This window comes from Suillus fuscotomentosus (genome assembly GCF_016647785.1).
Source record: "Suillus fuscotomentosus strain FC203 chromosome Unknown F5891scaffold_125, whole genome shotgun sequence".
Lineage (NCBI taxonomy): Eukaryota > Fungi > Basidiomycota > Agaricomycetes > Boletales > Suillaceae > Suillus > Suillus fuscotomentosus.
Genome location: NW_024539637.1, coordinates 1 through 61694, shown reverse-complemented (window position 1 = coordinate 61694; position 61694 = coordinate 1). Strand labels below are relative to the sequence as shown.

The 61694-nt window shown below is 45.7% G+C and overlaps 11 protein-coding genes across 11 annotated transcripts; 4 read left to right on the top strand and 7 right to left on the bottom strand.

Moving 5' to 3' along the window:
- Positions 1-3745: 3745 nt before the first annotated feature.
- Positions 3746-4183, top strand: F5891DRAFT_1197539 (uncharacterized protein; the record flags this gene model as incomplete). The annotated part of the gene is made up of 1 exon (XM_041368503.1): positions 3746-4183. One exon carries the CDS (start codon positions 3746-3748, stop codon positions 4181-4183), a length of 438 nt encoding a protein of 145 aa, XP_041218172.1.
- A 1110-nt stretch (positions 4184-5293) lies between these two features.
- On the top strand, positions 5294-6900 carry F5891DRAFT_986627 (ribonuclease H-like domain-containing protein; the record flags this gene model as incomplete). Its single annotated transcript, XM_041377801.1, has 7 exons — positions 5294-5452; positions 5506-5649; positions 5704-5978; positions 6021-6049; positions 6319-6407; positions 6460-6573; positions 6739-6900. 7 exons carry the CDS (start codon positions 5294-5296, stop codon positions 6898-6900), a joined length of 972 nt encoding a protein of 323 aa, XP_041218171.1.
- A 3299-nt stretch (positions 6901-10199) lies between these two features.
- On the bottom strand, positions 10200-11205 carry F5891DRAFT_986626 (uncharacterized protein; the record flags this gene model as incomplete). The annotated part of the gene is made up of 2 exons (XM_041377800.1): positions 10200-10718; positions 11200-11205. The coding sequence occupies 2 exons, from the start codon at positions 11203-11205 to the stop codon at positions 10200-10202; spliced, it is 525 nt and encodes a 174-aa protein (XP_041218170.1).
- A 17797-nt stretch (positions 11206-29002) lies between these two features.
- On the bottom strand, positions 29003-29650 carry F5891DRAFT_1197531 (uncharacterized protein; the record flags this gene model as incomplete). Its single annotated transcript, XM_041368502.1, has 3 exons — positions 29003-29206; positions 29271-29414; positions 29510-29650. 3 exons carry the CDS (start codon positions 29648-29650, stop codon positions 29003-29005), a joined length of 489 nt encoding a protein of 162 aa, XP_041218169.1.
- Positions 29651-30902: 1252 nt separating this feature from the next.
- F5891DRAFT_1069510 (uncharacterized protein) lies at positions 30903-31198 on the top strand (the record flags this gene model as incomplete). The annotated part of the gene is given in 3 exon segments (XM_041363230.1): positions 30903-30957; positions 30971-30972; positions 31016-31198. Coding segments are annotated over 3 exon segments (184 nt in total), but the record flags the coding sequence as incomplete, so codon positions are not given.
- A 1107-nt stretch (positions 31199-32305) lies between these two features.
- On the top strand, positions 32306-34044 carry F5891DRAFT_88759 (uncharacterized protein). The gene is made up of 6 exons (XM_041373253.1): positions 32306-32774; positions 32827-32933; positions 32988-33075; positions 33127-33510; positions 33564-33643; positions 33699-34044. Exons 1-6 carry the CDS (start codon positions 32493-32495, stop codon positions 33832-33834), a joined length of 1077 nt encoding a protein of 358 aa, XP_041218167.1. The 5' UTR covers positions 32306-32492; the 3' UTR covers positions 33835-34044.
- A 539-nt stretch (positions 34045-34583) lies between these two features.
- F5891DRAFT_88746 (malate dehydrogenase) lies at positions 34584-36377 on the bottom strand. The gene is made up of 10 exons (XM_041373252.1): positions 36157-36377; positions 36046-36101; positions 35825-35992; positions 35763-35770; positions 35685-35700; positions 35484-35632; positions 35310-35433; positions 34942-35259; positions 34791-34892; positions 34584-34737 (listed from the first exon to the last, which is right to left on the bottom strand). Exons 1-10 carry the CDS (start codon positions 36182-36184, stop codon positions 34705-34707), a joined length of 1002 nt encoding a protein of 333 aa, XP_041218166.1. The 5' UTR covers positions 36185-36377; the 3' UTR covers positions 34584-34704.
- Positions 36378-36427: 50 nt separating this feature from the next.
- Positions 36428-37551, bottom strand: F5891DRAFT_88695 (phosphoglycerate mutase-like protein). The gene is made up of 3 exons (XM_041373251.1): positions 37244-37551; positions 37116-37184; positions 36428-37046 (listed from the first exon to the last, which is right to left on the bottom strand). The coding sequence occupies exons 1-3, from the start codon at positions 37433-37435 to the stop codon at positions 36621-36623; spliced, it is 687 nt and encodes a 228-aa protein (XP_041218165.1). The 5' UTR covers positions 37436-37551; the 3' UTR covers positions 36428-36620.
- Positions 37552-37651: 100 nt separating this feature from the next.
- Positions 37652-40069, bottom strand: F5891DRAFT_1069502 (uncharacterized protein). Its single transcript, XM_041363229.1, has 6 exons — positions 38910-40069; positions 38647-38858; positions 38453-38599; positions 38277-38401; positions 38106-38227; positions 37652-38057 (listed from the first exon to the last, which is right to left on the bottom strand). The coding sequence occupies exons 1-6, from the start codon at positions 39672-39674 to the stop codon at positions 37806-37808; spliced, it is 1623 nt and encodes a 540-aa protein (XP_041218164.1). The 5' UTR covers positions 39675-40069; the 3' UTR covers positions 37652-37805.
- A 5429-nt stretch (positions 40070-45498) lies between these two features.
- On the bottom strand, positions 45499-47229 carry F5891DRAFT_986621 (uncharacterized protein; the record flags this gene model as incomplete). The annotated part of the gene is made up of 6 exons (XM_041377799.1): positions 45499-45666; positions 45758-45774; positions 45801-46083; positions 46282-46533; positions 46660-46974; positions 47164-47229. 6 exons carry the CDS (start codon positions 47227-47229, stop codon positions 45499-45501), a joined length of 1101 nt encoding a protein of 366 aa, XP_041218163.1.
- A 12002-nt stretch (positions 47230-59231) lies between these two features.
- On the bottom strand, positions 59232-59399 carry F5891DRAFT_908280 (uncharacterized protein; the record flags this gene model as incomplete). Its single annotated transcript, XM_041373587.1, has 1 exon — positions 59232-59399. A coding segment is annotated over one exon (168 nt), but the record flags the coding sequence as incomplete, so codon positions are not given.
- Positions 59400-61694: the final 2295 nt, after the last annotated feature.

Below are 61694 nucleotides of genomic sequence, written 5' to 3'. Positions count from 1 at the left end.
ATGTTGCGGAGAGATTTCAACGCTCGAACGAAACGATTTCACGGTGAGTTTATTTTATTTTATTTCAAGTGACAGTATCTAATAGTATGTAGTTATTTCCGCAAGATGCTTATCATCTTCACGTCGGACCCGTTCTATTCAAGATACGTGCGCTTTCCAGATGGTTCGGTCCCCCGCAAAATTCGGAAGAACCCCAAATGGTGGCCCTTTTTCAAGGACGCTATTGGGGCGATCGACGGCAGTCACATCCACGTCACGCCTAAGGCCATCGAACGTCCGGTGTATCGTAATCGCAAGGGCTTCGTGTCGCAGAACTGCCTTTTCGCATGCGATTTCGAGCTCAACTTCACATACGCACTTACAGGCTGGGAAGGGTCGGCCACTGATGCTCGCGTCTACGAGGACGCCTGCTCTTACGACTTTCGCACTCCCGCTGGCAAATATTTTCTTGCCGACGCAGGATATCCTCTACGTCCTGGGTTGCTGGTACCCTACCGAAGCGTGCGTTATCATCTTGCCGAATGGGGTCGCGCCAATATACGGTAAGTTCATTCTCGATTGATTTTCAATGTGCTAAGTACTAAGTTTACAGGCCTTCTAACAAGGAGGAATTATTTAATCTACGTCACGCGTCAGCACGAAACGTCATTGAGCGCATCTTTGGCGTTCTCAAGCAACGTTTTCGCATACTGCTCTTACCACCGGCCTACGCTATGGAGATTCAAGCGCAGATTCCAGCCGCGCTTTGCGCCCTACACAACTACATTCGTCTTCGTGACCCTAGCGAGGGTCATCCTCCTGCTGATGACGAAGATGAAGATGTTGAGGATGGTGGTGGTCTTGGCGCTGACGTGGCCGCGGAGGATGACGCAGCAGCTATTGAGGAGGATAACGAGGAGGAATTTCGTCAAGGAGCTGCGATGCGTGATCGCATTGCAGCAGCGATGTGGACGCAGTATCAGCGCGTCATACAGGAACGGGGTTTAGACGCACTTGGTATCATGGACGATGACGAGGATGCTGCTGCTGATGCCGCTGATGATACTGATAGTGATGTGTAGGCTTACTTTGTACTTACTACTGTGCTCCATACTGAACAATGAACAATGAAGTGAGAACGCGCTTGTTATTGACACACAAGAGTTATTCTATTCAGTTCACAGGTGGTAGGTAGTACAACATATAGCAACACAACACAAGAAGTAGCGAGCGAACACACACAGCATGATGAGATTTAAAACATTGAAAACGAATATTGTCCTGCTGGCAGGCGGCTCAGCCCGTCATTTCAGCATCAACACGCGGCGCTGGACCGGCATCACCTGCATCAACTGCCTCGCCGATCAGCTTCCCCACGAATGCACGCCTCCTACTCTTCTCCTGAAGATTCACGTAGAACTTGAGGTAATGTTCATTGCCCTTTGAACCAATGAACATGATGAGAGCAGCCTGCTGGTCCGGCGGTATGTCAGAGTCCTCGCCTTCCAGGATTTTGACGGCTCGCATGACCAGGTCCTCACTACCTTGTGCACCATCAGGCCCTCCTCTGACAAACCATTCAAAGACGTCGGTGAGCCGGTTGATGGTGCCTTGCATCCCCACCACAGCAGCTGCCGGCGTGATCTTTGCAGCCTTGGCGGCACTGCTGATCTTGGTGACACGGCTGTTCTGGGACACCACCGGAGTCCGTGGTTTCTTGGATGGGGGGGCTGACACCAGCGTGGTGGAAGGAGGTCGCATGGACGATGACAAGTGCGTGGAGCCAATTGACTCCATGTCCCCCATCACATCCGAATATGGGCGCTTGCTGGCGTTAGAGCCAGCAGCGGTAGACGCAGCGGTAGACGCAGCGGTAGACGCAGCGGTAGTAGAGATGGCGGTGGAACGTGCAGGAGTGGAGCTAGTGATGGACGTAGAGGTGGCGGCAGTGCTTAATGGGCCTGCAGAAGCGGGAACAGCAGCAGCGCTTGGAGCAGCAGGAACAGCAGCAGCGCTTGGAGCAGCAGGAACAGCAGCAGTGCTTGATGGGCCAGCAGCATCCGCAAGATCGTTATCAGCATTGGTGGTGGAGGGAGCAGCGCCACCTGGACGGAAGACGTGCCGCCCTCTAGCGCCGCCCAATGGGATGATGGTCTGCATTTTTTCATAATGCTCCCATCCCCTGTTGCGGAAAGGACGCATGAGGTTATTTGCCTGACAAAAGTCAGCGCTCAAATCAATATGACGAAGAGGGGACATACCTTGACATACGATGTCCATACAGCCGCAGCCGCAGTTCCTTCAATCCCAGCTCCAGTCTCATTGTCCCAGTGGACCCCTGTCTGGTTGCGGTACTTCTCGATAGCATGAAATATGTTTTTAAGCTAGATGAGACTCGTCAGCTTAGATCAGATGAGATCAAATAGGGCTTACTGATGTCCACTTGTTTCGAGTTGATTTCGCTGTCTTCAGTGGACCTGCGCGAGTGGATTGAAGCGCCTCATGATTGTTGATGAACTCTGCAGCAGAGCCAAGAACCTGCTGCTTGAAGTTGCCTGCCCCTTCAGCCTCTGAGCGATGATCATAGAGATAGTCTACAAGGGTAACAGTCTCGACATCATTCCACTGCGCTGGTGGGGCCTTGGAGTGAGGGGGAGCATTGACTTCAGGTTGGGCCATGAGAAGAGTAGTGTACTGTGCACAGATCGCAGTGATCGCGACCGCACCAGCAAAAAGCCTCTTACGCCGCTCTAGGGTTAGATGAGGGTATACATCCATTGATAATATGTACAGTAGGAGAGAAGCAAGGTTCGAGCTCCGACATCTCGGAACGATGCCGGTGAACATTTTCGCAAACATGCCAAAGCAAATATTGAAAAATATCGAAAATATCGAGTTGCCGAACTAGCTCTTAGGCATGTTCATTGTTGAAAGTCTCAAAGTTGCATGCTAAGAACATTATGACTACTTGCTACATCGACGCACTTGTGGGTAGTAAATCCAATGAATTTCATTAGGTGATTTCAGAGGATGATCCTCTAAAACTCAAGAGCATTAAGTGCTGAAACGGAGGTGCTGAAATTGCCGTTTTTTACTCTGAAACCGTACTCTCAAATCACACTCTGAAATCACACTGAAAATGCACTCTGAAAATGTGCTCTGAAATCACGCTGTGAAAATTTGCTCTGAAATGATCCTCTGAAATTACACTCTGGTATTGTCACCCAGATTCTGACATATTACTGCATAAAGAACTGAATTACATTAGTGAATAAGCTTGACAGTATCAAGTGAGTCTAGTGCTGCCGTGGTTCGGTCCAGAACCACGGTCCGTGGTCCATGAATTGGGGCGGACCAGACCTGAGTGAGGTTCGCATTCCACCATTTGCCTGAATGGTTCTATGTTAGTTCGAACCTTCCCTGAACCGGTCTGAACCCTGAACCGCAAGAAGTTCTGCCACATTGTCGAAGCGTGTTTTGACACTGCCTTCAATGATCCACCTTGGCCTCATGGATTCTCAAGCTTCAATACTTACTTGTTTCCGACAAATGCAGAGGCTCGTTGACAAGGTAAGTCATGACATGCACTGTTAAAACTGAACAGTGTGAGCGTTGTGCTCGTAATGACCATGTCCTCACCCAGATCCTTATCATACCAACACCCTATGATGCTATTACGATCCTCCACTGGCTGTTTGTCCACTGGCTGTCTGATTTGCTTGCACATAAAATGTGCAAGCCTCAGCAGGTAAGCAATATATTCAACATGGCTCATTCAGACTCATGCGCTGTCAATGCTGACGGTTCTCTCAAGGATGCCAAGGACATTGTCTTCTACCACGATCCCGATGATTCTGTCCCCCTTGACACCACATTGTCTGCCCCCCAGCCATCATCATCTACTAATCCTCCTCAAGATGCCTTCTCTATGCTACTGAATACTGGGTGCAAACCAACACCAGTTACAGCTGGTGCTCAACGATCCATTCGCACCTCTAAGCCATCTGCTCGCCTCTGGGATGCTGAGAACATTTATTCAACCTCAACCTCCACCAGCTCAACAAACCGCAAACGTGCATTGTCTAGCACTACTGAACTTCAACTTCAACTGGCTCACAAAAAAGTTTTCTCGTGTCTATTGTCAGATGAGGATAGCCTTGATGATGACGACGCTGGTCATGACACTGATCCTTTGAAGGACTAGCCTGAAGCTGAACCTGAAGCCAAAGCCGAAACCGAACCTGAGGACACCATCCAAGCCACTTTGCCAAAGACTGAACGTACCGCTGACATTTGCACTGTCTTCACTCACCATGAAACACACTGGATATGCAACCCTTGCAAGCATGTAATTAGAACTGCGTGTATTGTGTTCTGCTAATGTTTGGTAGGGATGCTGGTGAACCTGAGAGCAAGCATGTCTTTCGAGGAGGTATCTCTACACTGCGGACACACATCAGCTGGTATGTTCTTTCAATGTCATCTCTTACTTTTGCTGATATCTATTAGTGAAAAAAACCACTTTCAGTTCTACAAGGCTCGCTGCCAAGTGGCAGGGATTACTATGCACCCTCGAGCCATTCCGACTAGTGAGGATCCGGCTCTGTCCAGACAATCCACCCTTGATACAATCCTCATCACCAAGGTGCCTACATTTACCAAGGAAGGACTCCTGGAGTACATAATGGAACTTATTGTGACTGAAGACGAAGCGCTGCAGCTGGTCAACAAACCAGCCTTCCGAAACTTACTTCACTATGTTCGGCCTGGCCTTACTGAGAGAGATATATCTCACCGCACCAAGCTTACTGAGACCATCAAGGCACGCGCATTAGCTATAGTCGATGTCATATGCGAACATCTCGCAAAGGTTGATAGTAAAGTTTCCATGAGGTTCAACTCTTGGACTTCAATTATTGGTGACCCATTTTTCTCCATCACTGGCCATTACATTTGGAACCCGGATGATAAACCCCTGCAATGGGAGTTACGTCGTGAGCAGCTCAGTTTCGAACACATTGAGGGCGATCACAGTGGGCAAAATATTGCTCGTATGCTTATTAAATCAATTGATACATATGATGTCCGAGCTAAGGTAAGGTCTGGCCTCTACTATCTAATGGTAAAGCTAATGGTTTGCTTCATGCAGGTTGGATGGATGACTTCCGACAACGCAAGCAACAACAATACAGCAATGAAGGAAGTTGCTCGCGAAATTGATCCAGAAGGTGTCCGATGGATACCTGCCACACACCGCATTAGATGCCAGGAACACATCCTGAACCTCGCGGCATGACACTTTGTAGATGCAGTGATGAAGAAGACCCATCAGGCGCTTGATAAGGGAGATGATGCTGAACTTGACATCTTAAACAAGGAGCTTGCAACCTTGGGAATTAACGGTGACGGTGACCATGAAGATGAGTTTAACACTGGTGATTCGCTTGGCAAAGCGCTTGCACTTATAGAGCAGGTACATTATTAACCTTATCCTTATCTTATGCTCTTACTGATTGAGATTCTTAGATACGAAAATCGCCTCAAGCTCGTGCCTTCTTCAAGAAGGCCTGCAAAGAGGAGAACGTACCTGAGCTTGAGTTATTGCAGTGGATCAGAACTCATTGGGCTTCCTTATACAAATGTCTCGACCGCATGCTACTCTTATGTCGGGTACATTTTTTTTCTATTCAGTGTTCGTGAATCTGATATTTATATTTTAACCAGGCCATCAACTGTTTCACCAATCTCGCTGACAAAAGCAAAGAGGTGCCGAATCTTCACAACAAGTCTTATGATGATTTCAAGCTCGGCCAGAGTGACTGGAGACACCTTGGACTCGTTCATCAAGTCCTGAAGGAGCTGGCTACTGCCCAGCAAACTTTCTCCTCTATGAAACACCCTACTGCATGGCAAACAATACCTACATTGGAGTGCCTGGCTGACCGGTGGCAAGAGATGGTCAATGATATACAGTATGTGCCGATCGCTGATGTCATCAAGTAAGGACTTAAGAACGTCAACAAATACTACAAGAAAACAAGCGACTCGGATGTATATTTTATTTGTCTCAGTGAGCATTCATAAAAACTTCACTTTCCTCCCATCTTCCTCCCCCATCATACCTATTCACCGCCTCATATGAAAAACTTCACTTCCCTACCATCTTTACCTATCTCCTGCCTTGTATGAAAAACTTCACTTCCCTCCCATCTTTCCCTCCTATTGTACCTACTACCTCCCTCCCTCTTCACCACCTTGTATGAAAAACTTCACTTCCCTCCCATATTTCCCTCCTAAACTTCACTTATCTTTCCGTGCCCGCCTCTCATATAACTACAGTCCTTGACCCCAACTATAAGCTTGCTTATGTCAAAGAATGGTGGGACAGTCAAGACGTTGCGGATGGGAGGGCTCACCTCGAGACTGTCGTAAGTATTTGTTCAGACTCATCATTGTCCTTCGGCTTACATTCTTCTACAGTTTGACGAGTACTATAAACCACCAACTCAGATGCCTGTCGATGGACCTGCTCCGCCAACAAGACCCTCACTGGAAAACCGGTATGGTGATGCATGGATGTGTGAGGCCATTGAGGTGCGTTAAGCTGCAGACCAACTTGCTCACAATCCTCATCAAGAACTCACCGCGTATCTGTCTTCACCACTAGAGGAAGCCAATGATGTTGTTGCCTGGTGGGGGCTTCATTCTTTACAATTCCCTATGCTAGCACATATTGCACACAATTATTTGCCCATCCAGGGCAGCTCTGTCCCCTCCAAACAGGCTTTCTCAAGCAGAGGGATCACCTCCACCGTGCAACGCAATGTGCTCGCATCATCCACATTTAGCTTGTTACAGTTGTTAAAGGCAGCGTATAGGAATGGCCATGTTTCCGCGACAGTCGAGGCAGAAGCTGTGTAGTTGGATGTGTAGCTATGAGTACCTACCTATGTTTTTTTTTGCTCATTGTAAATAAATTTGGTTCGGTTCACGTTCAAACCTGAAATTAACCGGACCTGACCATTCTGAACCATTCGCTGTAGAGAATCATGCCTCTCATGGTGTGATATGGCGCTTTACACTAGGAGTACATAGCACAAACTTGCAGCATCACTCTGTGTGCTATCCACAGGTATTCCACTATGAGGTGCAGCTTTCCCGCGCAACGCGCGCCATGCACGCGCCATTCCTGCGCTTCACGATGTATATGCGCGCGCGCATTCCCACGCTTGAGCGCCCTATAGCGCCAGCCATCCAGAACCACCCATCCACTGTCCACCAAGCCCTCTAGTGCGTATATTTCTATTTCTCTCATTTGCATATTGTTCTGTCTTTATTTTTATCATGGATTCTCACTCATATATATCTTTACATACCTACTCGGTAGTGCTTTGGCTCTGCATTACAGCGCTTAGGCGTGCTATATAAGCGCCAGCAGTACTTACTTTACAAAGGGACTTTTCCTACCTTTCACTTTACTTGACTTTTACTTTCACCTCTCACTTTACCTAGTACTTACTACCTAGAAAGTTGCAATAGAACTCTATTCCTTTACATCTCGCACTCTCACATCTCTTGCATCATATTATCACTTAAGTCTAGTCTATCTATCATTTCCACATATGTGCGCACTTTCCCGCGCTTCGCGCTAATATGTGCGCATGTTCCCGCGCCTTGCGCGCACCTGCGCTTTCTCATGCTTCACTTCGGCGTGTACCTCTATATCTTTGCTGCACTTGCTTCCCCTTTAGGGTCGAACGCACTTGTCTTCTCAAGTAACGCAGACTAGGCAAAGCGCAACCTTACAACATTTATAGATACAGTCTGGAGCCTCATTTGCTCCTCACAGTATTGTTGTTTCTACATCGCCAAGGTCCAGTTCGAGGTTCATTGAGTCTGGTAGAACAGGACCTAGGTCCGGTTCTCGGTTCTCATCAAACTGCCTCTGAACCAGACCGAACCGGACCATGGCAGCACTAAGTGAGTCTAGTATAGCAACAGGGTCACATTCGAGAGCACAAGCACAGGCTAGCGAAGAGGCCAAGATAGGGAGATGACAGAAAGGCACAGCAGAGTGAAGAGGGCTGGTCCACCGGTCCAGGAGAGCAAGTCGAATAACATTGTGACAGAGGCTGATCACCATCGGTCCATGAGAGCAAGTTGGTTAATGTCATAAGATGGTTAATGTCATAATGGAGGCTGACTGGCGGGAGGTTGAATATAAGTCTTGGATAAGCTATACAAGGACTCCTCAACTCACCGGCTGACGGACACGGGTACTTTGATGGCAGGTAGGCTGCTTTGAGCTAGAAGCTACATCTGACTCATTTGGGAGACCTTGATGAACTGTTGACTAAGGATGGTGCCCCAAACATGTCAGCAAACAAAATCTAAGTCAGAGTGTGCACTATTTGGGTGGTGTCCTTCCCATTCATCTAGTATGAGATGAGCAACTTGAATGCACTTGAAGTAATAAAATATTTGGACAAACCTTGCCTTTCACTTGTGGCACTGCCTGAGATGCCAGATCATCGGAGGCCTATGGTGCTGGCTTCCACATAATTTTCATGATAATATCATCGAATGCCTCACCCTTCCCTTCATTGTCAATTGCCTGCAGTGAATCACCAACATCACCACTGGCGACCATGACTTCAAATGCCTCTTGAAATGTACAATCACAATCGTCAGCAATAAGCCGGTGTAGAAACAACAATACAGTGAAGCACGAACGAGGCTCCTGACTGTATCTATAATAGTTGTAAGGTCGCGCATTGCCTAGTCTGCTATACTTGAGACGACAAGTGCGTTTGACCCTAAAGGGGAAGCGAGTGCAGCAAGGATCTAGAAGTGTGCGCTGAAGCAAAGCGCGAGAACGCACGCGCATATTGCGCGAAGCATGGGAAAGTGCGTGCAGGTATGTGGAAATGAGAGAGACTAAGCTTAAATGATGATATAATGTAAGACAAGAGATGTGAGATGTGATGTGCCAAAGAATAGATTTCTACTGCAACTTTCTAGGTAGTAAGTGGTAAGTAAAGTTGGGTTCCAGTAAGGTGAGTGCTAGGTAAGGTGTCTAATGGTATGTACTGCTGGCACTTAAGTATGGCACCTAAGTGCTGTCATACGGAGCCGAAGCACTTCTGAGTAAGGTATGTAAAGATATCTATAAGTAAGGGTCCATGATAAAAATAAAGGTGGAACAATATACAAATGAGAGAGATGGAAATATACGCACTAGAGAACTTGTTGGACAGTGGATGGATGTGTCTGGATGGCTGGCACTATAGGGTGCTCAAGCACGGGAAAGCTGCGCCTCATATAGGGATAGCTGCGGACAGCACACAGAGTGGTGCTGCAAGTTCGTGCAATGAACTCCCTAGTGAAAGGTGCCATATCACACCATGAGAGGCATGAGTCTCTACACTGGGATGCCATGTACAGAATGAGAACAAAGTGAGTGTACTGTTCGAAGGAGAGTGGGGCAAAGGCATCAGTAGGGACATTGTTTCAGAATAGTTTATTGAAGGTGGCACAAAAAACTGCGCTGCCTTTGGAACCATAGCTGCCAGTGCTGATCATTAGCATGATAATACAACATAGTATCAGTGTCTCACTATCCAGGTCGTGCCTTGTTGAAAATTGGGCGTCCAACTCCAAAATTTTTCAAGTGAGCAAAGCAAGAAAGCCTAGTATTAAGTTCAACTCCATAGCCCTGTTCAAGGAGATCTTGAAGAAGAGTCTGGTAAACGAGACACTGCTCCTTCGCTTCTTCATCTGAGATGAGCTGTTCGAGCTTGGGTTTGAACAGCCTTGTGAATTGATGGATGGCGGTGAAATCAATGGTAGTTAACCAGTGGTTGTCCAATGCATCTTGACATGTTGTTCATGTTTGACCTTGTTCTTGATTGCAATACAGAGCTCCACTTCGAGCTTGAGAGTCTCTCAGGTGAACTTGCCACCTGGTAGTGTTGGAATGCCTTTAACTTCACAAGAACCATTCCTGAAGGACACAGAGGCATAGGATTATTGCACACATCGCTTGGACAGATAGTTGGGTAGTCCTCAACAGCAAGAGGAATTGAAACCTAATCATTGGGTGAGATAAATGAAAGCATATGAAATATTCATACCAGTGGAGGCACAGTGGCCTATTTCTTTTGAGGTGGGCATTTTTCAACCTCCTTATCTGAGTCTACGACCATCTTCCACTTTCTTGGTCAAGGAGCCTTTTTCTTCAGAGGTGGGCATTCAACATCTTTGTCTGACTCTATGACCATCTTCTGCTTCCCCAATTGAGAGGCCTTTTTCTTCAGAGGTGGGTAAACTTCTTTGTCGGAGTCAGCAGATATCTTGTTTGCTAGTTTAACAAGGTGAGGAGGAACATTAAATAGCTTGTATGCTGTATTTGCTCGCTGGTCAATGTTGTCCTCGTCCTTGCCCACAGACTGGTGGTCAATGTGCTCATCTTGATCTTCATGCTGGGTCTCCAGGTCCAGGTTATTATGCTGGCCCTCATCCTTATCTTGGGCCTCGTCCTGCTCTCCATCCTCGTCTTTGGCCTGGTCTTCATTCTCACCTTCAGCCCAGTCTAGGTCCTGATCTTTGTCTTCATCTGGGTCCTGGTCTTCATCTGGGTGCCAGTCTTCATCTGTGTCTTGATCTTCATACTCATCCTGATCTTCATCTTCATCATCGTCCAGTTCTTCACTCTCCTCATCATCTGAGTATCCCCACACCTAGTGATGTATTAAAGTAGAACAATAAATATAAATAACATATTGCTTACCTTGTTCCCTTGACCGATGAAGGTGAGACAATTCAGATGGTGAGTTTGAACAATGTTGGGTCTTGCAGAACCTAGCTGCTATTTGACCCTAAAGGGTTTCTGGACCAGGCTTAAGGCTCAGAGGAGAGGAAATATCATGAAAACTTGCTGATCTCTCAGACTCATACTGGTAACTGGTGAAAAGATAACTTGCTTATGTAAGCTACAAAAGTGCCAACATAAGGTAAGGTAAAAACAGTCTCTACCAGCCCAGCCAGAAATGAATCCCTACACCGAGCCAATGTCTGTGGTCATTGACATGGTTGTGCAGGAACTGTTGGATCCAGTCTCATACAGGCCACACGTTTCTGAACTTGTGCAAAAAAGGGTGCTTTTCTGTACCTATATGATGGGTGAGTCTAAGGCTCTGTCAATTCTTAATACACGCTCACCTTCATGACTACAAGAGCAATCTCATTTTCATCCTGCCCACAATAGGTCTTGTTGAGGTCCAGATACTGCCGGCAGCATTGTCTTGTAGCAGCCTTGAGTTGGAGTGTTAGTTAGGCTCATTTGAATTTTTCAAGTGCATATATTCACCATTAGAGCATTATACTGCCACTTATCGTCACCTAGGCCCATCGCCTCCTGGACTTGGTATCCATTACGCTTACCAGCAGCTCTAGGCGGCTTTGGGATAAGTCTTTTTGGCTTGGGATTTGAATCCATCCCAGCACATTGTAGAAACAACAATACAGCGAAGCGCTGTAGAAACAACAATACTGTGAGGAACAAATGAAGCTCCTGACTGTATCTATAAATGTTTGTAAGGCCGCGCATTGCCTAGTCTGCTATGCTTGAGATGACAAGCGTGTTCGACCCTTTCGGGGAAGCGAGTGCAGCGAGGATCTAGAAGTATGTGCTGAAGCGGAGCGTGAGAAGGCGCGGGAATGCGCGTGCGTGCTGCGCGAAGTGCGGAAAAGTGCACGTATGTATGCGGAAATGAGAAAGAGTAAGCTTAAGTGATGATATGATGTAAGACAAGAGAAGAGAGATGCAAAGTATAGACCAATAGATTTCAACTATGTTCTACTAAGTAGTAAGTGGGTAGTTACTTGTAAGTGAGTGCCAAAGTGAAGTTCAAGTAAAGTAAAAAAATGAGGAGTAGTATGTACTGCTGGTGCTTATATAGCGCACCTAAGCGCTGTAATGTGGAGCCGAAGCGCTACTGAGTAGGTATGTAGAGATATATATAAGTAAGGGTCCATGATAAAAATAAGGTGGAACAATATACAAATGAGAGAAACAGAAATATACGCACTAGAGAACTTGGAGGACAGTGGATGGATGCATCTGGATGGCTGGCACTATAGGGCGCTCAAGCACGGGAACGCACACGTGCATATACATCACAAAGCGCGGGAATGGTGCGCGCATGGCGCGTGTTGCGTGGGAAAGCTGCACCTCATATAGGGATAGCTGTGGGTAGCACACAGAGTGATACTACAAGTTTGTGCCGTGAACTTCCTAGTGAAAGGTGCCATATCGCACCATGAGAGGCATGAGTCTCTACATCTCCCAGGGACTTTAAATTCTGAGTGTCCCCACTCAGCGCGCGTGTGGTGAGGATGTCGAGTGATAGTATGCACGTGTGATGCATGTACAATGCTTGGGTTGTTGGGTGATGAATGCACGAGTGCAGGAATTATTGCACGATGTGCGAAGCGCAGGAAGGCACAGGTGCGTGTGAGGTGCGAAGGTGTGGGAATGCGCGTGCATGCACAAGGCACGACAATGCGCATAGCATGGTGAATTGTGAGGGTGACTCTGGTGTGAATAGTGCGCCATGGGTGTGGGGCGATGATGCAAGGCTGATATGGATGTGGAGCATGAAGCGTGAGTGAGACGTGCATGTACAGTGTGAAGCGCGGTGTAGAGACTCATGCCTCTCATGGCGTGATATGGCAGTTTCCACTAAGGGAGTATACAGCACCAACTCGCAGCACCACTCTGTGTACTGTCCACAGCAATTCCTATATGAGGCGCAGCTTTCCCGCGCAACGCGCGCCATGCGCGCACCATTCCCACGCTTCGCGATGTATACGCGTGCGCGCGTTCCCGCGCTTGCGTGCCCTATAGCGCCAGCCATCCAGAAGCATCCATCCACTGTCCACCAAGCCCTCTAGTGCGTATATTTCCATTTCTTTTATTAGCATATCATTCCACCTTTATTTTTATCATGAATTCTCACTTATATATATCTTTACATACCTACTCGGTAGCGCTTCGGCTCCGCATGACCGCGCTTAGGCGCGCTAAATAAGCGCCAGCAGTACATACTATTACTTACTTACCTTTCACAACTTACTTTACCTCCCATTTACCTATTACTACTTACTTACTACTTAGCAGAACATAGTAGAACTCTATCTGTTTACACCTCGCATCTCTCTTCTCTTATCTAGTATCATATCATCACTTAAGTCTAACCTCTCTGTTGTTTCTGCATACGCACGCGCGCTTTCCTGCGCGCGTGTTCCCGCGCCTTGCGCGCACCTGCACTTTCTTGCACTTCGCTTCAGCGCGTACCTGTAGATCTTCGCTGCACTCGCTTCCCCTATAGGGTCGAACGCACTTGCCATCTCAAGTATCGCAGACTAGGCAACGCACGACCTACAACATTTATAGATACAGCTAGGAGCTATCTTTGTTCCTGGCAGTATTGTTGTTTCTACAGCGGGAAAGCGCGTGCGCACAAGGCATGAGAAAGTGTATGAGTGTCGCATGTGTTGTATTGTGCATATGATGCGAAGTGGCGTGGTCCAAGAGCGATCCAATCCATGTCCAAACCAAGTCCTGCTAGGCGCGCTAAATATTAGGTGCTAAAGGTTTGAACAGCATGAGTAAAACTATATGTGAAAATATGAAAGGAAAATGGTAAACTTTGCAGATGTCCTATCCGACTTGTCTTCTTTGTGCAGCTGTCAACATCTATACCTTCCTATAAGCGAGGCGCGGGAAGCGCGCACATGAGGTGCATGGGCGTGGGAATATTGCGCGCATATGCGTGCGTTCTAAGGTAAAAAGAGCATGGTGCTGCATCATGCGTTTGAAATTAAATAATATCCTATTGAGCTAGGCGGGCACAATCTAAGGTTGTTTTGTTGTTTTTCTTCTATGGTCTTCTAGGGGATTCTTATATGCATATATATTAGTGTGTTATTAGTCCTTTGGACGGTGTTATAATGAGAGAAATAAAAATGAAAGAGTGCTGGACGAAACCCAGGGTAAAACGAATGATATCATATGGACAGTGATGGTATATCTTCTCTTTGGTGCGCCACTGAAGCACTCGATCCTCCTCCTTAAGCACGTGACTAGTGTGCTTCACGTCTCTTGCGAGCTGACACTTTACCCAAGGTATGGTTGGAATGCGCAAGGCTGGCGCGCTTGGGAGGCTTGTAACTAGCAGAATGAATTCCTGCACAACACACTGCAGGTTGAAGGCGCGCCAATGGGAGGCGCTGCGAGGGGTATAGAGGTGCTCTACAAGCTGATAGGATGCGCATGATGTGCGCACTTTGGGGCGATTTTGCGCGAATTTGATTATATTGGCCGAACACACGAGGAACGGCCATTTTCCTGCAAACATGTTAGCAAGAGATGTATATAATGTTGAATTAGGCGCAAATGTTGCACAAATGGGCTGTAAGGGTGATATATCAAGGCGCATAGGTGAAGGAGAATAGTGTGCATCAGGGTGTGCAAGAACGAATTTGACATGGTAAGCAAACACGCGAAGAATGCGAATAAATGTGGGAAGTGTGAAGTTAAAGATGATGATAGGGGAGTTAGGCGCATATGTATGTGTCAGGTGCGCGCCTAAGTCGCGCCTGGATGGCTGATTGTAATATACCTTGTGTTGAATGAAAGAAATGCAATTTAAAAGGGGAGAAGTGAAAGAAATGCGATAGTGTGAAAACTCTGCTAAAGTTATGAATGTGCGAGGCGTGGGAATGCACGATCATGGCGCATAAATAAGGGGTAGTGCGAAGATGAAATCAAAGTGATTGGAAGTGTCATATAGCTCCTTAAGAGCTTCAAACATGAAAAAGACAAAAAGCGCAAAATGAGATGAGGGTAAATATACACTGCCTCTAGGCACGCACAGTGCGCATCCTCAGGCGCAATATGGTGCGCCTGAGTTACCCCAGGGTCGCCTGAGACATGCTCTGCTTGGTGGTTAGGCGCTGTGATGCACAGATGCTTTATCGGCAAGCGATAGCCACTGGAAGCAAAAAGTGCAACGTATGCATGATTGTTAGTGACAATTGGAACTACCAGAGGCAAACTCTGGTTGATGCAAGGTGCAACTTGAGCTTCTGATGCGGTAGAAGGCTCTTCTATAGGCGCGCTAAGGCGCAATTGATATTTAGGGTCATCCCTGACCTCTAATGATGCGAGCGGTGATAGTGGTGATGGAGATGGTGCGTTTGGTGAGATGTCTTCCTTAAGTGTTGCGATAGCGAGGGGCAGGCATGTTTCTAGCGATGTGTTAGTGTGCAATAGATGTTTAGAGTCATCCCTGACTTGCGATGCGATAGCGGTAGGCGCGCGCGTTTCGAGCAATGGCGCGTTAGTGTGCAATAGATGTTTAGAGTAATCCCTGACTTCTGGCGATTCGATAGATGGTGATGATGATGCGGATTGTGAAGGAGATGGTGCTGATGATGAAAGCAAAGAGGCGCCTGCAGTGCGCTTCATGAGCGCGTGCTCGAGTTCGTAATCTACAGTGGTGCCATCTGGTTGTCATATCCCGTATTCCGGACCTACATCCGATAATATTCCCACGCATCATCCGGACCTTCGGACGCCTTATCCATGTCTCCAGTCCTCTACCCATCCAGATCCCTGCACCTCTGCACATCCACATCCACACATCCACATCCAGATCCCTTTACCTCCATACATCAGACCTCTGTAACTCCACAGCTAGCCTGCTTCATTCATCCTTTGTCCTATCGCCCTAATATCATATCCCATACATCCACGCATCTTGTCCAGACCATATCCGATCTGGTCTGGTCCAATCCGATATACGATAAGCTACTTAATTCATTTCCTGTGCATATAACGTTAACACAGCCTATCCGGTATTTCCTTGTTACCGGTATCTCGGTTATACTTACTACCAGTATGCTTACTGATCCATTAACCTATGCTTCATTTCCAACTCGCGTTTGACAACTTTGCTTATGCTTCATACATAGCCTCGGACCTTTGCTTATTGATCTTTCCGATAGTCACTTAGTATATAAACTCTTGTATATGTCCTGTAGTTCCTCAGTCTGAATATCATATTAGTCCTTGCACTAGTCTTCACTCTAAGTCCTCATATCAGTTCTAGTCTTCCAACTTAGTTGTTATCCATCTCAGGCCTAGGGAGTTTCTCCCTAGGCCGGAGCTCTACTTATCCAATACTCCACTCATCTGCTCATCTGATCCTCCGTAGTTTCCAGAAGTTCATCCGGATCTTTCCCGTGGTTCTCCGGACCTATTCTGCTTCATACTTTGTCCTTGCAGCCTTTCCTCTGTTTACTTCTACTCAGGATACATATTCATATCAGGACGAAACCTCATCGTAATTTCCGAAAGTTCCTCTGGAACTTTCCTGCACTCATCCGGAAGTTACTTGCACCTGTCCGGAAAGTCCTTCCGAAGTTTCCCATGCCTTCGGATGTCCTTCAGATGTCTTCGGACTTTCTTCGGACACCAATCTGAAATTAAGGGCACATACTCGGGTAAGGGGCACAGCGCACGAGCTGAAGCCAAGCCCCTCAGAATCAGTCCTACCCTTTGTGCATGGTCTTAACACTGGTATAGCTTTGCGTGCTGGCGCAGTTGATGATTCAGGTGTGCGTGAATCGCGCGAAGGCGCAGGAACAGCACGCATGCGAGGCACAAGAATTGGAACTGGTGGCCTTTTGTCAAGTGCAACTTCTGAGGGTGCACGATAGAAGAGTCCAGCTGCCACACTAGTGCTAGTGGTCGTATCCTGTGTTGTGCGGTTCACATAGTAGCAATCTTTGCACTTAGCCACTTTAGCTTGCACTGGCACTACCATGGGCGCGCTAACTGGCGTGCTTGGCGCGGGAAAAGCGCGGGCAGGTAATAGGAACTGTGCAGCTGCGAAGACATCCATGAATGGGTATGGGTCGTATGGGTGGTGGTCAGGGAACTTGATCATAAGGTGCAAGCGAATTTGCACCTGAGCATCACTAGGGATTCCTTCCATGAATAAGTGGTCGTGTTCGGCCTTTCCAATGTGATCTTCATCTATAAGTGGCTGCATAACCTTCCTGAATGCGCGCAAGTAATTGCTTAGTTCCATGCAAGAGGGCATTGGCTTGTTAGCGTATTCACGCGCGATGGCGCACATAGCATCTTTTACCATCCCATCCAGGGTACATTACCTTCACCTCGTCTAAGAAGGCGTCGTAATTGCTTACTTGCACCTCGGGTATTCCACCCCATAGTTCTCAATTGTTGCGTTCAAGGTAGCGGATAATACCTTTGATGTGATTGAGTCCTTGGAGTCCTGCTTCATCAGCGAGTTGCTCATATGTGTCAATGAACTCGGTGAGGTTGTCTGTAGTGCCATCAAACTTGGGCGCATTTGCTGTGCCATGGATGGGCATTCTATAAGGCATTTGAAGTGCGGTAAAGGTGCGCGCGTGAGGCGCACAGGCGTGGGAATATTGCGCACGCGCAAGGTGTGAGAATGCGTGACTAGAAATTGATTAGCTTTTGAAAATGCAAAGAGATTGACCTATATGCGTGAAATGGCACTAAGTGCGAAGATGCGCAGAACTAGATCTTGCTGACTGTTCCCCTCGCAGTGGGCTCCAGTTGTAGAAACAACAATACTGTGAGGTGCGAATGAGGCTCCTGACTGTATCTGTAAATGTTGAAAGGTCGCGCGTTGCCTAGTCTGCTATACTTGAGAAGACAAGTGCATTCGACCCTAAAGGGGAAGCAAGTGCAGCAAGGATCTAGAGATATGTGCTGAAGGCGCTACTGATTGGCCAATGCGAAGCGTGAGAAAGCGCAGGTGCACGCAAGCCACGAAGGCGCGGGAATACGCGGGAAAGTGCGCGCAGGTATGTGGAAATGAGAGAGACTATGCTTAAGTGATGATATGATGCAAGATAAGAGATGTGAGAGTGCGAGATGTAAACAAATAGAGTTCAACTGCGACTTTCTAGATAGTAAGTGCTAGGTAAAGTGAGAGGTGAAGTAAGGTAATCTCAGTGGTAAGGTAATGCTGGCGCTTATATAAGGTACCTAAGCACTGTCATGCGGAGCCGAAGTGCTACCGAATAAGGTCTAGTATGTAAAGATATATATAAGTAAGGGTCCATGATAAAAATACAGGTGGAATGATATGCAAATAAGGGAAACAGAAATACACGCACTAGAGAGCTTGGTGGACAGTGGATGGGTGCTCCCGGATGGCTGGCACTATAGGGCGATCAAGCGCGGGAAAGCTGTGCCTCATATAGAGATAGCTGCAGGTAGTGCACAGAGTGACACTACAAGTTCGTGCTATGTACTCCCTAGTGAAAACTGCCATATCAGGCCATGAGAGGCATGAGTCTCTACAGCAAATTCTTGGGCTTTGTTGCTGGTTTTCAGATATTCTTCTTCTTCGGCCTTTCTCAGAATCCATTGGTTCCTGAGTGGAGTAAGGGATGCCATACAGCGAATCTGGGCAGTGGATGTGCCATCACGGATGAGAGGGGTGTCAAATGTGAGGTTTTCAAATAAGGTTACCTCAGAACCATCTTGGGTGTATTTGATCAATACTTCATCGTCATTGAGAAGGTACGTTGCAGGGTCATCTACTCTTTTAGCAAGGAAACGATCTTTTTCCCATGGTTCTGTTAGGACATTGTCCCATACATCCCAGTTGGTGTCATACTGAGGAGGAAAGGTGTGGTCAGGCATGGTGGGGGGAAGTTCTTCAAGTGCATCGTGGAAGACTTCTTCATCCCTAAGTTTGATTCGTTCAATGGTTCTTTTGCCATTCATAGGCAGCAGATTATGAGCAGGATAGTCTCCTTCTTTCTTGAGTTCTTCGGATACTGATGGTTTCTTCATGTATACCATGTGGCATCCTTGCTTTCTTCGGTAGAGGTTCTCAAGTCTAATGGATCAGGGAGTAGCGGGTAATCAAAGGGTATCATTGGTCCAGTCGATGTCGGGGTTCATGGCATTCAGCCATGGTTTTCCAAGGAGGATCATATCTGTCACTCATGTTGAGGACATTAAATTTTCCGATCATACAGTGGCTCAAAAAAGTGTCTCAATGTTTGTTGGTTTTCATGTAATTGCTTTCTTATGAGTCAGGGTGTGGGAATCTGACTATGCTATAGGGAGGTGTCAGAAAGGTCCACATCCCAGCTATATTTATGTTCCCTATAGCGTGGGAGGCCGACACTACCGTGTGAAGATATGGACATTTTAATTTGATGACTCATTGAGACACTTTTTTGACTTTAAGTTTGACCAATACAATCTTTATAATTCTAGTACTTTGTGTTACCTCCCTTGGCTTTAATCACTGCTGCTATTCTTCTGGGCATATTTTCTATCAATCTCTGACATTCCTCTTTGGTAATTCTTTTCCACTCTACCACAACTCTCTCCCATAGTTCAAATAGCCCCTTTGGAGAATCTTGATAGGCAGCAAGTAGTCTTTTGAGTAATTCCCAGAGATGTTCAATAGGATTGAGGTCTGGAGACTGTGCTGGCCATGATAGAACACTGATATCATGGTCTTCAAACCATTTGGTGGCCAGTTTTGAGGTATGCTTGGGATCATTGTCCTGCTGGAAAATGATGTCTTCTTCATCAACACCTGACTCCTGCATGCTTCTGAGCAGACACTCCTCTAGAATGGAGACATACTGCTCTGCATTCATCCTCCCCTCCACCTCACACAAAATTCCCACTCCATTCCATCCCATACAGCCCCATACCATCAAGTTTCCCCCTTCAAACTTTAGTGTGCCTTTCACCTCTCTTTCTCCTAGTGGTTCTCCTGCCTTTTTTCATACATATTCCTGACCATCTGACCCTAGTCTATTGATTTTGGTCTCATCTGACCAAATAACCCTCTTCCAGTCCTCAATAGTCCAGTGTTGGTGCTTTAGAGCAAAGGCTAGTCTCTTCTTCCTATGAGCTGGTGAAAGAAGTGGTTTCTTCTTCTTGGTTACAGCTTTCAGGTTAGCTGCCTTGAGAGTATTTCTTACTGTTTGGGTGGAGACAGTGGAGGAGATGATGGAATTAATGAGTTTGGTGGCTTGAACAGCATTTGAAGCTTCTCCAGATAGAATAGAATGGACAATAGCTCTTTTGTCATGAGGGGTGAGCTTAGAGGGATGTCCCATATTGATATTTTCTTTGTTTGGAATAGACTTCTTGATGACTCTAGCAATAGTAGCCCTGCTAAGACCAGTTTTGGAAGCAATCTGTCTAGTAGATAGACCAGAGGAGGTAAGAACAAGGATATTATCCTTTTGAGCAGGAGAGATAGACTTCATGAGGATTATGAAGGATTTCATGGTTTAGCTTGTACTTATATAAATGTCAGATATTAAAATCAGACCATATAATTAATATGACACCATTTTTTGAAATATTTAGTAATGATATTTTGTCTAGGTGGTCTGATTTATCTAAAAAAAATTAAAGTCAAAAAAGTGTCTCAATGAGTCATCAAACCAAAATGTCTATATCTTCACATGGTAGTGTCGGCCTTCCACGCTATAGGGAACATAAATATAGCTGGGAGGTGGACCTTTCTGACACCTCCCTATAGCATAGTCAGATTCCCACACCCTGATTCATAAGAAAGCTATAACTCAATTGTCAATCTTGATTGCGAGATGGCAGAAGTGTGTGACTGTGTGTTTGGAGAGTTCTCCATCTGCAGTGCGGATCTTGATTGGTTGCGATAGTTCATGGGTTCGGATTTTGTGTTTTCTGATAAACATCCAGTGTATGAATGTTGCTACTGTGCCAGTGTCAATGACAGCAGTGGTTTCCAGCGATTTGCTCTGATGTTCGGAGGATAAGACGGTGACCAGCACCCTAAATTCTCTGGTCTTTCCTACATTTTTGACAGTCTGTACATCAAGATAGGGGAGTTCTAATGCTGTGGTAGGCTCCTGTTCTAAAAATCTATTCTCTTGGTTTCTAGATCTTCAACCTTGCTAGAGGTCTGTTATTCATCAGGTTTTGTACACCTTACCAGTTGCTTTCCTTTATCATTCTTTCGGGCATCTCCGGTCTTGGGGTGGAAGGCAGTGTTGTTGGCACGATGGCCACTTTTGTGACACTTGAAGCATAATACCTTCTTCATATGTTTGTTTCTGGCTTCATCAGTCATGCAGTCAATGTCCATAGCATTGGGATCGCGAGAGCAGTTGGGAGTGTAGCATGAGATTGGCTTCTTGCCATTCTGGGGGTTCTGGTGATGGGATCGATGGGACATGAGGAGTTGGTAGGCAGACTCCATATTGATGACTTTTCTAATAAGTCCGTCGAAGGTGTCAGGGATATCCCCTGAGTTACAGATCTTGTGGACAACTCCAGGTTTCAGGCCTCAGAGAAAGTAATCTTTCTTGGCAGTGTAGTTTGTGATTCCAGCTTTGCCACAGAGCTGTTTAAATGTGTTGATGTACTCATTGACATCTGCACCTTGCTTGAGGCTGTGCAGTTTGTACAATGCAGTACCTGCGGGGTCAATGGGATCAAAGGAAGTGGAGAAGTCATCTAGGAATTTGTCCCATGTTCCATAGCCGAAAGGCCATCTTGTCTCGAGATCTATTTCCATGGCATGGTCAATGAAGTCTTCCATCCATGTTGTGGTGGCGCCTTCTTTGAAGAATGATAGGGCGAAGCCGATTTTCTTGGTATCGCTTACATAGATCTTCTCATTGATGTCTAGATAGAGGTGGATGAGTCAGATAAATCTGGAGGATGTGTCTCTGTCTCCATTGAAGTCAGGGGGAGTGCCAATCTTCTTTTCTACTGGTCTAGGCATGTCGTCTTCTGAGTCAAAGTCTTCTTCTTTGTCACAGGGTTCTGGGTCTGGTGGGGAAGCTTCGTATCTAGCTCTGTATCTGAGTCTGGTTTCTGGTGCTGGTGCGTTGGGGATTTCTTTGTCTTTATCTATAGAGACGTATGGTGTGGGTTCAGGGTTGGGTAGTGTTTCAATAGGCCCGAATGCAGAGGTAACCATTCTTGCCTGGACCAATGATGGCCCTGGCTGGTTCAGGAGTACCAGTGTAGAGAATCATGCCTCTCATGGCGTGATATGGCAATTTCCACTAGGGAGTATACAGCACAAACTCGCAGCACCACTCTGTGTACTGTCCACAGCTATTCCTATATGAGGCGCAGCTTTCCCGCGCAATGCGCGCCATTCCCGCGCTTCGCTGCAGAAACAACAATACTGCTAGGAACAAATGATGCTCCTGACAGTATCTATAAATGTTGAAAGGTCGCGCGTTGCCTAGTCTGCGTTACTTGAGGAGACAAGTGTGTTCGACCCTAAAGGGGAAGTGAGTACAGCAAAGATCTAGAGGTATGCGTGGAAATGCGAAGCGCGATGAAGGTACAACAATTCAGATGGTGAGTCTGAACAATGTGTTGGGTCTTGCAGAACCTAGCTGCTATTCGACCCTAAAGGGTTTCTGGACCAGGCTCAAGGCTCAGAGGAGAGGAAATATCATAGAAAACTGCTGAGCACTCAGACTCATACTGGTAACTGGTGAAAAGATTGCTTGATTATGTAAGCTACAAAAGTGCCAACATAAGGTAAGGTAAAACAGTCTCTACAAGCCCAACCAGAAATGAATCCCTACAGCGAGAAAGCGCAGGTGCGTGCAAGGTACGAAGGCGTGGGAATGCGCGCGCGTATTAGCGCGAAGCGCGGGAAAGGCGCGCGCGCGAGGCGCGAAATAAGAGAGACTAAACTTAAGTGATGATATGATACAAGATAAGAGAAGAGATGTGATGTGCTAATGAATAGGTTTCTACTGCGACTTTCTAGGTATTAAGTAGGTAAGTAAAGATGGGTGAAAAAGTTCGGTCAATAATAGTATGTACTGCTGGCGCTTATATAGCGCGCCTAAGCGCGCTCATGCGGAGCCGAAGCGCTACCGAGTAGGTATGTAAAAATATATATGAGTGAGAAACTATGATAAAAATAAAGGTGGAACTATGCTAATAAAGGAAATGGAAATATACGCACTAGGGAGCTTGGTGGACAGTGGATGGATGCATCTGGATGGCTGGCGCTATAGGGCGCGCAAGCGCGGGAACGCGCGCGCGCGTATACATCGTGAAGCGCGGGAATGGTGCGCGCATGGCGCGTGTTGCGCGGGAAAGCTGCGCGTCATATAGGAATCACTGTGGATGGTACACAGAGTGATGCTGCGAGTTGGTGCTGTATACTCCCTAGTGTAAAGCGCCATATCACACTATGAGATGCACGAGTCTCTACATCGCGATGTATACGTGCGCGCGCATTCCCGCGCTTGAGCACCCTATAGCGCCAGCCATCCAGAAGCATCCATCCACTGTCCACCAAGCCCTCTAGTGCGTATATTTCCATTTCTTTTATTAGCATATCATTCCACCTCTATTTTTATAATGGACCCTTACTTATATATATCTTTACATACCTACTCGGTAGTGCTTCGGCTCCGCATGACCACGCTTAGGCGCGCTATATAAGCGCCAGCAGTACATACTACGAGGGGGAGTTTTCCACTTACTTTTCACCCAACTTTACTTTTGACTTGAGTACCACCCACTATTTACCTAGCTGAACATAGTAGAAATCTATTTGTCTACACTTTGCATCTCTCTTCTCCTATCTTGCATCATATTACCACTTAAGTCTAACCTCTCTATCATTTCCGCACGCGCGCGTGCGTTCCCACGCCTTTGTGCCTTGCGCGCACCTGCGCTTTCTCGCGCTTCGCTTCAGCGCGTACCTCTAGATCTTCGCTGCACTCGCTTCCCCTTTAGGGTCGAACGTGCTTGTCATCTCAAGCATAGCAGACTAGGCAATGCACGACCTACAACATTTTTTTAGATACAGTCTGGAGCATCATTTGTTCCTCTCTGTATTGTTGTTTCTACACCGGAAAGGGGTTCGGGGGTGTCTGAGGTCGGTTCAATCCAGCTGTCAAGACTGGAGATCTGGGATAGGGGTTCAGCCCAAAGGCTTCTTGGGTCGAATGCTGTTGCTTGCATGAGGCAGGCTTCTTGGTCAAGTATAGGCCCCACTGGATAGCTGGGGTTCAAATATAACTTGAATCTTTTGTTACAAACTCAGGTAGAATCTTCTGTAACAGCTCCAATAAAGGAGATCAAGAGTACAGTATCAGGTAACGATGACTAGAGGTAGAACTCTAGCAAAGTGATTGAGTAAAGGCTAGTCTCTTTGCAAAGAGCTAGATCAGGAGGCACCCTCAGGTCCTAGTTAGGTATCAGGGAGAACTGAGTAGATTCAAGTTAAGAAAATGTACAAGAGATAGCAAGAGTTTATATATGTAAGAAAGAGTGCATGGACCAATCTATGAGGTGTTGTAGAAGTACAGGAAAAGGAAGTCAGAGATAAGAGGTATCCTCATGGTCGACATGAGGTATGCTAGAAGTAAGATGGGGATCAAGAAGTATAGTACATGCATAGTCCTGCAAGTGATGATGGGAAAATGATGGGGTCACTGTAACACAGACCAGTGGGTAAAGGGTGGTCTTGAAGCGAAAATGGATCACAGACAGTTGGAAAGTCGAGATAACTTTTAATTCTAATATGTTGGTTACTCATGATATTGGTAAGTCATTTCCAAGCTCTTGAACCAGGAGAATTTTACTCAGATACTTCAAGTCTACTCTGTATTTCTATCCCATTTAGATATCCATCATAATAAATATCATCACTCTCATTGTTCAAGTGTGGCATTCATGAAATCTGTGTAACTATGCATTGTTATACTTTGGGGATGTGTTCCATCTGAGTCTGCAATGTCTCTTTTGCTCCTGAGCTAGCCTAAGTCAAGAACCCATTCTCTCCTTTGAATGTATTAGGCATGAAGAACACCAGTCCAAGATCCAGGTTCTCAATCCTGGATGCTTCCAAGAAGATCTCTTCGACTGATCCACAGTTCCTCACAGAAGGATAGTCGCTGGAGTCATTGTCAAGCATCAGAGACAGTGTCAATTGTTATATAATAGACTTGCTTTTCCAACAAATAAAAGAACTGCAATGTGAAGCACCACTACAATCACATATTGCAAGGCTCACTACAAGGCCTTCAGGCTTCAGGTGAGTTTAAACACAATACAGAGTTGATGTCGAGGAACTGATTTTTAAACACTACAACTTAGATTTTAGCTATGCCTGCAGAACAAAAAAAAACGCTGTCACCATGCACCTTCATGTTACAAATTCTTATTTTGCTCTCAAAGGTAAAAACACTATGCCTCTGCAAATGCCAGTGAAGCTCTACACTCTGATTTTGGCACTTCAGACTCTGAGGCTTAGAATGATTCTACAGCATCCCCACATTCTTCAACACCTGTGCAGGATGCAAAATCGCACTCCTCCCATCACACCGAGGAGTCATCTGAGTCCAGTGGAGATGGCACCTCCTCTGACAAGTCCATGCTGTCGGAAGTTGGAGATATGTATGATTTTGATGAGTACGACACAGATAATCACACTGTCATGACTCTTGACACTATGATTCTTGACCTGGAGGATTGGCAGGGTCCGACAATGGCCAAAGAGATGCATGAACTCCATATGTATTATTATTCAAACACAAACTCTAACACTGATGTAGCCTAGGTAATGATATACTCACAGATGAGGACTGTGATAATATTTGAGCATTCCATCTAAAGCTAGTGGGCAATATTCCTCATTGTGTCTTTGATCAGATGCATAGATCCTTCTGACACAAAATGACAATAGACTCTGAATGGGTTATTCTTCACCATCTTGCCACACTGTCAGGGATCAGATCGATCAAGGCCATCAATTACCATTGCTGCATTAATTTATGTGTCGCATACACTGATAATTATTCTCACCATCTGTGATGTCCATTCTGCCATGAACCCCGATATGGTGTAGGTGGTCAAGCACATCGGAACTTTTTATACCTTCCAATCATTCCTTGGCTCCAAGCATTTTTTCAAAGCCCAGAAATGATAGAGAGTCTTGCATATCGCAAACAGTATATTTATCAGCCTGGTGTGCTCTGGGACGTATTTGATTCAGTGGTATCGGACACTCTGTCAGACGAAGGTTGTTGTTGATGAGGTTGAATGGCTGCACTGCTTCTTTGCTGGAAAGCATGATCTTGCATTCTCACTTGCAGTGGATGGCTTTCTCTTATTCAATCGTCACCATGGTGGACTATCTGCAACTCCTTTACTGCTTATGAATCTCAACCTTCCTCCACATGTGCGCACTCATCTGGAGAATGTGATATGTGTTGGGGTCATACCAGGCCCCACCAGCCAAAAGACATTGCATCATTCATTTGTCCACTCGACAATGAACTTGCAGAGCTCACTGATGGGATTGAAACCTATGATGCATCTAATTGTTGCAACTTCTACCTCCATGCTTATTGCATGTGCAGAGATGACGACATTGTCGCTATTGAAAAACTGATGAATATCAAGGGCCATAACAGGTATTTGCCTTGCCGGTCATGTGACATCAAGGGTGTTCACATGATTGGTGCAACTACTACACACCCCTCAATACACCTTGTCAACCACATCAAACACAACCTTCACTTAATCCCCTTAGCCTTCCACTATGTACTAATGCCAGATTCATTCGTGTTCTGGAAGACTTGGACTTGTGCATCACAAAGCACCAGCGAGATCTACTGTCCAAGGAACATGGTATACGAGGAGAGTCATCCCTTGTTCATGTCAGCTTGCTCAATTATGCCACTTGTGCACCCTGGGAGTGGATGCATTTGTTTCTTGAGAATATCGCCCCTACACTTGTTGATCTATGGACTGGTCATTTCAAGGGTCTGGATGAAGGAACAGAGGAGTATGAGCTCGCACCTCACATCTGGGAGGAAATCAGTCAAGAGACCGCAGCTGCAGTACAAGACATCCCAGCTGTGTTTGTTTGGGCGCTCAGTAATATTGCCTCTGAGTGATCTTCCTTCACTGCTGAAGCATGGGGATTCTGGTTCATGTACCTTGCCCCCATTCTTCTGCAGAATCGCTTTCCCCAAAGGAAGTATTACATGCACATGTGCAAGTTAGTCTCACTGATGAAGACTTTGATAAGGCTTGAATTATCTGTGGAAGAGATCAATGGACTCAAGCAGGGATTCACTGAGTGGGTACAGGAATACAAAAGGTAATGTAGCCACCCTTAAGTCCCAAGACAATGGTCTCACAGTTTATGTTCTCAGGTATTACTATCAATATGACGAGGCAAGATTACCTGTTTGCACTCTCCCAGTCCATGGGTGTTTGCATGTAGCAAATGACTTGCAGATGAGTGGTCCCGCATGGGTACACTGGACATTCTATGTGGAAAGATATTGTCTATTCCTCAAAACTGGCCTTCGTCCATGTTGGAATCCCTGGACTGGCCTATCTCAAGTCATCCTTTTTTGTCATATCTTAGCCAGCTGAGCATCAAGTTTGATTTATCAGACAAGCTTGAAAGCTTTAGCATGCGCCATGGTCAGGACATTTTGGAAAATGAGAAATTATTTGAAAGTTGTGAGTTGTTCGGCTTCAATCAGTTTTGCTGTTGACTAACATCACAAACAACAATTAGATCCCAACCTCGTTTTGCGGACACCATGTCGTTCAGACCATGTTCCTGATGAAGACACCTGCAAAAGAATTAGTGTATATCTGGTCCAGATTGTTGGGGGTCAGCATAGTGATCTCGCCACCCTACCTCCCCCATGTGATGCCATTGTGGGGAAAATTGTGAATAATCAACGGTGATTCAATCAGATCAAAATACTTGATGAGCAGGGCAGCTCGAAGCCGTTCATCTCGCAACTCATTTGTTCAGGTATGTCTCCCATTTTATTGCTGCCGGAGATAGTGTTGATGGCTGGTGCTCCAGTTCGAAATCACATATGCTATGGCAGAATCACACCCCATTAACACAGTTGGTTATGGCCAGCTGGATGCAATATTGGTTTGCGAACTCGGACACAACAAGATTTATTGGCACCTGTGCTCCACAGAACTTATTCTCACCCTAATCACACCCTGCAAGACTAACGGGAAGGACACCTCAGGAATCTATTATCGGTTACAAAGAGCTCACAGCACAAGTCATTACAGATGCTTGAAACATTACAGGTGTGGTTGGTTGGGTGCAAACACAAGGTGGAACATTCATAATTGACCGTAGTATAAAACCCATGGTGTTTAGTGACGGCAGAGAGTCATACAAGTCGGATACTACAAATAGTGACTTGCACTAGTACTGTAGGACTCCCCGTCATCTGTGGGGAGTCGCATTTGCACTGGTTTATCTCTATGCTTCTGCTGCTGTCTGCATGGGCCAATTAGACACTTGGAATTAATTCAAGTAACATTTGTGCTGAAACAGCTTTCAGCAGAATTGGTGCTGAAATATTGGTGCTGAATTGAAGTCGGCACTGAAAATAAGTTATTAGTCATCCAATGAAATTAACTACCTGCAATTTCAGTCGAAGTTCCAATTAAATTTATAGCATCAGTACATTTTCCAATGATTTTAATTGGAAGTACTACCCACAGTGGATGGGAAGTGGCTGTAGGCCTGTAGCACTGACTACAAGGTGCTGAGTACATGACAATGATTTGGAAATCCATGCATTACAAATGATAAATGGTTTTGAATTGGCTGACTATTATAGTGCTGCTGTGGTCCGGTTCGGTCCGGTTCAGAGGGCCTTGGACGAGAACCCAGAACTGGACCATGGTCCGGTTCAACAAAATCATCAAACCCAGAACCAGACCATCAAGAACGGTTCTCAAGGGTCCGGTTCGGTTTTTTTGTGGTCCGAGCGCGAACTGAACCATATATTTTTCAAAGTGCCAAAAAAAAACATTCACAATACATCTACATGACATTGGGTAGCTAGTCTAACTACATACCAGCTGCATGCCCCTCTGCCTCTACTGCTGCTGACATATGTCCATGGGCTGGCCAGAGCACCAAGAACCAGCTGTGACTGTTGCTGGGGTGTGTCCAGCCTTGAGCAGAATGGAAAAGGCATCTTTTGTGGATGTAGTTGAAGATGATGGCTGGGCTGAAGGTGGGACCTGGGGCAATGGTACTTCGTCATCAGGATCATTGAAGAAGGTGATATCGGAAACATCCTTGAGGGAGCCATCAGCATTAAGAGCACAGCAGTCTTCAGACATCGTCAGGCAAATAACTCACAATTTCGTTGTCGGCACCTCGTTTTATGCATGGAGCAAACCCAAACATCCCAGAGCAACGATATCCAAGGAGATCCATTAGAGTTAACAGCTGGTGGAGGATCATGACGGTCCAGGAAGCGTATAGACTGGAACAAGTAGATATCTGTGATATAGTTAAATGTATGTCAGTCGGTGAGAGTCTTGAGAGTTGATTGATTAGTACTAACCTTCAAAAAGGCTAAAGTTAGCCTAATTAACCAATAGTGCAAATCCAGAAGATGACACTTTGACGTCATCATAGTTGAAGTCGAAGTCGACAATGGGTTTGGGGTTTGGAAATGGTTCGGGAAAGTCGAACCAGAACTGGACCGTTTGGGAAGATCTAGAACTGAGAACCATTTTCCAGTCCAGTTCTGGCTGGCGCGAGAACCATGGACCGAACCACAGAGAACCAGACCAAAAGTCCAGTTCGAACCATGGTTCTGGACCGGACTGTGGCAGCACTAGACTATTACATGTACATGCTGATATAAACCATGATTCTTGGTTTCTTGGTGTGTGCCATTGCTATTGCTTTGCTCGTAATGCTGAAAAGAACAACAGTGACTATCTTTTTGAATTTGATATGTCAGCCCAAAATTAATTTTGTTCCGTTACACCGTGTAACAGCGTGTAGTAACTGAGTTCAATTTGAAGCTTTCTATATTTGTTTGAAGTTCAAAGACTCGAAGTCGTACTTGCTCCATATGCCCAGAATATTTCGATCCTGGAATACTTATCCAGCCCATCCGAACATCCGACCCATGTAGTGCTGCCGCAGTCCGGTTCCGAACCTCGGTTCGAACCTGAACCTTTCCGAACCGGACGCATGGTCCGGTCCAAGGTTCAGCCAAGACTCAGAACCGAACCTTTCCAGAGGTTCGGGGTTCGGGCTGGTAGTGAATAGGTTCGAACGGGTTTGAACCTCTCAATTTTTGTAGGCTTTACACTTTTTTAAAAAGATGTAAGTATTTACTATGTGTCAATATATGCAAATGCATGTGTCTGCAACCCGCGCAGGTTTGAGCCGGGTGAAATTGACGCGGTCCTCTGTCGCGCCTGCCGCAGTCGTGATGCGCTGTGACACAGTACTGCACCGTCACAACATGTTCAAACACTAGGTATCTTATGTCGCTATATGAATTCCAAACACTTTGAACTCTTGCTAATGATTAATATAGGTAAGTACTACTTGGGAATGTTATGAGCCATGCTGATCAAAGTCGTTGCTTATTGTTCGCAGGAAGTGAGTATGTCAAGATTTTCGAGCTCGAACCATTCTGATCCAAATCGTTGGCGGACCAGGCCACCGTTCCTCGTTCGAACAAGAGCCGTGCTGATCCAAGACGTTGGCCACCGTTCGCAGGTCGTGAGTGTGTCGATCCTCGTTCGAGCAACAGCCATGCTGATACAAGTCGTTGCCCAGCGTTCGCAGTTCGTGAGTCTGTCGGTCTTCGTTCGAGCTCAAGCTATGCCGCAAGTTACCGTGTTCATCCTCGAGGGTCTCAGGTGGAGACCTGTCACTATTGGAGGTACGTCTTATTTCAGTTGTGATGATGCGATAATGGACGACCACCTTTCACTACAGGCTTTGCGCATCGCGCGACAATGCAGGTCGTGTGCGCGGTGATCACTGATCTCAAGTTTTTCACTTTTGGTTTTGGCCGCCGGTGAGTGGTATCGTTCATCTTTCCACCTTTTCTCATGCCTTACTTGAAAATACTAGAGTGTGTCCTGGTCAACATGTCACGAATCGGTCCATCTTCATCAATACGGCTATTATTCTCTGGGCTTTCCGCCTTTCAGAGAATCCTGCAGCGAAGATTGACACGCTTGCAATCTCGAATACTGCAACCGTACATGCTGCTGCGTTTGAGATATGTTTAGAGAAGAGGATCGATGAGAATGTGATCAGGGAACTATGTGCACCGGGCAAATAAAATGTGTTTATTTTAGAAACTTGAATTCAATCTTTGTACAAAGAAGTTCTCCTTGCATTAGAGTCTTTTCATTGTCTGTCCGACTCGAATTACATGACAACTCATGGTCTCGAGCCTATACAACCACAGATGGTCCAAGCTTAGTCGAACCTGGTTCGAACGCGAACCGGACCCTCCCGAACGTGTTCGGTGACGTTCGGTCCAGGGTTCGACCAAATGGCTGAACCGAACCATAGGTTCGGTTCAGCGTTCGGAAAATTTGCCCCAAGAACCGAACTAGCATCACGTGTTGTTCCCACATACCTGATATGACAGTGATGTGTAAATGATAACCAAAATAGGTAAGCACACTTGTGCGCGCATTGCCAAAACCTTCATGCTCGCTGTTGCACACAGCGAGCTCAATTACTTTACCATCTTCACACTTTCTTTGTAATTCTTTCACTGTATCGTTCATTGTCATTAAATATCAAATATTTTGCATATTTAGACCTCTTAAGTGTACATAATTGAATGAATACTACAATGGGTCCTCCACCTCATCCCTTGGGCCTTAACCCGTTCTAAAAAGGCTCCTGAGAGTCAACAGTGTACCAGGAGAGAGTTCTACCTGCATGATAGCTGGGTACTAGTAGGTCACGGTGTCAGCCACGACACACGCGGCGGCGCTGTGAGTCACCTGGTATGTTGTGACCGTGAGATTTGCATTATACATGCAAGTACTTGGGTCGGATGGATCGGATGGGCCGGATATTCCAGGATCGAGATGTCCTCCATATGCCAACGAACTTTACATAACTCGAATCTCGATGGACTTGAGAGGCAAGAGTTCCTACTTCAAAAACATCTGCTCTAACCGACTTGTCATTCCTCACTGCCAGCGCTGAATCTCTTTACGAGATCGGGTCATGCGGACTTTGTGCTATGCAAACTAGGACACAGGTCGTGATGTGCCACTGACTTTCACAGGAGTCAGGATGTTGCATCGCAACGCAAACTTGTGGGTTCCTACAGTCGCGTCTGACGTGGTTACATGACCATCGTGTATCTACTATCTAGTCACTCCAGCTTCCGCAGGTTTCCGTTCGTGATGACATTTGAATGCGGGTAATTGGGTCAACAACCCACCCCAAGCACAGAAATATGTGGTATGAACTTCATTTCAGCCGGTCTCTTACCTATAAGTATTTGAGGATCACAAAGATACCAGACAAACCGGCGAACCTGTCTGTCCTTCCTCTTAGTGTCTCTGCCTAGTAAAAATGAACACACTAATATCGATTCTCTACCTTGCTCTCATAGGCCTCGTTACTGCCCTTCCCTCGTCACTCATTCCAAGGCAGGATATCAGTGGACCAGCCTCCGCCTTCAAGTCATGTGTCTCGCTCCAAAACAGCTGTAATGCGACCATGGTTAATCTCAGCAACTTTTATAACTACACGTCGTGTTTCCTCCTGACTGCATGTTTGTCGGGCATGGAGAACCCTGCACAAGTCCTCAACGTATCCCAAGCGCCTGCGACTCAACCCCGGCTGGCTGAATCTGTCCGAATAAAGCTTGATATTTGTGTTCTTTGCTGATCTGGTGGTACTATAGGTTTTCTATGCCATAACAAATAGGAATTCGTACATGACGCAACAAAACTACATCGATGCATATTATCATCAGATTTCCATCACTCCTGGTGGCTCCTACCCTGACGAGTAAGTCTTCCTACAACATATCGAGGTTCGGATTCTTGACGATTTTATTTGCAGCATCACTGACGTTGCTGATCAATGGTCAACCATCGCTGCTTGGACCGGGTTCTGCGCTACTGGAAACATTCCTTATGCAAACCTTGCTGTGTGTACTCTTGTTTTTAAACGATAATATTTCTCCTTACATTTTTTCCAGGACTGGCTTGCGTATTCATCTGTCCCTGGAGTGTGTCCCGCAGTGGCATCGTGCAACACTAGCACAACGGTACCAACCATCCAAGTGATCCCATGTGTCCCCCAACCGATAACGGACAATGGTTCATGCACCGAAATGGCTACTCAATGTCAATTTTGGGTAACCCAGGGTCTCTTCCAAAATGAATACTGCGTTCTCGCGAGCTTCTGCTATGCGTGGAGCAACACTGATGTCCTACTGCAACAAGTATACCCGTTAAATACCTCTCCAATGCCCACTACTGCTCTAGAGGCGAAGCTTTCTGAAGCAGTGTTCTATAATATGACGGGTGGAGCAGCGTCAATGACTCAACAAAACGTGATCGATGCATACTACGGGGGCTTGGTAAGTTGTCACTTGAGCTGTGGTGATAACTTGACGAGCTTTCATACCAACAGACAGGCACATGGACGTCCCTCGGTGGAAGATTGGAAGGGATGCCCAACAAAACCGACAATGATGGGCCGTATCCAACCTCGTGAGTTGCCACGAGATCTCTGAAGAATGACTATGAATATGTTTTCGTTTTCAAGCACTGACTATGTCATTGAGTTCTGGGGTATTATCAGCGCATGGACCGGTTTCTGCGATACACGCACTATCCCGTATGACAAGCTAGCGGATTATCTCTCCTTTGCCGCCACCAGTGAAGATCACCCAACTTGTTAGGGAAAATCGAGTTCTCGGTATCTGATCCGGACTCTGACTTGTTTATTTCGAATATTTCGATATCCTGTCTTTCCAGATGACATTTTGTCATGTTAATACCTGACCTTCGTTGATTCTTCATATATTATTGGTGGACTCACGATTCTGCGAAATTTCTTGCACTGTACTGTCGCTTACGGGCCGAGTTGGATGCTGCACCTGATGAGGTGTTGTTTGCTCGTTGCCTCCTTTTTTATCGAACGTTTCTCGCCCCTTGTATCTTGTTTGTACATTGCCTCGGGTTACATTGAGATGCTGTATGGAGAGATTGTTGGGGCTGCTCTGCCCTGTCCGTATAATAACTGCTTTGCTGACCTGATCCACATACTACCCTGAATGTTTTGAACCTCGACAACTTTGGTCTTGCGTCAAAAACAAGTATGATGAATGGAATAATTGCTGTCTCTAACAGCTTTCAGCCGAGTTCAATCATCGTTCGGCGTCTTGGCTGGGCGGTTTTGGGTGTGCCAATCAGGGCCATGACAGATCTTTGTCAGTGTCATTGGGAATGGGAATGGGAATGGATACGAACACGGATAACGACAATAATACAAACAAGGGTAAGGATATGGATGAAGATATGCCCTTGGACCAGCGTATAGTGTTCATGCATATCGGGCCATGACCCATTATTCCCCTAGACAGACCGTAGACAAATTGATGAATGGCTGACTATGGTGACTTGACTTGAAACTTGTTGGTCTGGCCGATGGTCTGAGTCCGAGATCACATGCGAGTAATTCCTATGTTTCATTCTATACCTTCTACAAATCCTGTTATTTGTACAATATTTTATACAAGTTAACTTCTCAAGCGTCACTGCAGTATAAGTTAGAGTTTGGGAACCTCGACGAAGGCGACACCCTTAAATATCGATGTCGTTAGGTGAGGTTGAATCGGACAAGAAAAACACAGACCTTCTCGATGTTAGCAGAGAGCTCAGGAAGAGCAGCATCGACAAGCGCTTTCTCAGCAGGGGTGATCTTACCGAGACCGTGGATCTTGGTGACACCATCAACCTGGGACATCATCAGCGTCAAGACATTTAGCACGACCGTGTTAGCCTACACCGAGTTCGACCGGAGCAGAGAAATAATCTAGGTTCTTTCCGATTTCCTTCCTGAGGGCGTCACCACCCGTCTTGTCTGAAGCAAGGTTGACAAATGTGGGGGTGACGATTCCCTTTTCGCCGTTTACGGCACGGATCACTTTCCCGGCAAACTCAGCACCGGCGTAAGCCATGGAAAGGGTTGCTGAGCCAGCACCGTCCTTCGCCTTGACAACCTCGTCTCCACCAAATTGGATGCGGTTGATGAGGACATCAACGGCGGCGGCGTCAAGGGATGCTGGCAGAGGGTGGGAAGATTGAGAGAGTAGGGGAACAATCTGATGTCATGTTAGTCATTTCTGAATGAGTATTCGAGAGCATAACTGACAGTAACGCCACTGTGACCACCGACCACGGGAACTGATACTGACAACGATAGCGAATGATCACCAAGAACTTCAGAGACAAAAGTCGAAGCGCGAACGACATCCAACGTTGTTACACCGAAAATCCTGGTTACGTCCTATTAATGCCGGTCATACTGTTGATATCATGGTCTTACCTCTTAGGATCAAAGACACCATGCTTCTTGAAGACCTCCGCAACGATAGGGACTGTGGAGTTAACCGGGTTGGAGATAACAAGGACGAAGGCCTTCGGGGCCGTAGTGGCAATGCCAGTGGCGAGGTCGCGGACGATGCCAGCATTGATCTATGAGTGTATAAGTGGGGTTAAACCACCGAATGTAGCCGAGTAAGCTAACCTTGAACAAATCATCACTACATGGCGCCATAAAAATCAGCAACTTATAATACATAATGGCCCGAATAGCAACACCGACCGAGTCATCTAAGAAATCTCGTGAGCTATTGATTGATTTGAGGTTTGTGCACCAGAACTCACACCAGGCTTTCTGGGAATACCAGCAGGGATCACGACGACATTAGCACCAGTCAGTGCTTTCTTGAGACCATCATCGGGAGGTAGGAATCCTTCGACTTTGGCAGGGGTAGCAATATGAGAAAGGTCCACGGCCACTCCGGGAGAGTTCACAATATCATAAAGAGCAAGCTGCATAATATGTATAAGTCACCATCTGAGCTGGATTCGTGTTTCGAACACACCTCTGTGACAGCAGGGTTGGCCTTTAGGAGAAGCGATAACGGCTGGCCGATACCACCTATAGATAGTTTAGAGATCTAAGCGATCGCGTAGATAGGGAGGCACTACGATACCTGCAGCACCGAGAACGACAGCTTTCATGATGTTTGAGGGTGTGGAAGAGCGAACTGTGAAAGAGTTCAAGCGCCAAAGGTCCGCAGAGATATCGGAAGAGAGGTAACTAAGAATTATTTATCGGGCCATGTAATATAGCAATTTCATGCAGGACCTAGCTCGAAAAGGATATACTTATGATCAATTTGAAACGGACAAGGTAAATCTCAGCATGCGATTGGATACAGTGCACTGTAGTATTTCAGTATCCCTCTCAGCTACCCCACATATGTGAAACAGAGACACGTGTGTTCACGGTCGACATTTTCCCTCTTATGTAGCAGCTGTAGCAAAAGATGTTCCTACAAAGTAGGATGGACACTGTGGACACCACCTTCGCGAACATTAACAGTCTCGAGGTCAAGCTGAAAAATGAAAAATGAAAAGAACGATATATCATCTAGTGTAACGAAGCTATGGAAAATCACGATTTAAGTGCATCCATATCTGCATTGTCATGCAGAATTTGGGTCCCGGTTAGATGTGAGGCATCTCCGTACTGGACAACAGTAGACTCAATCCTCTGTTCTGATCCAGATCCAATCGTGCTATACTCCACCACTGATAAACTAGCATTAGGTATTCTCGGTGAAGCTCCTAACAGACTTTCGGTGCACTCCAACATCCCAGTCGCTGTCATGAACTTGAAAAATGATTTTATAAGCCACCCGTGCGATGTAACCAGAATGTTTCGACATCTTCCATCAGGATTATCGGCAAGCGATGAGATGTATGGAACAATCTCGCGATTATACCACCCGACGGATCGCTCGATCATGGCTTCGATGGGTTCAAGAGAAGGTTCACTTGGGTTCGTTGGTCCCTTGGTTCCTTGTAACTTCCCCATGAACTATGAGGAGAACCCGCATAATGGTGAGCTTCAGGATCACTGCCAGGGAGTTACAAACGCATAACTTACCCTCTCTCTCAGATCTTGATCTTTCACCAAGATGACATCGGGATGATGCTGCAGAATTATCTCAGCCGTCTGCAATCAACGTAGTACATTTTAGATTTGATCAACCTTAGTGCCTCTCAAAAACGTACCTTGGAAGCTCGTGAAAGATCGCTCGTGAAAGCTTTGTCGAAATGGATCGCCTTCAATGCTTCTCCAGTCATAGCAGCCTGAGTTTCTCCTAGATCATTGAGCTGGGAATCAGCTTGACCTTGGATAATTCTTGCGCGGTTCCACTCGGTCTCCCCGTGTCGGATCACGTATAAACGAGCGACTACCGTCATGATTGCCCTGGTGGGGGTGAAAAAGGGCAAGGTTGGCAAAAAACGCAGGGGCACAGATACGTATTAATGGTCTCACCGGCACCGGAAACATCTTCAATGCATCACCCCAACATTTCCTACGACAAGTTGAAAGTCAAAAATAATCATGCTGAGTAAGATTCTTATCTCACCAAATAGCATCAAACATCTGCTTATTCCTAATATGTAGCAACCCTATCTAGTGAACGGCACGACAACGGGAGACTGGAGATTCATTATGTAGAAAGATACAACACTATGTACAATGTTACAGAATTATTACATAGGTACTGTCTTGAATGCATATGTGGAGAAGGACTTTGACAGTGAACATACTTCGCTTGTTTTCGGTCTAGAGCTCATCGCCAGCGCTTTTCGTCTTCTCCCCGCCCCATTTCATACTTTCGGCAGCGCCTTTCACCTTCTCATCAAATCCTTGCTCCTGTACCTTCCTATTGGCACACTCAGCATAATAGCCACCCCTGCCTTTCGCATCATCGCCCTTCTGAGAGCACCAATGCCACGCGCTATCTTTCTTATCCTCCGCGTAAGCACGGGCATCACTAGTCTTCTCGGAAGCGTAGTGCAAATGGCCACTTAGGAGCTAATGAAGAGTCAGTTCAAACGAGGAAACAGTTGCACGTAAACCAACCTCGAGAATTCTGGCCAATCTATCCTCCACCGCGCCAACGCCACTGTTAATGATCTCATTCAGCTTTGTGAAGATTGTCTCAGCACGGTTAGATGTCTGGACCCAGCGGATGCGAGTCTCCTCTGCAATAAATGAACACCAAATAGAGCAGATGAAAATTTAGACACGTACGCAATAACCCGGGTCTATTCGTGGGGAGTGCAGCTTCGCTGACACCACGCTCGCGAAGGTAAGCACGTAAACGAGCATCTGGCCACACGAGATATGCAGCGGTGCGCGCAGAAATGTCATTATATCTAAATAGGATATCAACACATATCAAAGCGTGTCGGAGAAACGATACGCACTGCTTATCGATCAAGTTCACCAACTCATCACGCTTTTTTTGCGCAAAGTTTCTATCATCAGTGTATCCATGTTGAGAAAGCCATTGACGAATGTCTGAATCGTTCCAAGCATCCCATACGCTATCGGAGGCAGAAGCGTAGTTGTCCCTGTAAAGTGATTAGGATCTGGTAGAAGATGAAGGCGCACTACTAACTCGACCATTTTTAACAGTTCATCACGTTTCTTTTGTGCGTCACTATCGAGGAGACCATGCTTGACGAGCCAAGACTTCAATTCACTGTCAGACCAAACACTCCAAACCTTGTCGGGTGAGGAGTAATAATACTTCTTCATCTCCCCAAGTAAGGTGGAGCGCGATGCAGTATCGGAAGGTGAAAGAAGGTTATGCGAAATCAGCCATTCGCGCTTCAAAAGATGTCAAGGGAGTCCACAACTTTGAAGCGGTTATATACATACCATATACGAGTCGCTCCAGACGTTCCATACTGGCTCCACAGCTGTACGACAATAGTCGTTGGCGAGTTTGGTGAGCTCGGCATGGGTGCTAGCCTTTCTAGCTTCAACCACTCCGTGATATTCGAGCCAAGATCTGAGATGGTTATCATCCCAAGCTGAGTATACATAGTCCCTGCTGTCGTCGAAAGCACGACCGACATCATGGGTAGCCTGAGCTACGATGCTGCTCGCGCTTTTGGATGCGTGGTATAACGTATCTGTAGCATCGGAGTATGCAGAAGTGGCGGTTTCAGATGCAAGGGAAGAGTAGTATGATGCAGCATTGGTAAAGGAGCGATGCTTCTGTTTAGCAAGCAAAAGAAGCTGTTCACGGGGTCCAGAGGGTGCTACCACGCCATGCTCGAGCAAAAATGCTCTCAATTTGCTCTCGTCCCAGGTGTCGAAGGAATTCTCCTGCAAGTCCTGGAATGCGTGCTGAGCACGAGTATATCTATCATAGCTCCATTGCCTGCCTGCGTCAGCGTATGCACGAGACTGTTCAGCAAACGATGGGGGTGGAGGAGGGGGAGAAGCCCAGTTCGCCGCTACGAGGTCGTGGAGCTGAGATTGATCAAAATGAGAGGGGACCTTAATGTGGTGGTCTTCAAGCCAGGAGTGCAAATCGGAATGGGACCATTTGTCGTATTCAGGCTCAGAGCCAAACCAGCTCGATGCGTATGCTGAAGCGATGAGGAGAATAACATAGACAGAACGCCTAAAGTGCATGTTTGTGTTGAAGGAGGAGCAGAGAGGATAATGGAGGAGCACGTACTTATAGGAGCTCTGATTGAGATGACGTCAGTAACACCAAGTTCATGACACATTGGGCTCCAAATAAAACGGGACCAACCTTTACTAGTGCAATTTCAATCAAATTCTTCACGACCATTCTCTTCGCAGACTTGAACCAGAGCGATGACATGTGACAAGCCGCCGCATCAAGGGATCACAAGTTTACTTTTCACTAGGGTTCGCTCGGCCCTGCCGACCTTCACCTTGCTCCGTGGCATGCGGTTTTTCTCGGTGGCTTGTTCGTCGGGGGAGTAGACACCATATAGACTCATTCGATGCAGCAAGCGCTATGAGAAAACCACATCGAATATTGAATGTCAAAGGGTGTGTACAAACAACAGCTAGGCGTTGATAGTACAACCCCAGTTTGGGATGAGAAATAATCACGTGATCACATATGCGGAGCAACATTGGTGCCTCATGGCCTGGTCAACTCTAAAATGTCGTTGTCAATGTGGACTTGACCTTACGGCCATCCTTTCGTAAATTACTTACGCGGACCCTAAACTGTAGAGACTAGATACTGCGTAAGCCCTCAGCGTGGTGGAACAAGCTGAATTGAATACCTAGATACTGCATAAGCCTAAGCTGTAATCAGTATCTAGCGGCGGACCGAACAATTATAAAAGGCTTACCCTCAGCGTGGTGGAACAAGCTCAGGGAAGGTGAGAATGAGAAGCGGTATATACATGGTTCGAATTCCAAACTTCAACTCCGCTGATCGTGTCGTCATCGAGCATAGCACTAATACTCCTCCTCGACGCGATAAGCAATCACACTCCTCCTCGATTTCTCACTGTAAACCCAGGCATGACCGGAGACGTTCGAAGTCTTTTCGAGCAAGGGCCTTTGTGAATATATCAGCAGCATTGTTGAGCGATTTAACGTAGGATAGTTTTAGCTGGCCACGGTTGACTGCGCTCGCGAATGGAATGAACGGCGATGTCGATGTGTTTAACTTTCGAATGATATGAGGCGTCCTCTGAGAGTGTAATGCCTCCAGTGTTATCGCAGAGTAAGGGCGTTGCTGATGGTTGGGCGAAGTTGAGTTCAAGGAGCAATGTTCATAGCCAGGTAAGCTCTTTCGCGGCATCGGACGCTGCAACGTACTCGGCCTCGCACGTAGACAGGGAAACTGTCTTCTGCTGTCTTGCACTCCAGGTTACCATCCCGCTCCCCAAGGTAAAGCAGTATCCGCTGACCGAACGACGAGTGTCGGGGCAGTTCACGAAATCACTATCAGTGAACCCAAGGAGATGCGTGGGATGTTCACCGCCGAGAACCAGCTTCAGCGTCCGAGTGCCTTTGAGATACCGTGCAACCCGTTTGGCAGCTTCCCAATGGACAGGACCATAGCAGTCGAGATGTCGACACAACTGTTGAACGGCGTGAGCGATGTCGGGACAGGTGCCTATGGCAAGATACATCAAGGAGCCGATGAGCGAACGGTACGGCGTGCGAGCCATAAGTTCGCGTTGCGCATCTGTATTGGGCGAGTGGGTTCGGCGTGAGAGATGGAGTCCCGTTTCCATTGGTGTCGACACAGGCATAGCGGTCGTTAAGCCGAACTGGGCGATAATCCGGTCAATTAGAGCTGTCTGCGAAAGGTTGATGGTGCGGTTCGGCCGGTCACGTTCGAGTGCGATTCCCAAGCAGAATCGTGCTTCACCTAGGTCAGATACAGACCATTTAGTGCGCAGTTCAGCCTTAAACTTCGTTATGGCGGACTTGGTGCTTCCTACAGTGAGAAAATCGTCGACATGAACTGCGACGAGGAGAATGCCATCGGGAGTACTGTGATAGTATATGCAGTGCTCGCATTTGAGGCGAGTAAATCCCCAGGCAAGCATTGCGTCATTCATCAGTGCGATTCCAAATGAGCCCTCCCTGTTTCATCCCGTACAGGCCTTTCTGGAGTTCCCAGACCCAGTCCTCCTTGCCAGCTTCAAGGAAGCCCTCTGGTTGGTGCATATAACAAACTTCGTCAGCTTCCAGTAGACCGTGAAGGAACACAGTTTTGATATCCAGTTGGTCGATCTCCCAATCTAAGGCAGCGCCGAGGTGGGTCAGAATTCGGAAAGACTCGAGTCGCGCTGTAGGTGCCGAAGTCTTCGTGTAGTCCTGTCCCCAGATGGCAGAGTATCCTCGACAAACATAACAAGCTTTGAAACGGGACGCGTTGCCATGCTGGTCACGCTTAAGCTTGAAGACAGGCCGGCCGCGCATGATTTTTCGACCGGGTGGAATCGCCGTACAGGGCACCAGCTTATAGACGCCAAGTTCACGCAGTGAGTCGAATTCTTCTTTGAGTGCAGCGGTCCATTGGGCTGCATGTTCGGAGCCCATAGCTTCGGCATAAGTGGAAGGGTCGTCTGGGAACTCGTGTTCCAAGGTATCAGGCATGGCCGCAAATGCGGCAGCCAGAGAAGCTAACCCCTCTTCAGTTGAGAGAGCTGGTGAGGCTCCATTGTTGGGAGGATTCCCGGCAGATATAGCTCGCAGACGATCAGCAGCCGAGAGAGTTTCAAGGACGGCCCTCTGTGTAGGCGACACATATGGCTTACCATCCATTGCACAGCGGCATTCTGATGGCACGGCAGCACGCGTCAAGCGGCGTGGGGGTATGATGGGTGGAGCTGGAGGTTGCATAGCGTTAGTCGGAGGAGCGTCGACATCTTGGACTTCTTCGATAGAGACGGACGAGAGTCGAGGTGGTGTTATTGGGGGTGTTGAGGCTGGTGTTGATAGTGGGTATGGTGCAGAAGTCCCGTTCTCATGTGACTCTATGAATGAGACGTTGTAAGAAACAAAAACCTTGTGAGTCGTGCGATGATAACACCGATAAGTCTTGAGTCGAGCCCATAGCCGATTAGCACACATTCAACAGACCGACTATAAACCTTAGGATTATGGCGGTTCTGAATCAGAACAAAGGCTCTACAGCCGATTTCACGCAGGTGGGACAGGTCCAGTTTGCGACCGTACCAACGCTCGAATGGGGTGTGGCCGTCCTGTGATGCCACGGGAGTACGGTTAGATAAGTAACACGCAGTTAGGACGAATTCGTCCCAACGATTGACGGGCACATTGCAGGCGGAGCGCATCGTGCGTGCCTTACCCATAAGAGTACAATGCAGCCGCTCAACGCGACCGTTCTGTGCTGAAGTGTGGGGTGCGGTAAACTGATGTTGAGATCCGTGAGAGAGGAGCCATTCCCTCATGGATTCAGATCTAAGTTCACCATTATCGGAACGAAACATGCCGACCTTGGTGTTCGTTTCAACTTCGCGAGCGAGAGTCCATGCTCGAAGTGCCGGGAACGCGTCAGACTTAGCAGCAAGGGGGATAGACCACGCGTAGGAAGAATGATCATCGATAATATCCATGAGGTATTTATTACCGGCAGCAGACACTGTATCTGGGTGCTCCATCAAGTCCACGTGCACGATACTCAATCTCCTCTCTGATTTAAGCCCTTGATGTGTTTTCAGGGACGTTAGTCCGTGTCTGCTTGCCAAGTATGCAATCGTCACACTTGGGTGGAATGGGAGAGAGATTAACGGGCATACCGGATGCGTTACCGGAACGTGCGAGGTCGTAGATGGCGCGGTAGTTCGCATGGCCGAGACGATGATGCCAGGATTGCAGAGTAGGCTTCTGGTGAGCCATGTACGCGTGTTCCGCGGAAAGCTGCCCCCCTGACAAGGCATAGAGGCGGCGGGAGGTAAGCGTGCCGGATAACATGCGATTGCCGTTCCTAGACTGAACCCAGCAGTTCGTAGCGTCGAAGGAAGCGATGCAGCGATGCACTGAGCAGAGTGCGGACACCGAGATAAGGCGCACCATCGCTCCGGGGATAAAAAGAACATTGTCCAGGGTGATATGGATGCCTCTGGCAACAATGAGGCGCAGAGTGCCTATGCCGACAGCCTGCACAGACGATCCTCCAACACCATTGACAGTGCACGGGGGAATGGGTCGCAGGTTGAAGAAGTTGCCCTCGTCGTTGCTGATGTGCACAGAAGCACCACTATCAAGGAATAGAGGTACTACCGAGGGGTCGACGATAGTGTGTTTGCGTTGGTTGGGCGCCTTATAGGTGATGCCGGCAAAGTTGACTGGACTGAGTGTTGGAATGCCAGTCAAGGCTGGTGGTGAGGGTGTCGACGGCCGCGAGAAGAGTGGTGTATTCATCCTCTTCAGCATCAGAGAGCTCTCGAATGAATGCTGGCGTGATAGTGTCGCTGGCGAGGCCAGCGAATTCTGTAGAGGGGGCAGGAGCTTCAGGTGGCTCGGATGACGTGGCAACATAGATGGCCTCATGACTTTCGCTGTCAAGTAAGTAAGCCCTACCATGGGTGTCGTAATGCAGACCCCCAGGTTTGCCGGTGGCTGCAGTGGGCTTAGGAGCGGCACTTTTGCTCGCAGAGGGTGCTTTAGTGTCATGAGCTGCACGTCTGCGCGCAAGGACCTCATCCCTTTTGCCCTCCATGGCTCCCCCTCTGCCGAAGCAGTCCTTCGTCGGGTGGCTGGTGTTGCCGCAGTTGCCACAAGGTGAGCGCTCGCGATGCTCGCGGTGATTCCCCCCCTTACTGGTGGTAGCCAGGGCAACGTCTCCAATTTTGGATTTCGCAGTGTTGAGCAATTGTTGCTTGACGTCAAGGCGGGAATGGATATTAGATGGTCCATATGGGGTGCTGGACGTACTGGTGGCAAGGGCATCGGCGATGTGGTTGCGGACGTGAGGAAGATCCTCGGCCATGGCGTTAAGCATCATGATCGTGAGGAAATCATCCTCTTTGGGGATACCAATCACGTAGATGTGACGAACGAGGTCGTGAAGGGTAGTACTAGTAGTAGAGAGTCATTCTGAGCGAATATACTTGACAGCCAGAGCTTGCTGGATGAGTAAGATTTGGGCGATGGGCCCAACCTTTTCGTGACAGGGACTTGAGAGCGTCCCAGGCTAGGTAAGCGTTCATGAAGCCACATAGGAACTCGTTTTCCTCGGAGCTGGAACGCGTACGCATGGCGGCCACGATGCATAGGTTTTTGAGATCCCAGTGACCCGCACTGGATGGGTCCAGGGATGGGTCAGGGCGGGTGACAAGGCCTAAGATGTATCCTCCTCCGTGTTTAAGGAGGAGGTAATTCTGCATATGATCGGACCAAACCCCCCAATTATTCTTGCTCCGGTCCAAGACTTCGATCTTGTCTAAGTCGGTCTGGCTGAGCGTAATGGTGGTGACGGATGCATGAAGTGGGGACATGGTGGCCGCAGGCACTATGGCTGTTGGCGGACTAAGAGTGGCGGCTTTAGTGCCGGAGCTACGAGAGCGTGTATGCGCAGTTGAAGGCATGAGGTTAAGGGGCGGGAAATAAGCAAAGGGCGGCGCGCGAGTATATATACCTGCGGTCGACGTCAATTGAATCTCCTCGACCTAAGAAGGAAAGGGTTAAACTGTCTCAGTGACATCGATAGAAGTTTGATAGAGGTTTGATAAGGTCCCCAAGGGTTTAATAACCCGGCGAGTTCGTTCCGGAGGTCCACTGTTGTATCTAAGTAGGTAATTCCGCTCCTCGATTTACGAGAGAGCAGGGCTCATAACCTGTAGAGACTAGATACTGCATAAGCCCTCAGCGTGGTGGAACAAGCTGAATTGAATACCTAGATACTGCATAAGCCTAAGCTGTAATCAGTATCTAGCGGCGGACCGAACAATTATAAAAGGCTTACCCTCAGCGTGGTGGAACAAGCTCAGGGAAGGTGAGAATGAGAAGCGGTATATACATGGTTCGAATTCCAAACTTCAACTCCGCTGATCGCATCGTCATCGAGCATAGCACTAATATAAACCTTTCCTGATTTGGCCGCTACCGTGTCGGTCAAAAAACTACTCAAAAGTTGCCCGAGCAAAACAGACACCTAAGGTTTAGCAGGACATTTAACAATAAACATGAAGATGCTTAATATTATTACTACTACATGGGAATGACAACAACATTTTAGAATTGACCAGGCCTATTACAGAGTCTAGTTGGTATCAATATCGAGCCTACATTCTATTTTAAGGGTAGGAATGATGGCAGTAAAATTGCCCTGCTGCTCCGGCAGTGGTATCACTACAGTGTCGAACATCAGGATCTCCAGGGGACATTTCAACCATCTTAGAAACATCAGCAACTCTTCATGGGGGGACGACAACAATCCATAGCGAATTTCGAGGGTGCGCAACTTGGGGAGTGTGAGTGCTTTGAACAGTATAGGGAGTGGGTTAAATTGGAAGTGCCCGGGACAAATGATGCACAAGGATCGAAGATTCGTATGTGTAACCCTCATGCACTGAACATGAGTATCCATGGACACTGGTTGACTTAAGATAAGCTCGCACGAGGAGAGGTTGGGACATAGAAAGAGGAAATGGAACACATTTCGTGGACGAATGGCGATCTCAACGTGTGTAAGGTGGGTCCATACAGGATTGAGAGAATATAAACAGTCCAGGCCAAATATCCGGTCTATGATCTTGAGACTACGCACAGTGGATGGTAGCTGTGAGAGAGATTGTGCAATGGCTGAAGCATCGAACCAGTCGCCAAAGCACACAGTAAGCTCTTGAAGTCCTGCAGGGAGGTCTTCTAGCAAATGTTCTGGTTCAACGTCGTCCCAGAATACAATATCAAGAGATGAGACTCGGGTCATGTAAGGTTGAACAAGCTGTCGTAATTTAGCCGTCCCACCTTTGGCGTATCCAGGGCAGAGTTGTAATGAGAGTGGATCATCTTGTGATCGCTTGAGCCATGAATCATAGTAGAAAACTGACTGCTTCCACTCGGTGCAGTCATTGTCGAGGTCAAACGAGAGTTTGCACCACAAGTTGGCCATGCCCTCAGCAATGTCCCTTCATCGGCGGCATACTCTGGCCAACTGCATGGGAGACGGGCTTGATCTGTGGCTCAGATGATCGCTGTCCATAAGATAGTAGTCAAAAATCTTGGACAAAACTTTAGTTGGAAAGCCCTCGAGAGCCAATCGAAGTCCCTTGTCCAGGTTCGCCGACTCAATGATTTTGTCCTGCTTTTTCGCAAGCTGCTGGCCAAGGTCTTTTGTTTTATCCATGACAGTATGCGCGAGGTCCAAGGTCTCGTGCGAGACCGTGTCCAACTCTTGATGTCGTTCAGTAATAATGGTATTGATTTCCTGGTCTTTGAGCTCCAGGGCAGAGCAACTAAACTTTCACGACCTGCAATACGGGGTACCAACGCCTGGGATCTTGTCATCATCAATATGGCGTCAGTTCTGATACATCTGAAATAGAGAATGAATAAACAGACTGGTATGACCACTCGTGAATGCATCAGCTAAAATGATTGATGATTGTCACAACACCAGTACTGGTAATTTGCGGAATTGATCACTCACTATATTTTGTGGTGTATCTGGGACGTCGACTCCCCAGTTTGCTGTCATCTTATGGACTTTCTGCATGTTGTTTGCTAGAGGCGAGTTGAGAGAAAAGATTTAAGTATGTTCAAGGGTGACAAAGATCTTAGACGGTGAAATGCACAAAGCCATCCTTGCTGATCTTTGATGTTCTGTGTTTTAGACAACACAACACATGGAGAATAAGCAACAAAGACCCGGACAATAATGCATAATGATGCATGACATTGCATTGGAACTTGGAACATTGTTTGAACTGAGTCGCAGCCACGTGCATGGATTATGTGTACTGCCGACTCCCACAATAAATGGTAACTGTACCAACGACAATCCTTTCTCTAGTGTTGAGTACATTCCTCACTGGATAGTTAATCTACATTGAGGTACTCAGGTACCTGTGCTTGGCCTAGAGTTCATATTCATATGTATAGGCCTCATTCATTCCACCATGATTCTGCCTCGAATCACTTTACGAGAGCGAGGACAATGGGATGACCTTGTCAATAGAAAGGCCAGGCATGTGGTGGACCCAGTCACATCATGCATGTATCAAGACTAAGAGTGCAGCCCTTGATAGTTGCTTTTGACATAAGTATTGGAAATTGAGCAATTTGGAAAATGACACAGCTGCCGGTATACTAGCTAGGATATCGCACCGAGTAAATGTGGTGTCTCTGTAGGCATGGTGGTTGGTCGTAACAGCTACATCTCAGCCAAAGACAATTTTGGACCAGACACTGAGAATAAAATCAAGCGTGAACCAGCTTTCGTCGAGGGTTAGCGGCATAAGAGGACATGCAGGAAACTACTGAACTGAACAAAGACAAGTTTGCCAAGTACTTGAGGCATTCGAGGGCCGCTGGCGCCATTACAAACATGTATACTGCTGTATCAGCACTCTTTCTAGAGACGCGAGGTTTTAATGCTTCCACCTGGCTTGCGGCTGTCTTGCCATCATGCAAGGTCTGATTTTGGAAGACTAGGCCTACCATGTACTTTTATACGGTGTATAAACCTGGAGCAAGTCTTTTACAAAAAATTCCAAATCTTCGTACCAGCCACTACAAGCTTTATTTGAGTCAACAGTAACTCCTGCACTGGCACCTACTGGCACTATCCAATATGATACATCTCCACTCCCGGAAAATCAATCCTCATTTACTTGCGCTCACTTCTGGTGATCAAGTTGGCGGTACTCATCACCTCAGCGTGAACAACTGATCGTCGCAGAATCCCATGTGGGAGTCTAATGGCATATTTCGCCCGTTTTTTGGGGTCGGGAGTCAGAAGTGTGTTTCCTGCACCAACTGCTGCACAGGTGAGCTATGTGTGCATTTCCATTCCTTCCTCATGATCATGGGGAGCTTATTATCTATGAGCCCCCAACAGATCCATTAGAGAAGTAGAAGTAGCTTCCAAGATCGCAGAGTAGTAAGTGTTGTTTACGATTCGAAATAATGCATATACCCTGACGAATGACCCAGTCATTTGTTCATTTGTTCGCCCCAAACAGATGTTGAGACAATCCACTGGCGAATCTGTGGCACCAAACATTCTTCTTGGACGATTCATGTCTTGCTACTAGTGAGTCACTACCCAAAGAGAAACTCTTTGGAGTTTTATCTGTTCCTGGCTCATGTGTTCTTCAGATACAAATACTTACCTATCATGACCTTTGTATGGGTGGCGAGACTGCGGAGGTGAATTATATTGTATCATTTCAATCACAAAAGGGTACTGATTTGTGCATGTATTAACACATTTCTGTCAGGAATATTCAACGTTGCACAATGATGCATCAGGAGATGGCTGACTGACCACTATGCCACCCTTTCCGCTGCTTCCCATATAACAACCACTTCACTGGATTATGGTGTTGTTGTTATATTCGCCTGCTGGAGTAAGCTCATTCGATTTAGGTTGACTGCAATCATTGCCCACTGTAATGTTCTCACCTCTGGTGCCCTTCTTTCTTGATACCCTTCCTACATATGCAATTTGGATTGACCAGGCACCCAAAATGAGGAAAATCACACTCATCACATGCCCGTGCATGCTGAACCAGGGTTCTTTCCAGAAGTAGAAGCTACGATAAAGGCCACTGAAGGAGTTAAGTACTCCCGTCGTAACTGGAATCATAAGAACATCAGCAGCCGCTCTTTTGGTTTAGCATGAACAGCTCACCAAAACTGTAAGTCACAGACGGAACTGATCAGTCGGAAAAGCGTTAAAGTATCCAATGCAGGACAATGTGTACTATATCCTCCCCGCTCTGCCTAGTTTTCCATTGCTTGGACTCAAGGCTTCGCGGAACTGTGCTCGCGCTTTCGAACCCCACTCGGAAATACTGCTTCCGGCCTGCTTCGGTGCTACTAGTCGAAGACAGCACCAATAGCATCTGACAAAAAACATGCATGCGAGAAATATGGTCCTCGCCCCAAGCATGTACATGGCAACATAGTCGGCATATGGCGTCAGTACCGGAATGGTTGAGCCAAGATAGATAAAAATGACTGCGATGCTGGCTCGCAAATTTTAGATCGTCGTAGTCAAGAAGAAATTCACAATTCACCAGAAACCATTGATAATATTAGAACTGTCAAGGAGTAGCGGTCAGTTTCATATCACAAATCCTTTCTACGAGCTGATTGCTTACAGGAGAATGATACCAGTACTGATGACTTGCAACACTTTCTTGACAGTCAACTTCTCAGTCGGCGATGGAGGACGCTCAGGCAAGTTTGACATGATACTGTTCGATTTTACTGGTAAAGGTGAAAAATGATGCTAGTATCGGGACTGAGTGGCATACTTATACACACCGCCAGCTGCTGAGGCATTGGAGAGTAGCCTCACTGAGCCGATGTGAATGCTATTCTGGCCATCAATGCTGCGGACTCACGATGTCACGTGTTCAGGTACAACGCATAATTCGTAACAGCAGTGCTTCGTCTTGTCTGACATGGGACAAAAATACATATCCTCTACTTGTTTCCTCTCATGCCCAAGATGCAACTTGAAGTCACGAATCCAATTGTTGCTACTATACATCACCTGTATGTCCACTGTACTCAATGAACTACCTCTGGGTGAGCTGATTTTTGATGCATGTAGCCTGCATGCTGCGGCAATGCTTTGGTGAAGATCTTCCATGAAGAACTGTGAAGATGACTTGCTTGTAACTTCTGACTATGCAAGCTTGCTGTAGCATGGGGACCTGCACCTTGCTCATACAGAGCCTGAAATTAGATACTGTGTGTTCTATACTGGAGCACATGCAATTGTGATGGACCCTCTTGGGCTGTTGCCTCAAGGAGTGCTTATCAAAGTGCTCTTGTGAAGAAGAATATCAATGAAGCAGCAGTCAAGTGCAGGAACCATGCAAATGGAGGGCATTTGGGAAAATGAGAAGCCCCAAGGAGTTTCTGAGAATGTAGATTTGTTAGTCTGATCAATGTGTGGAGCCTTTGCAGAAGCTGGTCTGTCTGCTGGTGAGTGTTGCTTCAAGGGCAAGTTCTATGACTTCCAAGTCCATCCTAGTTCAGAATAGGCACTGAGACTACACCTATATTCCTCGAAACAATAAACTTGCATAGGCTGTTGACTACTGGAATGCATCAGGAAACCCTACAATGCTTAATTTGCCCTTGAACAGACTTCTTTATACTTGAGTATTGTTAAAATTTTCAACTGAAATGTATTCAGAAAAATGTTAAGGTACAGTACACTTTATCATAATGCATAACGTCGGGACCCCTCCCAGGCTATGCATTATCACCCCTTATACATAACCGGGTTGTGTGACATATGTGACACATTGTGATGCCGTGTGACCTCCCTCAAGAGTGTGACAGCGGAGAGCAGTGCAGAACATATCATTCTCTATTTACCGAAGTATGAATCTATTGTTGTCTGCTTTGCTCCATGAATTTCCTCTCTGCGCACACAAGCCCTAAATGCCCACAGCCATTTTGAGAGATCAAATGAGAGCTCGAGTTCACCAAATTAAAGGCAAGCATCTTTGAGTTGCTGGCACAGCATGAAAACTTGCATGAAAGTGTACTCTGGTATCACATTTTTGTCTTTGTCGCTGTCCTCACTATCTGAATTCACCTCCACGATATCCCCCCTTTCAATTGCCATTTGTCTTTGAACTTCTTCGACAATCTCATTGTCCCCACCTGGAAACTCGTAACCATGATCACCAATTTCCCTCTCTTCAATAGGGTCCAAAAGCTCTTTGATTGTGGGTGGCTCGCCAAAAATTCAGTTATGAGACTTCAGACCACCAACTGAATCCATGAGGTCAATCTCGAGGGTTGTAACTTGGGTGGGTATCTTTGGATGTGCAGGAATCTGGATCTTGAGGCCAGTTCATTGAGATGCAGTAGCAGCTAGTGTATCAACAGCTTCGAGTGCAGTAGCTATGTCACCCTCAGCATCCATAACTGCTTTCAAAGCAGGCCTCCAATCCGTGTCAACGTAGCGATCAGTGAGGTGTTGTTCCAGGCGAGTTTCTGCTTCAGGCAGAGACATCTCACTGGAGGCAAATTCCTGAACAATTTGCCATGCTACAGGGTCATTATGGGGGCTACCGTTACCTGCGCTTGTTGGAATGGATGAGTTGTCCCTACTTGTAGATGAGATCTTTGTAATTAATAACAAATGATGTGTGTGCTCATGGTTGAATTGCAGTATGATTCCAACAATGTTTGATGGTTGTTGAAGTTACGATATTCCATGCTTCCTTCGCCATCATCATGGCTTCGAGAAGATTGATTTTATAAATTTCCCGTTCACTAGCATCATCAAGTTCAATGGCATGAGCACAAAAATTGCGCTGGTAGCCAGCTTTAAAGCAGCGGATGATGCCAGCATCACATGGCTGGACAAAAGGTGTCATATTTGGCTCGAAATATTTGAGCTTGATGTTTGAAGGTTCATAGGGGATTTTGTGGGCAGAGAAGTTGTCTACAAATAGGCAGATCTTCCAATTCTCCCGCTTCATTTGGAGATCAAGTTTTTTAACCCATCTGAATTCTCGTAAGTAACATAGTGAATCAATTCACACATGACTTACTCCTCAAAGAGTATGGTTGTCATCCAAGCTTTTTATTGTTTCATTAGTAGAAACCACATTGCTCAGGTGTTTGTTTCTTGAAGCACCGAGGCTTCCTTGCCCTTCCAATGAAAAATAGCTTAAGTTTCTTGCTACCATCAGCATTACAGGCGAGGCCAACTGATATGTGAAATTTGTCCTTCTTCCTGCCACTCATCTGTTTCATTGCGAGTCCATGATCTGGAGGTGCGCTTGTCATTGAATACAAGTGAGTTGTCAGCAATTTGCAAGACTAAAATGGCAGCTTACAAGGGAAAGAAATTGGTCTCGTCAAAGTTCCAGCAGTCCTTGGGAGCGTATTTAGCCAAAGTATTTTGGCATTGAATGTGTTCAGCTGCAACATCATCAAGATTCACTGATCCTGCTTCACCATGCTGGCGATGCTCTCATATTTTGTACGCTTGACAAAAGGAAGCCATCCAACCATCTCCCAACAGCCTCTCTTCCTCTGGCACATCAAATTCTTCCTCAAACTTTGCTCACTTGGCTCGTAGCATTGGCCCATTCACCATATCTCCCTTTATCTCCATATGTTTGACCCATGTGATCAAGGCCCGCTCTACATCTGGCCTTGTTACAACATGAGGATGTTTGATGATAAAGCGCTCGGATTAGAGTTGACTTGTGCTTCTAACTCTGGCCATCATTTCAGGGCACAGGATAAAGCTGATTGACTAAAGGCCAAAGCCCCTGTGAGTTCTTTTTCGAAGTGTAAAACAATTTTGGCTTGTGACTGATGGGGATGGGTATCAATGTATGCGAAGACAGCGAGCCAGTCATTTAAGGTGAGATTTTTTCGAGTTGTGACCTTATGAGGTTTGGCTGAGGTAGCAGGTGCATCTTTATTTGTTGTGACTGTCTGCAAGCGCTGCTTGTAGGGAGCTGGCTTCTCCCGCAGTTTGCGGGTCTTATCAGGCATGCAAGAGGAGAACAAAGACAAATTTTGACACCACTATGCACTTTTAGATAGTCTAAACTACATTAGTATAGGTGCTGACAGTGACCAATGCTGACCCAAACACGACCTGATGTGTTACCAAGGCTCCTCATAATGCATAAATCAGCCCGGAGGCTTATGCATTATGCATTATGTGTTTTGCATGCATATTGCCCGCATCCCACAATAGGACCTATCCAAAGGTGATGCATTATGATAAAGTGTACTGTATATGAATACATATGTCCCATTATATGTCACACCAAAAAGATATAAGATGTGCTAGGCTAATGATGTGGGAGAGCAAACCAGTATCAAGCTAAGTGAGTTAGTAAGTTGATGTTGATTCAGGAGATTCCTGACACCCACATCAGTGGGAGAGGGCTTTGTTGACCTTAAATATTTTTCCATCTGGCTGAAAATATTATCATTCTGTGAGCTCAGTGGATGTGCATCCAATACTCACCTCTTTTGGATACAGAAATCTGTGCACATAAATTGCATTTCAAGAGTGAGAGCAGCAGCTGTCTAAAAATTGAAAGTTAGGGAACAGGTGAAGATTCAGACTAGTAACTGTTACTGTTACAGTTCTACCTCTTACCTTTCACTACTTCACCATTTCACATTTCACTTATTCACAGAACATTCCATCACATTCTACCTAATTCCATCGACATCACATCATATGACTCTTACTACGATTATTACCATTGGACGATTACCATTCCAGCTCCGCTCTAATCCTTACTTATATAGTTAGTAGCTTACATGTATATGTTCTCTATCTTGACCTTAGCAATCTACTCTTATAAGCCTACAATGGTAGCCTAGGGGGATTCATTGTTAACTGTAACAGTTACAGGTAACATTGCTTACATCAGTCCCTGCTGTAGCACTTGAGCTTGTGCTAGGCTCGTATTCAGCTATTTCACACATCATGTCAAATACCCATTGCACAATAATCACTTCCTGATGTGATTTGACACTTATCTGATGTAACCCAATACTTTGACTAGCAGACCTAACATTTCAGCCACATTGGACCTAATATTTTCCTGTGCACTTGTCCTCTCCATGTCCTGTCCTGTCTTGCTAGCCCCACTAGGTGCATAATTAATTATTTTGCACATTACTCACATTGTAGCCAGTGCTATTACATGTTTTCCCATAGTCCACAGCACCTCATGTTTATTTACATGTACATTGGACCTGATGTAGAAACTACAACACAGCGAGGTGCGAATGAGGCTCCTGACTGTATCTGTAAATGTTGTAAGGTCGCACGTTGCCTAGTCTGCTATACAGTGGCTCAAAAAAGTGTCTCAATGTTTGTTGGTTTTCATGTAATTGCTTTCTTATGAGTCAGGGTGTGGGAATCTGACTATGCTTTAGGGAAGTGTCAGAAGGGTCCACCTCCCAGCTATATTTATGTTCCCTATAGCGTGGGAGGCCGACACTACCATGTGAAGATATAGACATTTTGGTTTGATGACTCATTGAGACACTTTTTTGACTTTAATTTTTTTTAGATAAATCAGACCACCTAGACAAAATATCATTACTAAATATTTCAAAAAATGGTGTCATATTAATTATATGGTCTGATTTTAATATCTGACATTTATATAAGTACAAGCTAAACCATGAAATCCTTCATAATCCTCATGAAGTCTATCTCTCCTGCTCAAAAGGATAATATCCTTGTTCTTACCTCCTCGGATCTATCTACTAGACAGATTACTTCCAAAACTGGTCTTAGCAGGGCTACTATTGCTAGAATCATCAAGAAGTCTATTCCAAACAAAGAAAATATCAATATGGGACGTCCCTCTAAGCTCACCCCTCATGACAAAAGAGCTATTGTCTATTCTATTCTATCTGGAGAAGCTTCAAATGCTGTTCAAGCCACCAAACTCATTAATTCCATCATCCCCTCCACTGTCTCCACCCAAACAGTAAGAAATACTCTCAAGGCAGCTAACCTGAAAGCTGTAACCAAGAAGAAGAAACCACTTCTTTCACCAGCTCATAGGAAGAAGAGACTAGCCTTTGCTCTAAAGCATTAACACTGGACTATTGAGGACTGGAAGAGGGTTATTTGGTCAGATGAGACCAAAATCAATAGACTAGGGTCAGATGGTCAGGAATATGTATGGAAAAAGGCAGGAGAACCACTAGGAGAAAGAGAGGTGAAAGGCACACTAAAGTTTGAAGGGGGAAACTTAATGGTATGGGGCTGTATGGGATGGAATGGAGTGGGGATTTTGTGTGAGGTGGAGGGGAGGATGAATGCAGAGCAGTATGTCTCCATTCTAGAGGAGTGTCTGCTCAGAAGCATGCAGGAGTCAGGTGTTGATGAAGAAGACATCATTTTATAGCAGGACAATGATCCCAAGCATACCTCAAAACTGGCCACCAAATGGTTTGAAGACCATGATATCAATGTTCTATCATGGCCAGCACAGTCTCCAGACCTCAATCCTATTGAACATCTCTGGGAATTACTCAAAAGACTACTTGCTGCCTATCAAGATTCTCCAAAGGGGCTATTTGAACTATGGGAGAGAGTTGTGGTAGAGTGGAAAAGAATTACCAAAGAGGAATGTCAGAGATTGATAGAAAGTATGCCCAGAAGAATAGCAGCAGTGATTAAAGCCAAGGGAGGTAACACAAAGTACTAGAATTATAAAGATTGTATTGGTCAAACTTAAAGTCAAAAAAGTGTCTCAATGAGTCATCAAATTAAAATGTCCATATCTTCACACGGTAGTGTCGGCCTCCCACGCTATAGGGAACATAAATATAGCTGGGATGTGGACCCTTCTGACACCTCCCTAAAGCATAGTCAGATTCCCACACCCTGACTCATAAGAAAGCAATTACATGAAAACCAACAAACATTGAGACACTTTTTTGAGCCACTGTACTTGTGACAACAAGTGCATTTGACCCTAAAGGGGAAGTGAGTGCAGCAAAGATCTAGAAGTATGCGCTAAAGCAAAGCGTGAGAAAGTGCAGGTGCGTACAAGGCACGAAGCTGCGGGAATGCATGAAGCGCGGGAAAGTGTGCGCAGGTATGCGGAAATGAGAGAGACTAAGCTTAAGTGATGATATAATGTAAGACAAGAGATGTGAGATGCAATGTGCCAAAGAATAGATTTCTACTGCAACTTTCTAGGTAGTAAGTGGTAGGTAAAGTGAGAGGTGAAGTATGGTAAGGTGAAAAGTAGCTGGCCAGTAGGTCATGGTATGTACTGCTGGCACTTATATACAGTGGCTCAAAAAAGTGTCCCAATGTTTGTAGCTTTTCATGTAATTGCTATATCATGTGTCAAGCCGTGGGAATATGACTAAGCCATAGGGAGGTGTCGGAAAGGTCTGCTTCTCAGCTTTATTTCGGTTTCCTATACCATGGGAAAATAATGACATTATGTGAAGATATGATCATTTTAATTTGATGACTCATTGGGACACTTTTTTGACTTTGAGTTTAACTAATGTAATCTCTATAATTCTAGTACTTTGTGTGACCTCCTTCTGCCCCAATCACTTCTGCCACTCTTCTAGACATATTCTCTATCAATTTTGGGTATTCCTCTTTGGTATTTTCATCATACTCTGTTGTAACACTGTCTCATAGTTGGAATAGCCCCTATGGTGAATCTTGATATGCTACAAGCAATTTCTTGAGTGATTCTCAGGGGTATTCAATATGGTTGATGTCTTGCATCTATGCTGAACATGATAGAATAGTAATATCATGGTCTGCAAGCTATTGGTGGCTGATTTAGAGGTATACTTAGGGTCATTGTCTTATCACAAAACAGTATTCTCTTCATTAACTCATAACTCCTGCATGCTTCTTAGCAGACACTCCTGTCAAATGAGTGTTTACTACTCTATATTCATCCTCCCCTTTACTTCATAGAAAATTCCTACTCCATTTTATCTCATATAGTTCTATACCATCGAGTTTTCGTCTTGAAACTTAAGTGTTTATTCAACTTTTCTTTATCTTAATGGTTGTGCTATCAATTTTAATACAAATTCCTTGCCATATGATCTCATCCTATTGATTTTAACCTTATATAACTAGATAAACCTCTTTCAGCTATTAGCAGTCCAATATTTGTACTTGAAAGTAGCATCTTGTCTTTTCTGTTTATAGGTTGGAGACAGAAGAATCTGTTTCTCTTGATTATAGCTTCAAAGTGGGCTGTCTTAAGAGTCTGTCTGACTATTTGAGTAGAGATAGTCATAGAGATGATGGAAATAATCAATTTAGTCACCTTTTTAGCATCAGTGGCCTTTCCGATTAGAATATAGTGATTAAGAGATCTTAAGTCTTATAGAGCAACCTTCTAGATTGGCTACCAAATAACTTAAAGACCATGATATTACTATTCTATCATGTTCAGCATAGATGCAAGACATCAACCATATTGAATACCCCTGAGAATCACTCAAGAAATTGCTTGTAGCATATCAAGATTCACCATAGGGGCTATTCCAACTATGAGACAGTGTTACAACAGAGTATGATGAAAATACCAAAGAGGAATACCCAAAATTGATAGAGAATATGTCTAGAAGAGTGGCAGAAGTGATTGGGGCAGAAGGAGGTCACACAAAGTACTAGAATTATAGAGATTACATTAGTTAAACTCAAAGTCAAAAAAGTGTCCCAATGAGTCATCAAATTAAAATGATCATATCTTCACATAATGTCATTATTTTCCCACGGTATAGGAAACCGAAATAAAGCTGAGAAGCAGACCTTTCCGACACCTCCCTATGGCTTAGTCATATTCCCACGGCTTGACACATGATATAGCAATTACATGAAAAGCTACAAACATTGGGACACTTTTTTGAGCCACTGTATGCCTAAGCGCTGTCATGTGGAGCCGAAGCGCTACCGAGTAGATATGTAAAGATATATGTAAGTAAGGGTCCATGATAAAAATAAAGGTGGAATAATATGCAAATGAGAGAAATAGAAATATATGCACTAGAGAACTTGGTGGACAGTGGATGGATGGATCTGGATGGCTGGCGCTATAGGGCGCTCAAGTGTGGGAAAGCATGCGCGCATATACATCGCGAAGCACAGGAAAGCACCTCATATAGGGATAGCTGTGGACAGCACACAGAGTGGTGCTACAAGTTTGTGCAATGAACTCCCTAGTGAAAGGTGCCATATCACACCATGAGAGGCATGAGTCTACACCGAAATATTTGGCCACTACTTTCACCTATAGGTTTCTGGAATTCTATGTACTTACTTATATATTGGACTCCACATAGTATATTCATTATCCAAGTAGGAGGAAGCTGTTTCCCAACACTTTGTGGTCAAACCCAATAAATCGTAGTTCTTAGTTGATATTGCAAAATATTACTGCTCTTTCTATCCAAAATACCTGTCATTATCAATAATCCACATACCACTTGCTTTTCCAATGTTCACTTTCACTATTCCCCATAACCTGCTAAACCTGAACCTGAAACAGACTTATTCCAATAGCTAACCCCTTGGGTTGAACACACTTGTCTTGCAAGTATAGCAGACTAGGCTGTGCAAGGCCACAACACATTTTATATTACTGGTTACTTACTTCATGCAGTGCCCAGAAATTGTTGTATCTCTACAACAAGCTGAAGCCAAGCCCTTCAAATTAGTGTTGCTGCAATGCAGTTTGGAACAGGTTCAAGGTCTGACAGCCTGAACCTGAACCCAAACCTGTTTATGATATCTCAAGGCCATTGAACTCAAACCTTAGCCAATGGTTCAGTCAAGAACTAGTTTTATACGGTGCTGTTTAGGTGAGAACTGGTTCAAACTTTTCTTACTACCAAAAATTGAAAAAAAAATAGGTATTAGAGCTATTTCACATCCAACTGTACTCCATCCACAGCATCATCAAGCCAACATTGTCTCCACACAGCTTCCTTGGCTTCCATCTCAGCTTCACAATGTCTCCTCTCTTTCTTATACTTATTATTTACAATTTGAATATCACCAAAGTTTTCTGGAAGTAAATGTGCACAACATTTGATGTCTGTGAGTCCAGCATCTGAAAATACATGCTCACAAGGCACAGAAGAGCCTTGGATAGGAAGGTAGTTGAGAGCCATTAGAGATACAGGGGTCTGGAGGTCTGGATGAAGTGTGGGAACATTGTTGAACATAGGTCCAGAATACGGAATATAACACTAAGAAAATATTGATGAGCTAATGTTCAAAACATGTTTCAAAGAGGAAGAAATATTAGCTGATTTTGATGCAGTAACTATGAGTTCAAAAGAAGCAGCTAATAGGGATTTAGGATTGACAAAGACAGACCTTCAGAGTGTGTAGAGTTCAAAAAGTGTGCAGACCAGAGTCATGGCAATGATATGGCTAAGATCATTTAAAATGAGTTTCTCAGAAAACCATTCATGATAAAATGTATCATTAACAGGTTTCAAACCTGCATAGTCCAAGAGACACAGATTTTGACTCTAGTGATCACTTGATAATTTCATGTTTAGCAGGTTTTGAACCCACACAGACAGATTTAGATTCTGTTGTATCAACTGCTTGGCTAAGACTAGTTGAATGCACTTCCAATGAACACATTCAAAAGTGAATTCTCAAGGCACAATCTCAGCCTTGATAGATTTGTATTTTTTCCTTATTCCCCAGGTCATTAGGATCAAACTTGAAAGTTTGATGTGTAATCTGCATTTTTTTTCTTCAACCAAGTTGAGACCTTTAGAAAGAATTATATTGTTATTGTACTTATCCTTCTGAGTTTGCATCAAGACTTTGGTCATATATTGAACTCTGTGTCAAAAATACTTACATTCACCTCTGGTGAGTTTTTTTTAGCAAAAAAGAATGCATAAAACCAACAGCAATGTAAATCAAGCTTGAGATCATCAGTGTTTGCTTGCTATACATTCATGCGGAAATGTGAAGATGTGATTTCATATAATAAAAATAAAAATATTGTCATTGCTAGGTTTCAAACCTGTACAGTTACAGTTGAAGAGAAACAGGATTTGACTCTGGTGACAACTCGACTAATACTAATAAAGATCAATGTTTGAGATGCTGTCTATGAGCAGATATTCAAGACATGTTCTAATAGAAAAAATGTATCACTCAATAGGTTTCAAACCTGCAGACTTCAATGGAAACAGATTTTGAATCTATTGTGGCAATGAATGACTTCTCGCAGCATTTGGAATCCTAGATATTGTTTCAAATCTTATTTGTCGGAGCTTTGGCTCACAGTACATCAACATCTAGAAACATGTTCTAAACCATAGGCCAAATGTATCTAGATTTGCATACACATTAAACTCAAACATGGACAACGATGATGCTGATCTCTATCAACTATATCACACACTTGAACTGGTGGAGGATGAGATAGATGATGAAGATGAATTCCAGAGGCATAGGATAGCCGTACTTGGTGCAGTCATTTTTTCAGGAGCTGAAGAATCACGACACGAACACCTTGCACGCCAACAAGCAAGAAGAACATACCTCATTCGAGGTGATCTACTTCCTAACCCCCATGCCAATACACCTTGGCAAGCTTTGTACTTGGCTCGTAATGACCGAGCTTTCATCACAACAATGGGGGTCAATGTGTTGGCATTTGATCACCTCCTTTCAGCAGGCTTCGCAATCATTTGGGACACCACACCTATTCCCTGTGATGACATCCCAACTACTGCTGTTCCTCAAACTCATTGCCATTCACTTGACTCTGCTGGGGCTTTGGGCCTCATCCTTCATTGGCTCAATTCCACCATGTGTGAAGTCAGCCTGATGCAAATTTTTGCATTAATCCCAACCACAGTCTCCCACTATCTGAATTTCTCACTTGTGATACTCCTTTGTACTCTCAAATGCATTCCCGAAGGCATCATCCAATGGCCTGCAGGTGAAGACTTTCAAGAATTAAATTATCTTGTCACAGCACGTCATCCATTGTTGACTGGCGCTTTTGGAACACTCGATGGACTCAATCTACCCACATACTACAGTGACCTATCTCCATATAATACGAGGGAACGGACGTGCATAATATCCCGTATGATACGGGCCAGCGGACCATGGGCCCATGATAAAAATATTCTCGACTATGACGGATGGGCCGGGAGGCAAATTATTCCCGATGGAGGCGGGTGGGCCCATGCAGGGAATATATAGAGTAGATGAGTGGGCCGATGTAAATGAATATTAGGTAGACGGGTGGGCCGAGGTAGCTGGATATTATGCAGATGGGTGTATTAAGGTAGATGTGTATGAGATAGATGGGTAGGTACTTGTTATCACATTCACGGGTGGGCCCAGACACATATTAAATTAGACGGGTGGGCTGAGGGTATTATAAAATATTGTATTATACGGGTGGGCCCAGATGCATATTAATTAGACCGGTGGGCCGAGGG

Coding starts and splice junctions, on each gene's coding strand:
- F5891DRAFT_88759 (XM_041373253.1), top strand. CDS start 32,493: ATGAACACACTAATATCGATTCTCTACCTTGCTCTCATAGGCCTCGTT. Junction 33,076..33,126: donor TTCCTTATGCAAACCTTGCT/GTGTGTACTCTT, acceptor CATTTTTTCCAG/GACTGGCTTGCGTATTCATC. Junction 33,511..33,563: donor ATGCATACTACGGGGGCTTG/GTAAGTTGTCAC, acceptor TCATACCAACAG/ACAGGCACATGGACGTCCCT.
- F5891DRAFT_88746 (XM_041373252.1), bottom strand. CDS start 36,184: ATGAAAGCTGTCGTTCTCGGTGCTGCAG. Junction 36,102..36,156: donor TGTCGTTCTCGGTGCTGCAG/GTATCGTAGTGC, acceptor AACTATCTATAG/GTGGTATCGGCCAGCCGTTA. Junction 34,893..34,941: donor CTGCTCCGGTCGAACTCGGT/GTAGGCTAACAC, acceptor ATGATGTCCCAG/GTTGATGGTGTCACCAAGAT.
- F5891DRAFT_88695 (XM_041373251.1), bottom strand. CDS start 37,435: ATGACGGTAGTCGCTCGTTTATACGTGATCCGACACGGGGAGACCGAG. Junction 37,185..37,243: donor ATCTTTCACGAGCTTCCAAG/GTACGTTTTTGA, acceptor CGTTGATTGCAG/ACGGCTGAGATAATTCTGCA. Junction 37,047..37,115: donor ATCAAGATCTGAGAGAGAGG/GTAAGTTATGCG, acceptor TTCTCCTCATAG/TTCATGGGGAAGTTACAAGG.
- F5891DRAFT_1069502 (XM_041363229.1), bottom strand. CDS start 39,674: ATGCACTTTAGGCGTTCTGTCTATGTTATTCTCCTCATCGCTTCAGCA. Junction 38,402..38,452: donor GTGAACTTGATCGATAAGCA/GTGCGTATCGTT, acceptor TATCCTATTTAG/ATATAATGACATTTCTGCGC. Junction 38,058..38,105: donor GATTGGCCAGAATTCTCGAG/GTTGGTTTACGT, acceptor ACTCTTCATTAG/CTCCTAAGTGGCCATTTGCA.